At 42.0% G+C, this 57,542-nt stretch overlaps 3 protein-coding genes across 3 annotated transcripts; all 3 read right to left on the bottom strand.

Moving 5' to 3' along the window:
- Positions 1-13,502: 13,502 nt before the first annotated feature.
- LOC311029786 (TNF receptor-associated factor 2-like) lies at positions 13,503-21,778 on the bottom strand. Its single transcript, XM_084035137.1, has 11 exons — positions 21,527-21,778; positions 20,913-21,121; positions 20,404-20,482; positions 20,236-20,334; positions 19,993-20,154; positions 19,841-19,915; positions 19,530-19,604; positions 18,477-19,058; positions 17,935-18,112; positions 17,677-17,825; positions 13,503-16,526 (listed from the first exon to the last, which is right to left on the bottom strand). The coding sequence occupies exons 2-11, from the start codon at positions 21,098-21,100 to the stop codon at positions 16,308-16,310; spliced, it is 1,806 nt and encodes a 601-aa protein (XP_083891263.1). The 5' UTR covers positions 21,101-21,121; positions 21,527-21,778; the 3' UTR covers positions 13,503-16,307.
- Positions 21,779-22,669: 891 nt separating this feature from the next.
- Positions 22,670-28,502, bottom strand: LOC311029791 (GRAM domain-containing protein 2B-like). Its single transcript, XM_084035145.1, has 14 exons — positions 28,293-28,502; positions 27,879-28,007; positions 27,041-27,122; positions 26,889-26,958; positions 26,716-26,819; positions 26,523-26,618; positions 26,376-26,447; positions 26,058-26,138; positions 25,769-25,886; positions 25,300-25,419; positions 24,696-24,768; positions 24,505-24,609; positions 24,332-24,416; positions 22,670-23,455 (listed from the first exon to the last, which is right to left on the bottom strand). Exons 1-14 carry the CDS (start codon positions 28,385-28,387, stop codon positions 23,417-23,419), a joined length of 1,269 nt encoding a protein of 422 aa, XP_083891271.1. The 5' UTR covers positions 28,388-28,502; the 3' UTR covers positions 22,670-23,416.
- An 8,700-nt stretch (positions 28,503-37,202) lies between these two features.
- LOC311029788 (zinc finger protein 703-like) lies at positions 37,203-41,464 on the bottom strand. The gene is made up of 2 exons (XM_084035140.1): positions 40,837-41,464; positions 37,203-40,129 (listed from the first exon to the last, which is right to left on the bottom strand). Exons 1-2 carry the CDS (start codon positions 41,047-41,049, stop codon positions 38,597-38,599), a joined length of 1,746 nt encoding a protein of 581 aa, XP_083891266.1. The 5' UTR covers positions 41,050-41,464; the 3' UTR covers positions 37,203-38,596.
- Positions 41,465-57,542: the final 16,078 nt, after the last annotated feature.

The following is a 57,542-nucleotide window of genomic DNA, read 5'->3' as shown; positions in this document are numbered from 1 at the left end:
CTCATTCCATCCAGCTGACATTTCCCCCTCACTGTGGGAGATGGCTGCTCTTCACAGAGGCTCCTCAGTCTGGGCCTGGTTAACAGCTACTCAGCGCTTTCATGCACACACACACACACACACACACACACACAGCTGCAGGAACTCTGCGGTCTCAACTTGGACAAGGACAATGTGGAAAATGTGTGGGAGCATGAAGCGATCGTTCTCACTCCTGTGACGTAGTTCTTCGCCGAGAAGTCGTCTAATAAAAAACTCTGTGGTCAGTCTGTGAAGAAATGTTACAATTATTGAAGTGAGCCCTTTTGTTAATAATCTAATTTCACAGAAACACTATATTTATTACTATGGTACATAAAATCTGGATGGATGGAGTGGAATACGGCAACACTCCATACGTCCACCAACCGCTCCACGAGCAACCGGGATGTAAATGATTTCCTCTGATGTGCAGATGAGCCGGCTGGCCATCGATAACCGTCAACACAGAGGGCATAATGTGTACACCCCCAGCCTAAAATAAATACATCATGAAAATATACACTGTATATTTTAAAGGAGAAGGTGATGCAGCACCTTATTTTTCTCTGCAGAAGACGGGAAGGAAAGTCTGCAAGTGATCATTATCTTTTTTTGAGATGGTTTAATGTCTGATAAAAGAAGGTTGGGATACGTAAATGAGAAGTTCTCTTAGTTGAGATGAATTCAATCTGTCTCATCTGTGGGATGAACAACGGAAACCGACATTACATTATTCGCCGAGGTGATATTTTGCAGTCGCTGTCCGTCGGCAGGACAGCGATCACCTTCCCACGTCTGCACGGCCGTCACCACATCCCTCACACACAGTTACTAATATACTGTGAAAACACGGGAGTCAAACTCTGGCCACTTATTTATTACAACTTGGAAACGGTGTCTCTAAAGCTGCACTAAACATGTCTGACTTCTGCATCGCAATCTGCTTTAGTGCCATGGAAACAAACCGGGGGACGTTTGGCAGCAGGGGAAGCCGTTGTTAGGGTTGAGGTTGCACAGGAGCAGCTCATTTCAAATGACGTGGACTGTGGATTGAGTTATTAACTGCACAGCATGCTCATCTGAGAGATATTTACTGCATTGTGTTATTAAAAAGGTGGAAAGAGTAGGATTTTCCTGAAATACAAACAAAAAGTGTCCCTCTCTATCACTTGTGACCCACTATGACCTCTCTACAAAAACATATGGTGCTAGATCATAATCACGCATCCAAGACGAAGCTACGAAAATGGGGGACACTGCGATTTAAAAAAAACAACTAAATACTGCAAGAAAAAACTCCATGCCGACAAAGCTTGTCCCAAATAAGTACCGTACCTCTCGTAACTTTGAATGTTATCTTTACAAATGGCAACCGAACAAATCCAACACTTCCTGTGTCCTTTTCAAATTAAAAGTTCTCAGGAATCCATTGATTTTCTAACGAGGCTTCTGTGGAGGGAAACATTTGTAGCATTTTGTAACATTCAGTGACTCCAGTACTTCAAATTTAGCTATCAGCGTCTTGTGGCACTTAACACACATATACGCCCACAGTGACTGAAATAGGGACATAATCCAAAATAACAAGCATCGAAAATAACATGATTATATTGTTGAATTAATTAAGTTAGAGACACGTAATTTACTGTATTCTTATATTGCACGCACATTATATGACAGGAGTTTATCCACCCATGTTTTTTCTCCAGGCCTCTATTTGGTCCTGACCTTTTATTTAAGAAAATGCACCAAAACAATTGCCTTTTTTGAAGGTGAATTCTAAGAAAACTCTCCTGTACTTAGATCCATGTACTATCTTACTTATCTCTTAAGGGATCTTTGTAAATGAAGGTATCACAGAGGAGGTTGCCATCTGATTGAGACACTACAGGAGGAGAAGTCTTCACCCTAGGCGCGTGAAAAGCCATGAGCATTTTTTGCTCGTGATTCTTTTTGTATAAAATGTGGTAGGAAACATTAACAAAGGCGCACAAGGTACAACCAAATATTTACCACATGATGTCATGTCATTTACAAGAGTGTTGCAGACAAATTCAGAAAAAGGGAGAAAAGAAAGCCTGCATCAGCAGCCGGTATTTCCATGACAACCATGCAAATGTCAAGAAATACCAGTTCCAAGTTATATTTCAATCAAAAGGTTTGTTTCTTCAATGTAGAAGGAAACTGGTGACTATAAACAATATTTCAAGTCTTCAAAGTATTTCTACATCTGGAAAGTAGAAAAAAAGACTTCAATACTGTCGTTTCAAACAACTTTAAGATGTCAGCTCTCTCTTTGCAGAAGAGATCATTCTCTTAAAGAGGAGTTTCACATACTTAATAACAAAAAACAAGCACCTCGAATCATTTACAGCAAACTATCAATCAACTGTTACGGCGAGAAATATGAGTTAAAATAAAGATGGGTATTTGTTGAAAGCTCTTAGGGGTTATCAAGAAGCAGTTACTTTGTGATCCAAACACAACAGCTGGGAGGTGGAGAGGTGATGTCATGCTTATCAGGCTACTGTAAACATTAGTTCAGGTCAAACTACTGGATAAACATGTCTACGTTAAGTTAAACATCACTGTGCTGTCGGGTTAATTAATGGCAAGCACGTGGAATGTAATCAAAAAACAAAAACACAGCTAGTAGCACTCAGGAGTTTAAAAAGGATGGGTGCACATTTATAGTCAGCACTAGAATAGTTATTGGTTAAAAAAAGTGAGTGAGTGAGGAGTCAGCAGGCCGTTAATGGCGGTGTAAAACAGGCAATAAAAAGGTGTTTTTTTAGAGTGCGAGTCATTACAACCATGAAAGTTTCTTGAACACAAATATTTTGCAGTTTGGTGCAGTACAATGGGAGATTAGCCATGGACAGACACGGAGCTGCACAGTCACTCAAAGATAGATCATAATAAGCTGTTTAATGCATATATGGGCAGTTGATTTTATATGAAGACAGACTTGAAATGATGTGAACATTTCCTTTAAAAGCATCAAAAACCTTCATGTTCAAATTGATACATTTCCTCGGGGGGAAAATAAAAAATGAAGCCTCACTGCAAGAAGGAAAAGTCTGTCAACCACTACAGTGAAGATGCTATAGACAACGGCAAGCACCAAACCACCGAGTCTTCCTGCTGCACACGACTGAAGCTCTTCCAAATATGAAGTCAGATGATTATTAGGTTAGTGGACGAGCACTGTACCATCGGAACCAGATTTTAGTGATCCTTCTTCAAAGCGGACCCAAGTCGTGAGATGTGGCGTTTACCACAAACCCAGTGGCTCAACGCGTTTTTGGCTAAATTCCTCGTCAAACTGTTCCCTGGCATACTTCCACCCAAAACAGAACAGAAGCCAACAAACCTTTGATCATTTAACACGCGAAAAAAAATGTAATTGATATTTAAAGTGAAAAAAGTGGAAAAAATGCTAAAAATCTTCATGTTTCACCTTCTCACATGGCACCACTTCCTGTTTCTCTATGTCATATATCAATGTAAAGTCAATATTTGAGTTTTTAACTATTAGTCACACAAAACAAGACATTTAAAGTTGTTCCTAAAAGTTGTGATTGGTATTTTTTCCCTATTTTCTTTTTTCTTTACCATTGCAACCACAATCTGTCCCATGCCAACATAAATGTAGTACAATATTGTTTCTTTTTACTGCATTTAAAACCTACAAGTGATCTACAATTTCTCATTCCGTGCCACAAGACGAACTAATGCAGTTTTGCACTCTGACAGGCGTTTCTAGTCTGTTTGCCTCAAACTGCCATCCATCTCCGGGAGAACGTGACTGCTGTCTCTAAAAACCATGGTGAGGAAAAACACAAACACCGCAAACATTTAGAGTGATAGGGGGAGGAAAGGCGAAGCGAAGCAGGGAGCCTGAACGCTGGAGGTCGTTATGTCTAAAACCAGATGTGCCGACAAATCAGCCAGCTGCCGATTACAACAACTCAACTAAACAATAAACACATACATTACAGCCAGGGCTACTTTCTCCCATTTCTCCTCCCAACAACTAGAAAACACCACGTGTTGTAAAACATTCCCTATGTTTTCCACAATCCTACTAAACCTAATATATAGAAGGATATTTCAAATCATTACGACACACTGGATAATGGAAAGTGGCTGTTTTACTTGTTTTAAACATGGCACTTGACATCATCATCATCATCATAAAACAAAGTGTTTACTATATGAAATAATAAGAGCCCAGATGTTTAAAATCCACTTTGAATTCAGCAAAAAAAAAAAGTAAAACGTTCACCTTGTACTTCCATCCCAAGGCAAGCTGCGGTGTGTAATTAATACTTTACTCAAATATAGTCAGCATATACAGTATACAGGTTAATAAAAGCAGAGATATCCAGTTCTCAGATGCTTAACTGAAGTAAAAGTACCAATAATACACTGTAAAAATACTCCTGCCTTACTGAAGTAAAAGTACATTAGTATCAGCATCAAATTATAGTCGCCAATGTAAAAGTACTTGTTATACAGAACGTCACTAATGTTGCAGCTGGTAAAGGAGCTAATTTCAAAGACTTTATATAGCTTAACACATAATATACTAATAATAATATTCATTAGTGGATTCTTCCAAGTCAGTAGTAACTAATTTAGTCTAATAAGAAGTATAAAGTAGTATAAAACATTATTCTTAAGTACAGTACTTGAGTAAAAATATTCAGTCACCTTCCACCACTGGGGACTCAGCCGTGACCAAACGTATTCTCACAGAGCAATGACATTAATAATAATACTTAGGATTGTGATAAATAATATCACATCAGAGTGAAAGAAGTGGTTTCTTAGCACTTACAATAAAAGACGGTTCGTCCATTTTGGCTCCGGTTCAACGGCAGCAGATGAAGTCCACAAGAAGAATCCTGCAAAAACATCCGTCAAAATCCCAGAGCGTCACACGTGATCCAGCATCACCATATTATATCAATGGAGTACTTCATTCTGTTGTTAAAAAAATATATTGCATTAATTTATCTTAAGCTGTAAGGTTTTGTGAGTGTAGTCCAACATGAGCTGATATGTGCATTGGGTGATCTGCCTCGCTGCAGGAAGTGTGTAAACATAAAAAAGGGAGCCAAAATCAATACCGGTAATAAGCCATCAGCTGAATAAAGAGGTCAGTGGTTCAGACAGAGAGGGATTAGAGCCGGCGTGGTCGTCTGGGATACTGAACGCTCTGAACGCTGCAGTCCCACCAAACACGACTTTCATGTAAATCTTTTAAAATGATGGCTAATATACTTTATTTGTTTATTTTTATAAATTGAATTTGTTTGTCATGAAAGGTTAAGAGCCACTCTACCTCAGGTTTAGTCATTTGATTCGATTAGATGTTTCATTAAATCTAAAAAGCCTTCAATAATAAAAAAAAACATTAAAAAAGGAGCACTTGCTTGCATTTCTTTTTAATGACATTCACAAAAATCAATATTGCTACTCACAGGCACCTAATCACATTTGGGACTTAATTATGGTTGCAATATTGCAGCCGCATGTTGCTGCCTCCGTGATAAAAACATATTTGCATATTTTAATTTTCCATTTAAAACATTAACATCTTTTTATACCTAAATTTAATAATATCGTAACCATGTACAATATTCTTGTTAAAACGTTATAATATACATTTTGCTCTCTCTCACGCTTCGTCTCACTGTGTTTGCAAATAAAAAATACCCCCCGCACACACACATATTTTTACATATATTTAGGATGTTAACGTAGATTCTGATTCTAACTAAACATGAAATACTGCAGGATAAAGAGACTGAATGGATACTGGGTTTATGGTCAGCCAAAAAGACGGTTTTAGTAAAAAAAAACACACAAAAAAACACAAAAAAAACATGTATATATCATCATTTAGGGCAAAAAAAAATTTGAAAACGAGACCCCAAGAAAAAATGTTTTCATAACACCAGGTGACCTTTGACCCACTGTGGTAAATATTCTGTGCTCACATTAGGTCAGAAGGTCAGGCTGACACCTAGCACCATCTTGGCCCCTTTGACCTGTTTCTTTAGGACGCTACCCTGAAGGAATTCTTCACACAGTGATTTAGGTTTCTGGTCCTGACAAACAAAACAAAAAAAGCTTTGGGAATCCCTCTATGTTTGCCAGAGCTGAACACTTATGTAACTACCGGGAGCAAAATAAGAATCCCCCCCTCCGTTCACTGTAAATGGTGGATGTTATCCCCCCTCAGGGTTTATCTGGAGACGGGGAGGACATGAGTTAATCCTGACTTTGCTTTCCACCAGTGTTCATCTCTCTCTTGGACTCAGAGGATGCTAAATGTTACCTCAGAGCATCATCAGTTTAATTCATGTCATAAAAGATCCGTTAGTCACGACGCTGATGTGTATAACTTATGCTGGTTCCAGCTTCTCAAATGACAAGATTTACAAGCTTTTCTCTGTTTAACATGGTTGTAAATTAAGTTATTAAAAGACAAAACAAGATCTGAGACATTGTGAGCTGCATTTTTCACTATATTGTTACTTTTTACAGACTCAAAAACATATTTTAAAACTTCACCGAGGGATAAAAGTCTTATAATATTCAAATTCTTTAAAGTAAAGGTATGGTTTACACAGTTTTAACTTGAGCAAATGCATTGCAAATGGAATCGGAAACTCAATTTACCAAATTACAACTCAACTCCTACTGAATAAATGTGTATGGGTCAATAGTTGACATGTATTACGATTTTAAAAATCATATTTGTCCGTCCCCACAAGCGAAATAAATATACGTTTCATTACTGCAGCAATGAACAAATTTTTTGAAGAGAAATAGATTTAAATGGCGCTACAATGAGACATATTATGCATTTATACTTTTTTAACAAGGCTGAAGTTACATAATACATGCAGGATGTCTCTCCAGGGTCCAACAGGAAAACTGCATATTATGTTTTCATGTGAGTGATATCTAGATAATGAGAATAACTGGAGGCCGAATTCACAATCTATGCCAAAGTTTTCTATTTATTCTTTTATACAGACTTGTATTGAAATAATCCAGATGGTAATTTTTCTTCAAAGTCACTTTGTGAACTTGATTTAAATAAAAACATTTAAAAATCCCCCAAAGAGTGATGCTTCCATTTACTTTAAATGTTTGTTTACCATGGAAACCTGGATAACATCACGTTACGAAACATGCTGCTCTAAGTTTTTGGCTCATCAGTGAAACAACGACACTTCTGCATGTTGTGGATGAGCTTAACAGCGGTACCACATGATGCTGAGCTCTTTGTGATGAACGGCTGGACGCCGGCAGTAGCAGGAGTTTATTCTGCAAGACTTCACATCCCACGTGCACAATTTATTTGGTATCCTATAGCAGATGTGCACTTTGGCACAAAAATGAACGACTGTAATTTATGATTTGAGATGCAACACCAGTTTCACTTTCAGAGGCAATAAACTTAGAGCAGAAAAAAATAGGAAGAGGGGGGAGTCTAGAAGTCTATGAGAAAATGGTCCTACTTCTAAGATGTATTATCTTAGTAAACATTGTAAACATGAGTTTATGTCTCAATCTCTAGTTTCAAGTCTTCTTCAATCCAGCATGATGTTCATTTAGTACATTATGGTCCATTTAGAGTCCAATAGACCAGAAAGCAGGGGATGCTTTAGGGGGCGGGGCTTACCTGCTGATTGACAGGTCCATTTAGAGTCCAACCAGGATCACGAGGATGAACAGCTTAACGGTAAGTTGGTTTTACAAGTTATATTTCAAAGCAAGAGAGAGGGAACGACCAAAAGAGACAGTATTTTGTGAATGAGCTCACTGCCGTCCAGGCGGAGGATGAATCAGCTGCAGATGAGTAACCCGCCGGCCATGTTAACGCCACCGACACATCTGTGTAACATCAGCTGGCCCTTCATTATTACATTTTTATGCTGTTAGATTTGATGACGTCATAGTTATATGATTAACTGGATATTGCGGGGGAACAAACCTGTAGTTTAAAAAGGTTCATAATTACACTTCTTATATAGGAATATCAAGGTTAAATGTAATGTATTCAACATACATCCTATACTGTAGCGCCACGGAGGTTCATTCAGTGCAGAGAGAGCAAGAGGAGCGTGTCTGCGTCCTGTCTTTTTAATTATGTATTGATGAGACCCCAGGGACTGACCTAATTTCTTTGCTAACCAGTATTTAGTCAGCCAATGTGGCCACAGAACACGTCACAATACCGCATAGATATACATTCCCATTGGTCATTTCTTTGATGACTAACGCAGAAAAACAACTTTGGAATAAGTACTCTAAATCTTTTACTTTAAAGTCATAATAATACTCTGTAATGTAAAAGTCCTGCATTAAAAATATAAGTAAACGGATTTGCATCACAATCTAAATAAGGTACCAAAAAGTAAAAGTACTCAGAATGGCACACATTAAAGTAATATTATATTATTGTATTATAAATAAAGACGCATTATGTGTAAGCATCGGGAATGTTTGAAAAAATAATATTTAAATTATTAGAAAATGTAGTTTTGGATTGAATTTATGTCAATTGACTGATTTCAGCTGAATTTCCATTGTATATAATGGTTAAGAGGACCAGTATTGCCATATATTTGAATGTTTACCCACAATATACTTTGGTACTACGGGACACTGTATATGTTTGATTGATTTTCACTCATACAGCCGACGTGGTTTCATTGACTTGAATCCTGCTACTCTAAACTGTTGCCTGAAGCTCAGGCAGTAAAAACGGCATGAGGACACGGAAATGGAAACTGTGGCTGCTGTAAAAAAAAATCCACTTGGAATGGTTTGCAGCTTGAACTCCCAATACGTTACCATTGGACTATTTGTTAAATATATGGTGACTCAACTACTGTAGTTTATACATACAGTCATTGTGTAGTTTGTGCTTGTGTTTCCTGGCAACTACAGAGTGTCCTGGAGCTTTAAAAGACGGAGGTCCTGGAATATGACTGAACACTAAATAAGCAGAGGAACTGCAGGTGTTCCTTCTAATCCCCTTTGACAAACCGCCAACAAACATCGGAGACAAGGAATGCCATCATGATTGCCATTATGAAAATATGACCTCATCTGGGGGAGGGGGGGGGGGAGCATACGTCAGCCATGACAGTACAAGTAAATGTTTAGATTACAGAGGATACTTAATACAACAGGAATGGAGTTCATCAATGTTTGAGAAAACAAGACTAAGAATCTACTACACTGAATTATAAACCAGGATATGTGGAAACTGTCAACAGTCACCAAATTCATTAGAATTCACTCTTTAGACAACAACATCTGGACAAAAAAATAAATGTCATCATGACCACCCCCATAGTTGTTGAGGTATTTCAGTTTGGCTCCCTTTCCTTCCTGGAAGACCGTCTCACTTTAAATGAATGCACTTCGTTAACTTCACTGGTACTCTCCAGCCACAATCCTTCAAACAGCCACACATCCGGGGGAAGCAGCCGAGCAGCGGGCCTCAGCTTCTCGTCTGGTTAAAGTTTCATTACGCGGACTCTTTGAAATGGTGACATCACCAGACATCAGCTGTTGGTATGACCGAGTAGGGCGACTACTGTCTGTCTCTGGGAAGACAAAAGGGCTGCTGGAAAACACATGGAGGCCCAAATCGATGGAGCTTTTTTTTTTTTTTTTTTATCATCGAGGGAAACGTCATCACCAGAGCTGTGTGGGGATTTCCCCAGGGAACAAAAGACATGAAAATATGCTCTTACAATTCCACAGTTGCAGTTTATGAAATTGATTTTCTGTTCTTCTGTTCTGTATGTCCACTTATTAGATTAATTATACATAATAATGACTCAGTTCATTTATTGATTTCAGTTCATCCCATAATGTATTTTGAAGCCTGTGTTGGGCACTGCTCAATTAACTATTTTGTGATATTAATTAAACCCTAAATTCAACACTACCAATTGCAAATAATAATTTTAAAAAAGATCAACGATATATCATAAAAAAAATCTGAATTTAATCATTACTAATGAACAAAATTACTGCTGAACAATCAGTTGATGAACAACAGATGATCAACTAAGCAAGAATCCAACCATGCCACTTTATATCTACAGAGATACAAGTCACAATGGAAGTCTGAGGTAAAAACCTACGGATAAAGTTGAATAAATGAAATCCCTGTGTGTGACCCCACGTGGGGTCAAAGCAGCGGCACGTTTCCATGAAACCAAACAACACTTTGCGTACTCCGGTTGTTTAGTCTGAGGGACGGATTGCAGCAGAGCATGATGTCCGATTTAAAGGGAGCGATCCAAGAGTGGTGAGGTGCTCCAACACGCCACCGTCATCCTCGGATGTCTGGCTTATGTACGCTGCTTTGTCAGTGCCGTTTGTTGCATTCAGTCCAAAACAGAGCAAGGTGAAGTCAGCCTCAACTGTTGTGTGCCAACTCGTGCAAAGAAAAATTCAGAATATGACATTGTGCATTGTTTTGAACTTGTATGAACTCAAAGTAATCAATTTTGAGTCCAAAAGAGCAACAAACAGCTGCTTTCTTCACCTGTAAACACCTTTCCATGCACTGCTGCACTTCTCCATTTTTACATGCCAAGCAGTTTTCACTGAGTCCCCCTAATAAATCAGCACATAAATCACGACACACAGCTTTCACAGAGACCAGCAGCCGAACTGTGAACCCCCCAAATATATGTCTTGTAGTTGTCAAACAATAAGCATCACAACGTTGTCCTCGCCGGTGGTTTCACACTATTCCACTGAACTACAGGTGGTGTTTGGCGCAGTTAAACACCAGTAAAGGCAGGAAGAAGAAGAAGAAGAAGAAGAGGATAAAAGAAGAAGAAGAAGAGGACTGCTCGCTAAACATGGATGTAAATAATGCTGGATTATAAATAGTGCATTTGTAGTTGTTTTTTGGAGGAAGTAAATGCATTTTGCAGGGCAGTTTTTTAATGTAAACTAAGATTTTAATAAATATTCAGCATCCTCCAACAGAGAGTGCTGAAACAGGTCATCTAATTCTACTCAGAATTCATCCATATTTGCGTGTTGGAAAGAGGAATCACATGTTTACACCATTGCTGCATCACTGTGAAAAGCTTACAAACAAGTCCTCTAAGTTAAACAACTGAATACTCTTGTTTCTGTTGGGTCATCGCTGTGGTTAGGAGTTTTAAAAAGGCACAACTTGGTCAGAGTGAGGAAAATATGTTTTAATAATGCACTGATTTAATTTTGTGGTCCCCCTCTCACTATTAACCACATTCTACATCATCCAAAAATGATCATAAAGAAGAAAAAACACCTCCCTGAAATAGGTTAAACAAAAATCAATACTATTAATTGATGTGTATAATAATTAATATGTAATAAATAGGTAGGAGACACCTGCATATTTATAGCCAGCACGATACACACACACAGCTGCAGCGAGCGCTGTCAAGTGACGTCCTGAGATCACGTTAAATCTCAAAACATCGCGAGAATACAGCAGGGCGCAAAATAACTTTAAAAATGTACTTAGCTTTGTGAAGCGAAGCAGTTGTGAACATCTCGACGAAGAATAATCTGTCGAGGAGTCGATCCGAGCCCCAACAGGTGTATAGACAGTGAGGTATCCGCTTTCAAGAGCCAGTTTGCGGCTGCTAGCTACTTTATGCTAATGGTAAAAACGGACCGTCATTAGCATAAATGGCGGTCGACGTTATGCTAATGTCCGACCAACGGCAGAGAGAACGCCGAGGCTGTGGGCACAAACGCGGTTACTCCGTCTTCAACACGGTCCTCCGGGGATGTTGAACCGTTGGCAGCAGGTTGAGCTTCTTCTTTAAGTTTATTATGAAATAATACTTGTTGTATATTATAAGTAGCGGGAGTTACGCCTTCAAAGTGAGGATAGTGTCCAGAAAGAAACGGGCGAGACTTAAATGAACAAAGCGCGCCACTGAGCGCCGTGCACGCAACTAATGCGCGGGCCCGTGACGTATGAAGTCACGTGTTAGTGAGCGTAGCACCGCAGCGAATCTGTTTAAAAGTATAAATAAATAGTTTTATCTGGATTTATAACATATTTTTAGCATTACATATATGCTACTGGGATTTTTTTTTTTTTTTTAATTTTTATTTTAAAGACTTCCAGTGGTAGAAGAAAAAAAAAAACTGTTTTCAAAAACTTTACAAAAATTACATGTGTTATTAGAAAAATACTGTAAGGTGTCAAAATTGGGTTATTAATAATTAATTGTTGGAACAGAGAAATAATAAAGTGGTCACGTTTACACACACACACATTGTATATTCACTTTTAAATATATTTATTTATAATACTGCACACACATCCATTGTATTCAGCAGATTTAACAGCATTTTAAGGTTTTAGCAGGTTGAGCTGATTTTGGCTATTTTAGGTACTGTTGGTCAGTTTAATCTACAATAATCTGTTGATCAAATAAACATACATGTTTTTATATATATAAAGTCTGAATCAAAGTCTCAATTTATTTGTTGTTTTTATATGCCATCGTGTTGCAATTCTTTTGTAATCTTTTTTATGATTTTATTTTAAAGTACATTATATCGCTTGAAAATGATGATGATGCTCAATTAAATATAAATAAATAAATACACAGGCTTGCAACGAAAGGCAAGGAGAAAAGTAATTGTGAAAAGAGAGAAGTCATGGAAAAACATATTCTGAATCACTGTCCCCAACTCTTCGTCCAACCTCATCCTGTAAAGGGAGCCACGGTTTTATTAGCTCACTTCCTCTGCACCGCTGTGACTCACATCCCATAATAGGAAAGAGGAGAAAAGAGTTCATGTATTATACAACATGTCCATTTAACAAGTTGGAGGAAACAAATTCATTTTTATTTTTAAATCTGGACAGCACCCGGCTGTGTACAATGCACAGCGTTGTTTTCAGGGACAAAGTTCTCTTCCAGTAGTCGACGGTCTTTTATTTAATCTGTCTGAAAATGTAGATTACTGTAAATTACACTGCCCGTAAAAGTACAATGATGCCTGTTCTCCTGGTTTCTATTTTTAGTGTTCTGTCTAACTTCATTCGAGGCCTTCAGGGATCCACAGTGCCATCTGGTGGTCAGTGGTAGGAAGTAACACATTATGTTTTCATCCAGAAGGTTAAAAACACCAATATTTCATCAATCTTACACGATGATCAGTGTTAACAGTCTAATAACGTCTCATATAATAACAACATATGTAACAAATCAGTCTCTGTATAAGGAATATAGCTTTGATACTCTAAGTACATATAATAATGTTTTATTCTTTTTATTAGTATTTTGAATGCTTTTAGATTGTTGTACTGGTACTTTTACTTCTGAGTACTTCAGCTTTCTACTGAGAGAAAGAAGCTTCAAAAGACTCAACAAGCTGAAACGGGCAAACTTTATTAAATACTGCATGTCTGGGTTTTTTTTATAGCATAATACATCAACATTAACAACATCTGAATATATATATATAGATATTTATATATGGCTCTGATTTTAAAGTACATAAATCACTCAATGAAATACCCTGTTTGGACAAACAACTGATACAAAGTGCTCAAATAAAGTTGGTTCAAGTCGACTGCATCACATTTACAGAACCGCTGTTGTGTTTTTCAGCAAATAAAAATATATTAAAGCTTACGTTAAAACAAAAACAAATATCTCCCATGCATTAAATTCAAATAGCACACACACACACACACACACACACACACACACACTGGAAAATAAACATATTTGGCACCATATTTCTTTAGCATAGAACATGATATAACTTGCAAATACAACATTGTTAGTATACAGAGGTAATATTCGATTTTGTCACATGACAAGACTTCCAAAAGTTCATCCTACGTATTACATGCTCGAGTGTTTAAAGTTAGGAATATAAACCCTTAATTACAGCACAAATCCCATTAAAATGGTCTTTTTTTTAAACCTCGCCCAGCCACGTTAGCTGCATGAATATTAAATATGCTTCATGACAAGGAAAGCATCTTTTTTTATTTCTGAAATTTCTCAATTTTCAAAAAGTTCAAAACTCTGTCTGCACAATGAAAGTGACGTAAACAAACGAGTCATGTGACTTCTGTAAACCCCTTAAAGCCGAGCCGTCATCACAATCTTACAGACATAATCATATATTGCACTCTAGAAGGAATAATAAGTCCTTACTGCACAAAAAAAGGAGGCGTCATCGTCGTCCTGGCCTGTTCAAACCATCTTGACAAACAAAAAGCTGGTATATAGATATAGAATTAATAAGGTATTCAGCAATACTATGTTTATTATAACATCTTGTGTATATTAACATTGATATATAGATTATTTCAACATTATGATATGAAAGATACATATTTATAAATTGCTATGAATATAGGCGGCCGCCGTTTCCCGCTGAACACGGACGCGGCGGCGCCAGATATAACATAATAACTATTCTAGGATTATTTTCATCTGAACAAAATGCAAATAAATGCGTTCACATTGCGAGTGTGAAACTGAAGAATGGATTGAAGCCTCCCATGCACAGAGAGGGTCCAATACAGGTCGAGACCAGTTTTTTTCAAAACAGGCCAGCGTGAAACCTTTGAGAACCTCAGCATGCATGCTAAGTAAAGCAGAACGGCGACCTCTGGTGGACACGCAGGGAGAAATGACGATTTAGGGAGTCGAGTGAGAGGTTTTTTTTCTTTTAAAAAACAGCGAGGAGTCATCTGGAGACGCAAATAACGTCAAAGTATTACAATCTCTTAATCTCTCGACCTCCCGACACACATTTACCTCACCAACATATATATATATATATATATTAAGATTCACATCAGGTATTCTATCTTATAAGAGCAGCAGAAAACACACATTATGCACCGTATATTTGTATATGGACAGAAAAAAGACAATTCCTTCAATTTCGTGGAATCTGTGTTGACCTGAAGTCTGTGGTGGGGGGGCAGGACTATGTGTTGAGATGTGAGCATATCCTAGGGGGGGGGGGGGGGGGGGGACTCCAGCTATGTGATGTTTGTCAAGAGTTTTTTTATAGCCTCAAGCTGCCCTGACTCCTTGGTAACTCCACTGTATCTTCCACAGATGTACCAAACCACCAATCAGAACCACCGACAATAAACCCCTAAATAGGAACAAATACCGCCAAACAACCCCGCTAACTTTACACGTAGAATAGCCTGGTTCCAAAGACATGCAGGCAATGTCCACCATCACGGATGGCTAATTCACTAACGAGTTCAACAACAAACGAGGAAACCTTCTTTTTTTTTTCGTTAAAAAAAATACGCTTGTATCAAAATTAAGGAGCCGTCTCTTATAGTTAAAAAAAAAAAAAAAAGCCAGCGGCATGCACTTTGCACCCAAAAAAAAACGCCTGTAATCTTATTCATAACATAACTCCACGTTTGTCTATGCAAATTTCACTCGACACACCGGAAATTGAGAAGCTCACAATATCCACAATCTGCAAGAAAAAAAGAAAAAGAAAGCAGCGATCAAGCCATGCTCTATTACAAGTCATCAGATCACATCAACTACCCGGATTCTAACACTCACGTTCTCTAACACGCCTCCAAAAGTCGGGATTTAATCAATTTAAAAAAAGAGGATATTCACTCTTTTTTATCTCACCTTTGACCTCTTCTACTCAGCACTGACCACACTGCACCGCCACTCGTATGAAGCGTGTCAGATTTTATCTATCAAAAGGGAAAACAACGTTTTTGCACCCGAAATGTACAGCAATGATGGTGTTCCTCTCAGAGAGAGACAGAGAGAGAGACAGAGAGAGAGAGAGAGACAGAGAGAGAGAGAGACAGAGAGACATCAGCTGATATGACGATGTCAGCGCCGTCTGAACGTTGCAAACTGCAGCCGTATGCCTCGAGCTGGGAGGGGACGACAGCAAGACGCCCAGAGAGTAAGACGCCCGGACAGCAAGACGCCCAGAGAGTAAGACACCCGGACAGCAAGACGCCCAGAGAGTAAGACGCCCGGACAGCAAGACGCCCAGAGAGTAAGACACCCGGACAGCAAGACGCCCAGAGAGTAAGACACCCGGACAGCAAGACGCCCAGAGAGTAAGACGCCCATGCAGTAAGACGCCCCGGACTGAGCCCCTCGCAGGACCACGTTCAAGCCAAAAATGAAGCCTTAATGGTCAAAGAGAGCTGCCTGTTTGTTCTAACCGCACCACACTGCCCCCTAGAGGCCGGTGAGGTCGACGATGGCCTTGATGAAGATGGTGTCGTCGCGGATGTACGAGTTCTTGGCGTCGAGCTTGGAGAGCGGGCAGAAGAGCGGGCAGCCGCTGGCGATGTTCATCTCGCTGACGGGCCGCTGGAAGGACGAGGAGGTGACGTCGGGCCGGAAGGCGTCGATGATGTGCTCCCGGTTGCTCTGGTCCAGCAGCATCAGGGTCACCTGGAGGGGGAGAGGGACGACGGATCTTTACAGGATATCAGAGGGGATAAATATTCAGATATTACCCCCTCCCACAGCTCTGTCCTTCTGTGATATTCCTATTTAAATGCATCAGTATCCCTGTTGTCCCAATTATCCAGGTGGAATTAAGTCATGCATAATATCCTTTTGGCGCTATTAAAGACAAAGACATTTGCAAATTATTCCAACTTTATGGGCGACCCTCAGTGTGTATCCCTGTACAATAAAGGAATAAATCAATTCAAATGACCCGGAAGTTTATCTGAAGAGCCACTTAATTAAATATCTAAAAAATGGGACTATTGTGTCTGGAAATGTTTTTTTTTTCTCAATATGTGAGGAAATATTAAAGGAGTCATCACCTGGTTTTATACATATCCAGTCCCCCTTGGATCGCTTTGGATCAATTCGTAAAACTTATTAGAAAAAAAAAAAAAAATTTTAATCAAACATTGAGCTTGTTCTGACCCTTTTTCGTACCGCGATTTTATCACGCGAGATTACGCGCGAGGTTTTGACTGGTCCGGATGTGCATTGTATAATATGTAATGAGGCGCGCGTTGATTCGCCGCAGGAAGGACAGAGCCGGGGGGGCTTGCCTGCATGCAGACTCCAAAACATAATGGCGGCGCTTCGGCGATTTCGGGTAGCGGACGGGGCGGGGTTGGGTGGTGAAAGAGGGGTGGGCTTATGCAAGTAGCCGCCACGGTGACGTCACCGAAGGCGCAGAATCAAAATCTCGTGCTTTAGGAATGCACACCATTGTGTGCTATTCCTGTTCGGAAAAAGAGCAGAAGCGAAAAAACGGCGCCACTTTCAAACTCCAGCCTTTCAGGCAAGTTTCAACTGAGGTCAAACACAGATATGCATGTTTTAACAAGAGAAATTGCTATTTCCGGGTGATGACTCCTTTAAACATCTCAGCTCATCAAAAAGAACAGGGATTTAGTGGCACATGAAAAATAAAGTTATATTCAAACTAAATATTGTGTTTTGGAGTGGAGAGCTCCGGTAAAGCAGCTTCGTAATGTCTTTAAATTTCCTGCCTTAAACCCCAACCTGCACACATGATATTGTACATATATATATATATATATATATATATATATATATAAATACTGTGTTTTACCTTCTGGTTGAAGGGCCATTTGAGCAGCGCGTCACTGAGTCCTCTCATCACCACAAAGAACAGGGACAGGTGGCTGCCGCGCCCCGTCCCGTCCCCGTTCAGGTAGATCCGCAGACACATCTTATAGCCGTACTTACTGGTGTAGAAGGCTGGGAGGAGAAACAGAGCTTTAGTCGGGGTCTAAAAGGGAACCAGGACCCAGGACCTGACCCAGGACCCTCAAGTGGAGCCGGGTCCGAGGATACACCTGAACGTTACCTGGGGAAAACATGGCCGGGGCTCGGCCCGCGATGGCGTCCTGTCTCTTTTTGGCAAAATCAGAAATCCTCCAGACGAAGACGCCGTCGAAGGTGGTGGCGGACATTTCCCTCAGCCGGCCCTCCATCTCAGCGACCGTCAGGTCCTTCAGCCCCACCGTCCTCTCCAGCTGTCGCACCTGGACCCAAAATACACACTTCAACACACACATCTGTATGGAAATGGAGGGATGTCGGGATCTGAGCCTGAATGCAACACGGAAAAAATAACCTTCTATTAAGGGATTTATCAGGCTGGAACTACAGTTCCCATAATGCTTTAGTGGCTGTTAAGAGGAAGTGTTATGACTCTTATGGATTCAGTGTTTTTTGCACATATTTTGAAAGTGTGCCGAATGAGAGAATATCATTTCCTGTTTGTAGTCGATGTATAAGTACGTTACTTTGATCCCGAAGAGAAGTTAAAAACACGACGTTTCTCAGGTAAGTTCTGTAGGAGTGTGTGTCTGGATCAGTGGACGTGGATCTGGTTCCGGGTCCCACCTTGTTGCTCAGCGCCTCGATCTTGTCCTGGTCCAGTTTGTGCTGGCGGTTGCTGGCCTCCATGGTGGTGGCGAACCGCTCCACCTCCCTGTTCAGGACACACACCACGTTCTCGAACGTGCCCGTCTTGACCTCCAGCTCCGTGCACCTGCGACCCAGCTCCACCACCTTGGTCTTCTCGCTGTGGAGCTGGAGCTCCAGCGCCGCCCCCACCGAGCTGGGCAGCGGCGTGAAGGAGGTGGACACGGACAGCGCCGGAGCCAGGGCGGCCAGCGGCGGCGGCGGCAGCGGCGGGAGAGGAGCCGGGGGGCCGGAGCTGGAGGATGAAGATGATGAGGAGGCGGCGGCAGCGGAGGCTCCCTGCACGGGAGGCCCAGTGGAGGAGGTGCTGAGCTGGGAGACTCTGGCCTCGAGCTCCCGGAGGGACTGCTGCAGCTCCAGCAGCTTGTGTCCAGCGAGCTCCAAGCCCTGAGGCTGCAGGCCCTCCATGCTCACCTTCATGCCCATGATGTAGTGCAGCAGCAGGTTCAGGTGCTCGTAGGCGTAGGCGCGCTCGTGGTCGTGGATCTTCTCCTTTTCCACCTCCGGAGAGAGAGAGAGAGAGAGAGAGAGAGAGAGAGAGAGAGAGAGGTAAGAATGAAAGGGATTAACCTGCCTGAAGAAATGAGGTCTTCTTCTAACTTCCTCCTAAAAACATGCTTTTATCCCAGTTTTATTGTTTTAATCCCTTGTTTATTATCTTAATCTTGCCATTCCTGTATTCCATAACTCAGCTTGGTATTTTGTTTTTCTCTCCGTGAAGCACTTTGTACTTTATTTGATAAGAGAATTATAAATAACGTTTATTATTATTAGTAGAAGGAGGTTAAATCATTTCTTTGCATCCTCTATTACAGTACTATTATACTGTATCTATACTTTATATGTAATATAGAGCGCCTCAGTTCAAAACTAAACAGGCTGCAGCTCTGTGGCTTCTGGAGGACTTGAGCAAGGCAGTGTGTGTGTGTGTGTGTGTGTGTGTGTGTGTGTGTGTGTGTGTGTGTGACTTACAGACGTGTCACATCCCACGACGTGAAATCGACACGGAGTTCTGAACTTGCTGCAGAACTTGATGTGGTCCACATACTGATAAAAATAAATAAACGATGAAACAAAAGTATTATTAGCAAACATTTAAAAGCCGTTGTGAAGATATTTAAAGACTCGTCAAAGAGTAAAAAAATACTCCAGAAATAAACATTATTTTCAACCCGGCTTATTTTTGTTCTCTTAAATCCAAACAAACTGAGGTGGTTATTGGAGATTTTCCTCCAGAAACAACAGCTTGAGACACAAAAGCACAGGAGACGGTGACCTTTCACCTTTTCTCGGGGTATTTTCTTCTTGGCGCAGCCTTCACAGATCATCGGGTACTTGGGGCAGATCTCATCGTGGGCCTGAACGAGGAGATAAATGAGCCGATAAACAACCGTTGCTGTTTAAGGAGCTAACCTAACCCAAACCCACAGCTCACCTTGATGTTCTTGAAGTGGAACGGTTCCTTGCAGTACTTGCAGTTGAGCGTTCTCTCCGGACACTCGCGCTCGCTGTGGCGCTCCTGCTCGCTGAGGCGGATGCGTTCCTTGCAGGACGGACACGGCACGATGGTGAACTCGCACTTCCCCTCGTGGCTCAGCTGTGAACGAGGCGGAGCTTCTTAACGGGAACCGCGGTGAGTTCACAGGCACCCGAAGAAAAACAGACATGGTGGACTCACCTCGTACTCTTTGACGCTGCCTGTCCAGGTGCAGTTCTCGTTGATGCAGACGGCCGAAAGGTTTTCAACTTCCCTTCGAACGGCGTTGTCGGGGAACGCCTGGAAACACGGATTATATATAATATATATATATATTTTAAAAGTGGATAAAAATACATAAATACTCACACATCCTTGTTTCAGCATCGATGTCGGATCCTCAAAAATATCCTCTTTGATGCAGGCGCTGCATTTCTGAGGTCCATTACTGCAATAAAAGTAGATTTTACTCTCAGGTACTACGAAAGAAAGACATGCAATCATCAGATACTCAGTGGTGGAAAGTACTGTTACTCTAGTGTAGTACCTTGTGTGGTAGTGTGTAGTACTCTGTAGTACTCTGTAGTACCTCACGGTCCTGCTGAAGCAGGAGCAGCAGAAGTGATGTCCACACTGTAGAACTGTGTGGTACTGTGTAGTATCATGTGTGGTACTGTGTGGTACTCTCTAGTACCATGTGTAGTACTCTGTAGTACCATGTGTAGTACTGTGTAGTAGTACCTCATGGTCCTGCTGAAGCAGTAGCAGCAGGAGCGATGTCCACACTGTAGAACTGTGTGGTACTGTGTAGTATCATGTGTAGTACTGTGTGGTACTCTCTAGTACCATGTGTAGTACTCTGTAGTACTCTGTAGTACCTCACGGTCCTGCTGAAGCAGTAGCAGCAGAAGCGATGTCCACACTGCGCCTGGAACGGCCGTCTCAGGATGTTGTGGCAACAGTTGCAGAGATGTTTGTCCTCCAGCTTGTTGCCCAGGATCTTCTTGGGGAAGCCGGGCTTGTTGCTCTCCATGGACGAGGGGGGGGACGGCTCCTGGGCGGCCATGGCGTCCCTCACACGTCACACCTGGAGGAGGAGGAGGAGGAGGACACTTCATCTTGATGCAACAGTTAAGAGCTATGTAACCCCCCTGCTCATAATAAACCAACATGGTGCCTGATCCCAGGCCAGCTGAACGCCCCCCCCCCTCCCTCCTGCACACCCTTTGTTTACATTTTACAGGGCTTCGTACACGGATCCTCTGGTGGTCCGGACTCTATCGGGTCCGGACTCTTAACTGGTCGGGACTCGAACGCTGCGCTCGCGCCTGCTGCCGGATGCGCATCCATTGTCTGGTGCTCGTCGCTGTTGCTAAGCTATCAGCATCCCCAGTCAGAAGTGGTACCCGGCCGGGCCACGCCCCTCGGAAACCCGCGGCAGCTCCGTCTTATTCGGACTAGAAAACGCGGTTCTGAGGAGTTCCTCACTCACCGGATGTGTGTTTTCTCTCTTCTTGTCTTTGTTTCAGTCTTTAAACTGTCATCGCGTGCACCGACGCTGTGGAAATCCCCCTTTTCCCAGGTCGCAGGTAGACGCTCGCGCGCAGTGCCGATGCCGCACGTGCTTCTTCCGGTAAAATCCCGACTGGAGGCTTGTTGTTTCCTCGCGCGTTAGCCACATAATCTAGACGCGGAGCCCCGAAAGCCACGGCTGTTATTGTCCAATATCGCCATTGCACTTTCAGCCCTGGCTGTTACGTCATGCGCTGGGCTTGCAACGCGGGTTGATAGGCAGACGGAGATGTGGAGGCGCGCGCGTCATTGGTTCAAACCCCGCGTGTGGGCGGGCTCGCTTTGTTGTGAAATAAACATCCAGATGACAGATTTATTTAATTATTTGTTCAGAAACGAACGTTACACGCGCCTGTTTTTAATGATGCTTCTTTTTATTTTATTCATATTTAAATTATTATAAAAGTGTTTTTAATGATGCTGCTTTATTTATTTCTAAGTGTTTTCAATTATTCCACTTTTGATTTTATTGTTTATTTCTAAGTGGGATTTTTTTGTATGCAACGTGCTGATGTGTCTATATATTAATTTTATATGTATTTACATGTTCATATATAAAAACACTATTTATGTTTACATAGTACCTTTTTATATAAACAGTACTGGGATGCAATGATAATATAATATATATAGTACACTATATTAATATTTTCTCATGCAGTTTTTGTAGATGTAAATGTGCATTTTATTTTTTTGTGATTTTGTCTGTCAAATCTTAATCTCTGAAGTAACAAACCTTAGCTGTACATAAATAAAATAAATAATATTAATATATATATATATATATATATATATATATAATACAATAAATAATAATAATAATAATACAAATAATATATTATATAATAAATATAATACAATTAATATTAATTAAATAAAGTGAAAATATTTGCTATACATCTTTCTGATAATATGTACTTTTATATGACAGCGTTTACTGACTGCCAGCTGGCAGCGTCGTGTGTCATTGGGTGATGGTTTTCCAAGAGTTGTTTGTAGTCATTTGTTTATTCTCTGAGCCACTTTGACGACGAGGTCACAACAAAAAAAACAAAACCGGGACACTTTATCAAACATTTATTTCAAGACCGCGACCCATAAAACAGTTCAAGGTCGAGTCTGTGATCTAAATGTAAACAAACCAGCATCTATCTGAACACACACACACTCCACTTGTTTCTTTTTTACGATCAGCTGAGAAGCTCTTCAGTGATCCAAGCAAATTAACCTGGAATTTACACGCTTTCTGCTTTCATTTACAATTAAAAAAAAGACAGCTACGTTTCTACCACACTGCAAGAAGAAGTTGCCTAACATTAAAAGATATCTGAGTTATTTAAGACAAATTTAATTTATCTGCATTTTTAATGCTAACAAAAAAAACAACAACACATAACATATAAAACAGCACAAGTTGACCTTTTAAAGAAATGTTTGGAAAACATTGAAATATGACCTTTGGACCTTAAAAAAAACAAAATCCCACTATTGTGAAATCAAAATAAAAGCTCTCAGATAAATACTGCGTTTCTGCCTAAACTGTCTGTAACACGCTGCAGCACAACATTTTGTTTTTTTGGAAATATTCATAAAAATAGTCCTGAGTGGAACGAGGCGAGAAGCTGTTATTGCACAATTTAAAAGTTCACACACTTTTAATTCAAAGTTTTCTGTATGAGCTGTTTGTGCTTTGGCAAAACATCGTATTACCAAATCTGATCTCCGCTGATCTACAGTGACAAACCAACATTTCTCATTTAAAAAGAAAAAAAGTTAAATCTCCGTCCGGACGCAAGACAAAAGTCTTCTTTTAAGTCTCTTCAAGCAGCTTCCGGAGGCTTCTTTGAATCTAGGAAACAGGAAATAAATCCGAAAACACGTTCAGGTAAAAACCATTAAATGTCTTTCATAACCTCCGTAGACCGTTTTGAAAGGGAGGTTCAACATTGTGAGAAATGTCCGCATGCGTTTGATCTGTTACATCTGTCTGAAGCCAGCAGCTGGTTAGCTTAGCTTAGCACAAAGACTGGAACCGGGGGGAAACAGCTAGCCTGGCTCCGTCCGAAGGGAGCAGCACCTCTAAAGTTCACAAATGCACATTTACCTCCTTTGTTTATCCCTTAAATGCCACCCGGGATTATTTCAACACCCTCGTCTAATTCCTGCCGGAATGATCCGGGTGTTTAAACCTAAACATAACGATTTATACTCAAGCTGTTTCCCCTCATTTCCAGTCTATTTCTTTACTGCAGCAAAAAAAAAAAAAAAAAAAAAAATATATATATATATATATATATATATATATATATATATATATATATATATATAAATTATTTTATGGAAAGTTGTTTTCTACTTTACATTTTTCATGTGTGCAAATTAGTTCATAACATTCTGATATGATCCATATTAAAGGATTGAAGTATTTGTATCTCAGCTACTCAGCCCGTGTTGCCTTCAATTCCCAAAGATAAATGTTGTTTTTATTTTCAGCGAATCCCCCCCCAAAAAAATCAACACTCTTGATTAAAAATTCTTAAATTAAATTACAAACTCTCCTTCCTAAACACATGCATCTTCACCAAAACACAAGCGTTTAAATATGAAGGTTTGTGAAATTCAACGCACGGTGAGTAATAGATAGATATAGATAGATATAATAGATACTTATTTGTGAGACCTTCAGAGAGAGATTTGCTGTTGAAGAGCACGAAAACAAACAAACCTTTTCTAGCTTGAACAGGTTGGAGGACAGCTCTCCGTAAATCTCAGCGTTCACGTCTTCCGGAGGCCGGCGGCTCACGGCGTTCCTGCGACCGCGTAAAAAAAAAAATCATTAACCCAAAAAGGATGATGAAACACGTCCGGTTACGTGACGACAGCGACGGCATCTCTTACTCGTGGCGGATGTGTTGCCCCACGGACACCAAGGAGTTCAGACGATGCTCCAGAGCCACGATCTTAAAGGCCATGTAGCAGGAGGACAGGACGAGGACGCCGACTCTGAGGAGAGACGCACAAACACACGTCCAAATAAAGCAATTAATTCAGACGTCAGCTCGTATTCCACGTGAGGAAATGTTACCGACAGGAAGAGATACAGGAGGAGGATGGCGTGCAGCGACACGGGCTGGGACGACTTCTCCTTCAGCTTCATAGACCCTGAAAGAAGAAAAGAAAAACACATAAGATACCACGGAGACAGTTAGCTTAGCTTAGCATAAAGACTGGAAACGGGGGAAACAGCTAGCTCCTGCTAAAAGCTCACTAATAAATGTGTTATATATTGTTTGTGTAAAGAAGATATTAAATACTTTTGGAGGGATTCAGGTCAGCTTTTCTCTCCAGTTTGCAGTCTTCATGCTAAGCTAAGCTAAGCTAAGCTAAGCTAAGCTAAGCTAATCAGCTGCTGGCGGGAGCGTCATCTTTACAGGAGTGTAAAGCAAGAACACAAATAGTTGTAGTTACTTGTTTCGTTTTTTTTTTTTTTTTTTGTAAAGCGTCTTTGAGCACCTGGAAAAGCACTTTATAAAACGTATGTATTAATATTACTCTTATTATAATTATAAAAATAATTACTATTCCTTTAAATACACATTGATTACTTGGTGTTTATTTCCGCTCTGAGATAAAGTCCTTAAGTTCCTTGAAAGGCGCTGGAAAAGTTCCATTTATTATTATTATTATTATTACCAGCGTTCTTCGGCGAGGCTCCGTGTTTTTGGCCCGGAGTCTGGAGGTGAACATCGGCGTGGACTGAAACCGGTCCGGTCTTCACGGCGCTCAGAAAGGTGTCAGGGAGGCCGGCGAAGTCTGTCAGATCCACGAAACAGAAAAAGGAGCCGTGACTCGGCAGCCTGAGTAAATATTATTAATAGACTCACCCACATCTAACGGACAACAAGGGCTCTTTGTCTCTGTGGGCTTACAAACTAAACACAAGCTGAATCTGTAATTCATCAGGATCATCACTATTTTCACACCTTCAGCACAAAGCACCCCCCGTCTCGGATTTCACTCGGCCTCCTTTCCAGGTATTTTGCAAAACTAAAAGAGTCTGAGCCGCAGCGACACCCGACACCCGGAGCACATTTTGGTACAGTGGATTAAAGTAGGTGTAGCTTTGTAAAAGGGTGGAGAACACACACACACACACACACACCGGTTATTTTCTCGTAGTCTGGGGTCTGGGAGCCGGAGCTGCTGCTCTCCATCATCATCATCTCCTGGCGTCGCTGCTGAACGACGCCGTCGAGGTCGGAGAAGTCGGCCGAGAAATCCTGCAGCGCACACGCAGGGGGAAAAAAAACACACAATGTACAACAAAGTACAACAAAGTACAACGGATGATCACACACAGAGAGGGGATTGTATAACATGAGAGCGAGGGTCTTTCATCACAATGGGGATAATATTTATATAGAATAAAAACATCCTGATGGGAGACTGACCAGAGGAAGCGAGGTCGGGCATTTCACCCTGAAGCTGGTCTCACAGGAGGAAATCACCGGGCTGCTACCGGTCTTATCCACCTGCAACCACAGCACAACATACCAGCAGTATCAATAAACCCGGAATATAGTAGGTTGTCATGGTTACGTGTTTGCAGACATTATGTTTCTGGACACATTCGATCTGTTTTAGCTCCGTTTTTGGTCTCCACCTCCTTTTTAGCCGCTAAAGTTGTATGGATCTTCACGTATGAAGCCATGGAAACAGGAGAAAGCGTACTCTGTGATACATAAATGTTCAAGAGAAGAGTAGTTTACCTCCAGATGAAGGCAGATGTTCTTGAGAAGTTTGTAGGTGGTGTTTCGGGAGAGGAAGGACACGAACACGTGCTGGAAAACATTTCATTTACAATCACGTTCATGCTTATGATGAAGAAGAAGAAGAAACGATCGCGGTCTTCTTACTTGTTCGCTCATCGTCTCGATCACGAGGGCGTTCGGCACCAACAACGCCGTCTTCGTCTTTTTGATGAACGTCACAGAAACCGCCGAGATAGAAATCTAAGGGAGGAAAAAAACGACCATCAACCATCTTTAGAACCAAGTATTCTGACTCGGCAGTTCCACCAACAGGGAACGTCCAGTCCCAGCGTGGTACCTTGGTGTCCCGGCCGAAGACTTTGGAGTGGAAACAGATCCAGTTGTCGGAGACGAACAGCTTGCCCTGATACAGGATGTCTCTCTGCAGAGCGCAGGTGTAGCCTGTCGGCACAAACACAACCGTGTCACTATCTCTCTCCTCCTGCAGGGGCGAGAGAGGCTGGAACTTACTTTGCCTGAGCAGCTCGTCTCTGCCGACCTCCTTGAACAACTTGTGATACTGGGTGTTCGTCTTGGATAGCTGGGAATGAAGGAACAAGACGTTTTATTTTGGCGGGGGGAGAAACAAACAGGTGTTTTGGCGGGGTCAAATGTGTGCGTACGTGGCCGGGCTGAGCTTTGGTCCGCTCCAGCTTGGTCTCGCCGTCGCTCGGACTCGGAGGAAGCTGCTCTGCAGGTTTCAGTCTAGAATCACAAAGGCAGGTGTGTTTGTGGAAGAGGAGATCAGCTGATCCATCAGCCTCGTGATGCAAAACACACCATTTGTTTTCCATCACACAGAACGCTCGATTAGGCGAAAAGTAAACGTCCCTCCTCAGGGCGGCAACAAGTCTGTCAACAGCATGCAGGTCGGCAACGCAACACACTTGTATTTTAAACAGAATACATCTGTTTACTTTGGATGTCTGCAGGGCGTTATCATTTTAGCCTTCTTATTTTTTGCCAGAAGGCCAAAGGAAGTTCAGTTGATTGAGCAGGTGAAATATTTAGATTTTTCTATAAGCTACTTACAGAGGAAGTAATGGGTTTTTTGGAGGGGCGGGGGGGTTAATGTCTAACTTGTGACGCCCAGGCGTGCTCTCAGTGAGACTACATGTTTAAATTAGGGATTACATAAATACATAATTGACTAATTGTTAGATAAACAATTGAAAAAAATCTCCGGTGACGTCGTCAAAAACTCCAAAACTCTAAAATATTCCATTCAAAGTGAAATAAAAGAGAGAAAAGAAGCTTTAATAGGAAAAACTGGAAGAAAATAAGAATTTTAAGCATTAAATCAGCTGATCTTGGTTATATTAGGTTTATTATCTGCTTATTCCTATTTTAACTGTGGACGTTCAGCCATGAACATCTCTCTATAAATAAAATGCATTATTATTATTATTATTATTATTATTATTATTATTATTATTTTTATTATAGGAGGATAATTTGAACCTTGTCATGCCGACGGGTCTCCTCTTGCTCTCCGAGGGGTCTGCCTCTGGGTCCGGACACAGCTGGGGGTCTGCAGGTGACCCTCCACGCCTCCTCGTTCTCCTCTCCCCCCCATGATCCGCTTCAGACCTGCACACATCACACAGGACACTCTTTCCCTGGACATCCAAGACTCTCAGACGTTTCCTTTAGTTTTAAACAGCACACCGTCCGCTCTCATTCCAAACTACTAACCATTGAAAAAGTCTGAATTAAATAATGAATATTCTGCCGTTATTACGCGCCACGTACGCGGATTCCGCGCAAAGTGCGCGCGGCCCTTTAATTTAAAAGAAGCAGGATGTGAATGCAAATAAGCCGCGTTAGGCCTCCGGAGCGACCCGGGCCCTTCCTCTCCATCTCACCCACACTTACGCGGCCCGAGTCCCTCGGGAGTCCCGGCAGAGAAGTTGCTCCGGGACGGATAACGGGGTCGGAGGTCGGTCCGCCGGCTCGCTCATCACCACCATGGTTTATAAACGCTCATATCCGCCATCGGCTCCCCAAAACAGCGCGGAGCTCCAGGAAGCTTCGGCACGGAAAGTTTCTTCTTGTGTGAGAGTTTTTTTTTTTTTTTGGGAAGCTCGGTGGACCAAGAAGCCCGGCAGAGGAGGAGCCGGGAAAAGGGGAGGGAACAGCGGGACTAACATCAGGAACAGGAGAGGAGAATAAACCTCCGCTGGAGACGCGTAATACGCGCTGCGTAAAAGTAGCCCCACACACTTTGTGAACTTTGTCCCAAACAAGTATCGTTGTTATTAATCCTGAACCGTATCTGTTATAAAAACGTGTATTTAAAGGGGACTTCCAGCAGGGGGCAGCAGAGACCAGGTGATGTGGTTTCTGTGGCTCCAGGTGGGGTTTACCCTCATGTGACCCTGCAGACAGGTGGAAGCAGGTTTCCTGTTGGTAAAGAAAATACCATTAAAAGGTCAGAAATCAAAGGGCAGACGTATAATCAGCAAAACATGACGGTAGACTTCTACTGAAGTTTGTATTTAAAATCAAGATGCAACGAAAACCACTGTTTAAGTCATATTGTGCACCTACTTAACAATAAACGCAAGGAAACCATCTTATTTTCATATTTCTATAACAAAATCCAATGTTGGATGAAAAGCAAAATATCAAAACCACTAAACCACGTAAACACTAACAAAAGATCAAATCTTCCTACTTTTTATATCAAAATCCAACATTTTTCTGTAGAATTATGATGGATATAAAGTACTTCAAATAAGCAGCTTACACATTACATTACAACATTAAAGGAATGATCATGTTAATGCATCAATTATTATAATTCCCTCATATAATAAACATTATTTTTTAAATGGCAAGACTTTTACTTACTATAAAAGTATTATACACTGTAGTTTATAAATGTATATATATATACACACATATGTGTGTGTGTGTGTGTGTGTGTGTGTGTGTGTGTGTGTGTGTTCATAGCTTTTAAAAGGTCTGACTAATGTGCTATACTTCATCTTATAGAATAGGTAGTATTAAATAGTATTAAAGGTCTAAAACGTATCTACATATGATAATTTTTTAGAATTCTGTACTTCCTGTGATCGACCTCCAGGAGGCGCTGCTGCAGCATTTAATGAAAACACCAGTTTGCGGAGGAAAAAGACTCAACAGTTCATTAAGTATCTAGGAGACAATGGCAACAACTGGCGAGCTAGCAGCTAGTTAGCCCGCCATTAATCACGGCTGACAGGGAAGGCGGGGTCAAAGGTCGCAGAGCTGCCGGAGACTCGGTTACAAGCGGCCCGATGATTCAGCCAACGGAGAGTTAATCTGCCGTTTCACATCCATGGAGACGTACAGTGACGGTGAAGAAAAACATATTTTCATAATTACTGCACTTCACTCCTGTAATTACTGTCAACAGTAATTATGATGTCATTACTAGTCATTATGCTCCAGTAAAATATGAATGTACACTCGATCCCGATGCAGGGAATGTGAAAATAAAACTTTTAATAAAGAAATTATGTTTTGACGACGTGTTCCCAACGGTATCGCTAGAGCCGGTTAGCTTAGCTTAGCATAATGAATGGAAACGGGGGGGAACAGCTAGCCTGGCCACATAGCGGCACCATGAATTTGTTTAATCAGTACAACTGAATCAAAGTGGAAAAGTATGAGCAACCTATCAAGGTTGGTATTACTTGATAATAAATAACTAAATTATTAACTTCTTAAATATAGAGTTGGTCATTTAAACACTCATTTAATGAATTCTGATTAATTCTACTGTAAATTTAGAATATTTTTGTCAGTAAAAACACCCAACAATGAACAATTACTTGAGTTTAAATTATGCTTTCCAAATCGTAACACACCTTTTTTATTACTCAAACATTTCTATGAATTTTGAGCAAAATGACATTTCAAAATAAAGGTTTAACCAAACATTTTAATCCGTAAATGTAACCATAGGTGTCAAATTATTATAGTGGAGTAAAAAGTGGAATATGTTCCCTTGAAAATGTGGCGTAGTGAGAGTAGGACGTAGCAAACATCTGAAATGCTGGTGCTGGTGGGTGGATGTTCTAATCGTGTGCTAGCCATCCCCCCCCGCTTCCAGTCTTTATGCTAAGCTAAGCTAACCCCCTCTGGACCGGCATCGATCTTCTCATTCAACTTTAACTTTAACGCTTACAGAAATAACAAGATGAGAGAGTTTCTGCTGCTTCCTTCAAAGAAACAACAACTCCTCCTGGGCAAGAAGAACCCTTTATTCAGAAAAGACAGAGAACAAGGCAGCCATAGAGAGAGAGAGAGGGAGAGAGAGAGAGAGGGAGAGAGAGAGGGAGAGAGTCCTCGTGACAGGGGAAGATTGAAGTCCTGTTAAGTGCTCTGCTTGAAAGCATGTCTGGCCTCATTAGCTGTCAGTTGTAACAATACTGAACTGGCAGTGAAGACAGGTTGGAGTCTCGCGGTCATAAATCACTCCTCGACAGCTGCCTGACAAGCTGGGAACCAGTACACAGGCACGGGCACCCTCCCAGCCTGTCAGACGCTGCACAGGCACCCTGTAATCTAAGAAATCATCGCCCTGAAATTACATGGAGCGCCGGAGAAGACGGAGAAGAAGGGAGGGGGGAGGGGGGAGAGTTTTGTCAGACGGAAATTGCTTTTATTTCACATGTATGTGCACTCGTATGTAACCCCTGCATGGCTGTGTCCATTAGCTAAATGAGCGGTGGCTGCAAGGACTTCTGTATGGAGGAGGAGGGGGGGCTGCAGGTCATTAATCACGGCCCCTGACATGCAGAGCAGGAGGCCAAGGCTCCCCTATGCATACAGCTGCCGGGCCACACTCAACGCAGGCGATGTGTTGACCCTCGCAGCATCTGTCCCACTCCCTCACTGTGTGTGTCAGTCATGTGCGCTGTCAGAACGCCGCCGCCAACACGCCGAGACGCCGCAACGCCATTGGCCCACAGATAATAGACAACACTCAGCTCAACCAACTCCGTGGACGGATGGCGAGGAGATTAATCTCCTCATGACTTCAGTGATCCGATGACATTTTCTAGCGGCTTCGCCGCAAAGATGACATTTGTTTTCAAAGTGAAGTGTCTCAGCGATTTATTGGATGGACGGCCATGAAATTCATTAACGTCAGGGCCGTTGTCGGCAATAAAATAATTAATAAATACAATATTAAGGGGGAGGCGGATATTCAGAGGAAGAACTCTGGGGCTCTGGGATTAAAGTGAGATGTTCAGAAGAAGAGAAGCTGGATATTCTATGAGATTAAAGAGATATACCTCAGTATATATAGTCTCTTTAGTCATCTGCCAAATATTCTGTGATTTATGTATTTTTAATGATTCTCCTCATTTGTTTCTGGTTTTCAGAAAAACCCGACTCATCATTAATTTTCCTTAGTTATGCCCGGCACGGCCAATGAAGCTCAAAGCCGACCCCCACCCCCCGTTTTCACCCTTCCCACCCACGTTCATCCTTCACAAAACAATCTGTCGGCTCCTTTTGTATTTTTTTAGATCCAGCCCTCAGAATTAAAAGCCATAGAGCACATTTTGAGCTGGAATGTGTATCTATAAAAAGTGTGTGGGTATTGTTGTTGGATTGAGGGGTCGGGGAGGGAGGGGGGGGGGGGGTCCTGCAGCTCGACAGCTCCGCTGATTAATGATGACAGACCTGTGAAGCTCCTTCATCCCAGGACGAGCCTTTAACCTCTCGATCAGACTCAACCAGGCACCAAAATAAAAAACACAAAACGAGCAGGAATCTCAAGCGAACGTTGTTTTTTTTTCTGCATTAAAATCATTGAGTCACAAATTGCAAACATCTGCTGGTGAGTTACAGATAGCAGACGTCTGCTTCCCAGGAAGAAACTCCTCTCGCTTTCATTTGGTTTTCTCTCCAACTTTATCACTTCATCCATCATCCGTCTATGAGGGCTTTCTTTTTTTACCAGTGGTCCAAAAATAAAGAGGACGCAGATGTCAGCAAATGCTACGCTGATGTTTCTAAAAAAGAAAACACACACACACACACACACACACACACACACACACACACACACACACACACACCATAACTTACATCCACCCAGAGTACTTCTCTAGGACTGTATTCAAGTCATTTTTAAGCATTTCTTTTTTACATTACATACATTTCTGAGGGAAATGTTGCACTTTTTTGCTTCATTGCATTATTTTGATACAGAATAATGCAAGATACTTTTAGATACAGAATACAAAATATAAAAACTTTAACAAATTAATTATGATGTATTATTATATACATTAAGCAGTACTTAAACGTGTTAGAATTAGCTCCACCTTTAAAGGCTGCAACAGAAATACATCAATAATAGTAGCTATAATAAATATTATTCAGTACTTTTACTTTTGGTACTTTAATGTATACACTATGTACTTCTGTTGTAATCATGTGCAATTTTGAGTTACTTTATTTTATTTATATTTACTTAAAGCTTAAATGCAGCACTTTTTGTCCCCCCCTCTGGCAGTGAGAGTAATTACACAAACGTTGACGCAATCTTTTTCTCGACAATGAAGGAAAGTAATTAAATAAATATGCCTACATTTACTCAAGTACTGTACTTAGGTACATGTTTGAGGTATTACATGACTATTTCAAGTTTTTGCTACTATTTCAACTGCTTTTTTCCCGTCCGCTGCATTAATTTGATAACTGTGATTCTAACACAATAATAATGCAAATATTACTCTGAAATGGACCGTTCTGCAAAAAGAGTACTTTTTACTTTTGGTACCATTTTTTTGCATGAATGAGAAGTTTTGTCTCCCCCTCTGTCAGTGAGAGAAACTACACAATTTTGAGGTATTACTTGCCTATTTCCAGTTTTAGCTACTTCCACTAATAACTGTGATACTTGCACATTAAAGCCCTAATAATTATAATGCATTTGCTTTAATTTGAATACACTCAAGTAAAACTTTGAATGCAAGACTTTTTCTTGCATAAAGTTCTTCTGCTAAAAAAGTACTTCTTCCTCCAGCTCTCGTTCCTCATGTCTGTTTAAAAAAAAGTCGACAGAGGGAGTTTAGCGGTGTACAAGAGGGCAAACGCAATTATGGCTTCTTTGCTAATGCGCGAGGCCCCAGCTGGTTTGGATCTGGCGGCGCTCTGAAGGGCTTCGAGCTCAGTTGTCAGCTCTCATGCATCACAGACCTGGTGCTTAACGGAAAAACGTGCTTTGGCAGCGACCGGCGGAGGCCTGGAGGCCAGCGGGTGCTGCTGGGTTAGCCACATGCAGAGGAGGAGGGGGGTGGGGGTGCGGGTGGGGGGGGTGACACCATCCTCGGCCTTCTGCATCTGGATCCTCATGGTCACATTCCCTCATTCCTTTTGGTTTTTCACCCTCTTCATGAATGTAATTGGCCGGCGTGACCCGGAGCAGACGCCACGCCGCAGACTTGGGAGGTCAGAAGAAACAGACTCCAAGATACACACACACACACACACACACACACACACACATAAGAAAGAAAAGTACAAACCAGAATGAGGAAGAGATGCCTGCATGGAAATGAGCAGACATGATTACTCAAATACAGTCATTAAGGAGGAAATGTTGTTTTTCAGGCTGTCAGGATGATTAATGAGGGACAGAAAATCCACTCAAATACTGTTGTTTAGTCTAACCAGCAGACCTGATCTCTGCCACTAACGGAGAACAGACAGGATGTGTGTGTGTGTGTGTGTGTGTGTGTGTGTGTGTGTATGTGTCGAATCACAAAAAAAGAAAACTTGCAGAGGAAAACTGCAGACTTAAAGTGCTATAAAACAGTAATATAGTACGTTTGTGTGTGAAACAAAACTTATGTGCGTCATTCTCTTAATTATAATATTATTATATGAAGAGATTTTATACCCAGTGTTCCTTAAACTTTGCTACTGGGGATCCACTTGATGCCAAACCATCGTGACCCAGTTTGCGATAAAGGCCTGAGCTACAGATCGTGAGAAGAACCTTCCTGATCACCTTTACGATCATTTTTGGGGCCGACTGTTTTAACCTAAAAAAAAAAGCAGATGAGCTGACAAACGTTCCTGTACTAGCGACTAACTAAATAACTAGCCGCTTACTAGCAACCTACAAACTAACTAATTAACTAACTAACTAGGTAGCTAGCTAGCTGCTAGTAACTAAATAGCTTCTTACTATCAACTTACTAACAAGCAACTAACTAACTAATTAGCTAGCTAGTTGCTAGTAACTAACTAGCTTCTTACTAGAGACTAAATAACTAACTAGCCGCTTCCTAGCAACCTAACTTAAGTTAACTTTCTAGCAAGCTACTAACGAACCAATTAACTGACAAGCTAACCAAATAATTAGCTGCTAGAAACTAACTAGCTAGCTAGCTGCTAATAACAAACTAGCTTCTTACTAGCAACTAACTAACTAGCATCTTGCTAACTAACTAACTAGCTTACTGACTTAAAGTGGGCAACAGTTGTCATAGCTGGCTAATCTCCGAGGCAAAGAAACATTTCATGAACTACATTTTGTGGGTTTTACGTTCCGTTTACGAAGGAACATTTTTGTGGAAGTCGGCTCTGGAAGCTATCAGAGTTTAACGTTAGCGGTTCGGTCGTGCTCAACACAAAAGAGAGGATTAATGTTAATTTCATTAAAATGCCCAATTTATGTTAATAATGAAAAAGTTTTCTGTGATTTTTTTTTTTTTAAACATATTTTTCTGGTTTTCTTCTTGAGCACAAATTCACTGGAAGAAAAGGAAGAAAAACACATTTTATGTTGCGATAGATCACCTGGCCGGCAGTGAAAGTGTCAACACGTCAGAGAGAAAATTAGCCTTCTTTGTGAGCTTTCCAGGCCGAACTGAGTCCTCAGAGGTCCAGATGTCCCCCCCCCACCCCAAACACAACCCCGGCGTTGATGGGGAATCAGCTTTCAACAGATGTCTTGTGCCTCGGGACGAGGCCGTGATTTAGTGGCTGCGAATGATGAAACCGTGTTTCGGCATCTCGGCCGGCGATGCGAGCAGCTGTGAGTCCGGCTGGTTTGGTGTCAGCGAGGAACGAGGATTTTACAGAACACTTCATTATTTCATGCATTTCTTAAAGCGTGACGTGAAATCACTGGAACGTGGTAACGAAGCACAATAGAAGTTGGACTGTGGTGATTATTTTGAGGGTGAAAGTTAATTCACGATGTGAGAAGTAATATTTACTCATGTTTCTATTTATGAGCTTTTTTTCGTGCGAGATACACGAAAGCTGAAAGCTCCAGGAAAAAGCAGTGGACACTGGGTCCAGATTTTTTTTTTTGTAAAACTATTAAAAGTATGAATACCACGAAAAACACTCCACTACAAGTAAAAGTAAGTAGTATCCGCAAAATGTATTTCAAGTTTTAAATGAAATAAATACAAACTTGAAAAGCAAATCTTGAAATAATCCAGCATTTCTCTGGGACATAATGAGCTTAATTGCGAGTCTGGTCCCTTGGGGACCATATCTGGCAATGTGACACCTCCAGGACCAGGTCTACAGGACCAGGTCTACAGGAGGATCTGGTGTCCTCCTGCTGAACCCCACAGCAGCATCTCGGACGGCTGAAACAGGAGCGCCGGCTCTTGTTACGGCAGTTTTGACCCCCCCATGCGGGTCTCCTTGTCAGGGTCAAGCTCAGGGTCATCCACACTTCGGGTGTCACGTTGCTAGGAAACGGCACATTATTACCGCCGCCAATCACACAGTAACTGCAGCGGATGTGGTCTTGGCCGTGATGCTTATCAGTGTACATACATATATATATATATATATATACACGTTTCATTTTTATTTGAGCTTTTGAATAAGGGATGCTGTCGCTTTAAGGTGACACTGCGATCCTGCTGAAGAAGGAATGCGAGCCGTATCCCGGTTGTTCCGTCGCTGTCGACACGGAAGTAAAGCACACCTGAAGTCATCAATCATGAGATCTCTGCACAGTAAAACCTCCACACGACGCCAGCAGGAGGGGGGAGGGGTTACATCTTGTTTTCATTTAGTTGCTCAGAGCAGATATATTTATACACACACACACACACACACACACACACACACACACACACAAAACAAGAACACAGAAGAGAGAAGAGGTGTAAGGTAATCGTTCTGCATTTAAGTAGCCCACAGTACAAAGTAGAGGTACTCGTACTTCCATTTTATGCTCCATTATACTTCTACCTCAGAGGTGAATATTGCACTTTTTATGCCACTGAACTTGTCTTTATTAACCTTTTATAATCTTTCACCCCACTTCCTGTCCAGTTGAAACCACGTATCTCCTGAAGAATGAAATCTTCTGTAAGTTGAGAAACGTCTCCAAATTTTAATAAACTTTTAAAAAATAATAGTGAAATACTGACAGATCATTTTTAGTACTGTTTCATTAAAAACTTGAAGTCAATTTCGCTGATACTACTTACTTTTACTTGTAGTGGAGTGTTTTTCGTGGTATTTAAACTTTTACGCAAGTAAAGCAACTAAATACTTCCTCCACCACTGTTGGAGAGACAAGAAGAGATATTTCTTTTTTGTATCATGTTTTCTTTTTTGTTGTAAATCGAGAGAGAAGGAGAAAATAAAAGTGAAGAAGTGCAACAGATTGACCTCAACGAACCTGAGATAATCACCCGAGTTACAGAGTAAATGAAGGCAATTCAAATTTTATCTCGAAATGAATCACTTTAAATATAAATCCCGAAGAATAGAAATGAAGACAACAGATTTATACATCTTCAGTGTGATTTATTTAACAAAATATCACCTCCCCTTTAACTGGACGCCACCACAGGGTGCTCCAATTTTTACATAAAAAATATCACATCTCATTTTTATTGAATTGCTGTGGAAATTAAAAAAAGCTGAGTAATTCAGAGAGAGAGAGAGAGAGAGAGAGAGAGAGGGAGAGAGAGAGAGAGATGTGATTTCAACATTCATCTGCAGAGAAGTTTTTAAGACATATTCTGTCATCTGGGCTTCCGACACGTCTGCTCAGAAGGATTGTAAAATGAGAATAGATTTATATGGTAAACAAGAGAGAGCCAGACCCCCCCCCCCCCCCGGTTAAAAAATAAATACAGCTTCTCAGTAGGAATAAACAAAACATAAGGAAACCCAAACAAATCCTCACAAACGTGGCGCTGAATAAACAGAGTGAATGTGTGGAGCTTTACATGCGTCTCTCACGGGGAGAAAGCAACTGTGGCCAGACTTGCATCAGCCCACGGCTGCAGCTTATTGCTGACACACACACACCAAACACACACTTTGCCGCACTAAATCAACCGGTGTTTTGTTTTTTTTGCAGCGAGGAAGCCTGAAACATCCCAAGAGCTATTACGCAGCGTCCAACCATCAATTTGCTGAGCTCCAAAGGGCGGCAAAAAAAAGTCACCCAAGGGCAATTTCTGGTGCAAAAGTATCCGAGTAATGTTGCACACGTGTGTCCTCTGATCTTTTGGGGGGGGGGGGGGCGGCTCGTTGGAAAGGACCCAAAATCTCAGATATAATGTGTAAAGAAAGCGTGAAGATGCACTCAAGTCAAAATCCAGGATTGCTCTCCCACGTTCAGTCTGAAGAGGAAGCAGCACCTCGCCACAATGAAGTAAAAGCTTAAAAAGGAGAGGTTCAACATTTGGAAAAATACTGCTATTATTATTATTATTATTATTATTACAATAATAATGTTACATCTGAAGCTACAGGCAGCAGCTGGTTAGCTTAGCTTAGCATAAGGACTTGATAATGAGGGCTAGCCTGGCTCCGACCAGCAGTTTCCCTGAAGCTCACTAATTAAGGCGTTATATCTTCTTTGTACAATACATACAAGTACTGAAGTGTAAAATCATTAATATGTCATGTAACGAGGAGTTATGTGTGGGACTACTTTTTGGCTCGAGGCCCATCGTGTTGATGGAAACTGGTCCGCCGCAAATTTGACATTTTTCAGATATTAAACAAAGAAGATATAACGTGTTTGTGAGCTTTAGAGGAGCTGAATTCTGTTAGCCGAGCTAGCCGGTATCCAGTCTTCATGCTAAGCTAGTTTGGCGCCCAGAAAGCGTCGAGCAAGCGTATTTCCCAAAATGTCAAACTATTCCTTTAACCATGTGCGTGACGGTGTATCACTGGTAGCCCAGAGCGGATGCAGATCCGAGTCTTTGACTGTAGAGGGCGTAATGAGGGTAGTATGGGCCTGACGTGGGCAGGGAGTGCAGGGAGATGGGGGAGGGTCCGGGGGGCAGGTGGACTTTACTGTAGGGGTGATAGCGGGCCAGACCCATGCCGGGGGGCGCCCTGAGAGACAGGGAGCCGGGCATGGATCCCGGACTGCTCTGGTGGGGGAGGTGGAGGTGGCAGGAGGCGGGTCCGGAGGAGGAAACGGAGAGCAGCTTACTGTCCATCCCCACCGGCATGGCGGTGTGCGTGCGCAGGTGAGCCAGCAGCTCGTCGGACGTGGAGAACCGCTTGTCGCACGGCCCGCCGGCCGACACCCAGTTGCAGGCGTGCGGCGTCGGGTCGTTGGGCAGCATGAAGCCGTACGTGTAGAGGGGATGCGAGAGCGAGGAGGTCACGCTGGACGACAAGGAGCTCTGGTGGAGCGAGTGCAGCGGGTGGGAGGGGTACACCAGCGGGAAGTTGGACTTGAGGCTGGAGGAAGGGTCGTGGATGCAGGAGTTGCAGTTGCTTCCGCCGAGGTGGGACATGTTCGGGAAGCTCAGGCAGTAGGGGTCCCTGCAGAGACTCTGCATGAAGGAAGGAGGGGAGGCACCGGTGAGGGGGCTGGAGCTTGGGTGCTTCCCCATGCTCCCCATGCCGAGGCCCGACTTTGTGGGATCCATCCCGGGGACGAACTGAGACGGGTAGCCGGCGTACGCCCCCACTACGGATCCGTGGTAGCCCATATTAGAGGAGGGCAGGGGGAAGATCTGGCTGGTCTTATAGGGGGAGATGGGAGTAACGCGTCCGGGGCCGAGGTTAGGTGGGGCGGACTCCGCTTTCCCTCCCTCGTGGTTGGAGCCACCGTCGGAGCTGCCGGTGCTGCAGTTCGTGCTGGCTCGGACGTGGCTGGAGTTGGCGTCGCGTGGACTGTGCGAGCTGCTCTTATTCACGTCGGCGTCCTTTTTGGGATTATTGCTGCTGGTGCTGGTGGGGCTGCCCTGCTCGTGTGCAGGTTCTCCACTAGGGGTCCGGGAGCGCCCGTGTCCACCGGGAGACTGGCTCAGTTTGTGAGGCTGCGGCGGCTGCTGAGGGTGGCCTGGTGGGGTGCTGCTGCTGGCTCTGGAGCTGGGGGAGGCCGCGTGGGGGGGATACGACTGCTGGCCGTTGGTTGAATGTACGTTAGAGCTGCCGACGTTGTTGTTGTTGTTGGGAACCCTGAACCCGACTGTATCGCTGCCGGAGCTGGAGCTGCTGACTCCGTCTCGGCGGGCCTCCCCGCTGCCTTTGTTGTAGGGCTTGAAGCTACACTTGTCCTCCAGGGAGGGGCGGAGCTCCCCGTGCTTCAGGCTGGAGCCGGACGACCGACCGCTGGACTCCTTGTCCCCCTGGGAGCTGGAGGAGCCTTGCTTGGAGGAGGAGGAGGACGGAGGGTCTGGTTTGCCAATCTGAGAGCAGGTCTGTGCCAGCAGGGCCAGAGGACTCTTCTTGGCATCCAGCTACAACAAAATAGAGATTCTGATTAGCTCTACAATGTTTTAATGCAAATAGAGAAAAAGCAAGGTCGCTGACAGAATGAACCAAACGACAGTTAAAACTGCTGCTATTTGATTGATTTATCCATCTAATTATTAGTAAATAATTAGATTGCTTTCCCCATCAATCCTTTTGTCTATAAGATGATAGATATGATTGATAAAAAAATAATCTGCATCTACTTTACTAAAAGTCATTTTTTTATTTCAAGTAAAATCGTAACAAAAAAAGATTCTCTCTCGATTTTGCTGCTATTCTATCATATATCATAAACGTCATAACCACATATGACAAAGAGGATTTATTTTATTTTATACACTTTGTGGTAAATTAAATGTGTAGAAGAATACGTTTTTTTATGATATGTGATAAAGAAAAGCCAGTGTTATCCAGTTTATCCCTTAAAAAAGTGGCTTCTTGCCATTCGACAAATCACTCCAGCTGTAATCTTAACGTATAACTAAGTTGTCATTACTTGAGTCCGTTAATATGATTAAAGACCAATTATGTAATTTGTGTGATTATTGAGGCAGAGATAATGACAGGCGTCAGCATTTGTGCTCTCAATTAAAATGTGCTGTCAGAACAACAAATGGCACAAACCAGAAAACACCGCAGTTCTCTGTAAATATAATTAATATGATTAAATAAAACAAATAAAACTGCATACCTCAATGCTGATTGGTGCGGGCGTCAAAGGCTGCAAATATTCCGGGTGTAGCAAGTGTCCAGTGTGCGCAGTCAACATCTTGATAACTCGGATGGGAAGCCGCTTTGCCTGCCGAAGTGGGTCCAAGGGGGTCAACAGAGAGACCACGGCACCGGGACGAGACTTTACTGTACTAACGCTGGTCTGCTTAGATCCCAAAGGGAGAAATTTCATCGGAAACAGGGCAGCTGCGCTTTAGAGGGGTGGATGTGTGTCAAAATACTTTTTTTTTTGTTTGTCCAAAAAAACAAAAACAAAAAAACAGATTTTACAGGTGATGAATGTAATCCATGTAGTCGCGTCCCGAAGCCAAAAGAAGAAGAATAAAAAACAGCTGGACGTCCTTAAATATCCCGCAGGACGGAGAAGCCTCTCAGCTCAAGCATCGTTATCTTCCCACGGCTCCCGATACTCCCGATGTCAAACCAACAAAAAAACATCAACAACAACAACAAAAAGTGGATATCAGTGCGCCGAATTGGAGACAGCGTCCCTCCACGTTAAAAATGTCGTTAAGTTCACGTATATTCCAAGTGTTTGAGAGGAAAACGTCCCGCTACGCGCTCTCGCTGCGGACTCTGGCGGCTCACTGATCACAACAAGGCAGGACTTCAAAGTGTCCGCTGGGTGGCCGCGTGAGGGTGGGCGGGGCGGGGGAGAGAGAGAGAGAGAGAGAGAGAGGGAGGGGGCGGGGCGGGGCGAAGTGGGAGAACGAGCGTGTGAAGGGGCGGGGCGGGGCGACGGCAGCCTGCGAGGGACAATCCTTCTACTCGCTGGAGGAAGGAAGTTTAAAGTAGAAATACTGCAGTATAAAAACACGCCCTGCGTACGAACTTAAAGGAACAGTGTGCAGCATTTAAAAGCAAACGGCAGAAATGGAATAAATGTGTTATTTTGCACATAATCACCTTTTTTTTTACTTTATAATGAGCAGTTTATATCTACATAGAGGCCACGCCCCTTTCCGGTGTCCCCCATGGAACCTAATTGGGAACGTCAATGGCAAAAGACAAATGTTGTTGTTTTTTAATCCTGGTCACAAATATAATGTTTGTCAATTTAAAAGATACTTAAAAGATACCGTTCCAACCACGTAGTTAACAACCAAAACACGTATGTTTCTCTTTATACAACAACTGTCCCCCCCCCAAAAATGACCCATTTAATCTTTAATTTAAAAGACAAAAACTCAATTGATATGGTCTCTGATCCTGGACAGATGCATTTGTATGTCAGAGCAGAGAGTTGAACTGTCGACACGTTGTGGTCGATCAGGAGAAAAAGAAATTGGTGGGTGTGAGATGTTGCCAACTGTGACAAAGAGAAGAGATATGATCTCACACGAGGTTTCATGACAAATCATGAGCGTTGAATCATCAGGCTGAATCATTGGGAGTGCAGTTCTTTAACATCTCCAACATACGACCATTTAAAACTCTAAATGGAAAGAACAAAATGTCAGATGGTGTAATTTCCAGCTTGTGAAAAACGTAGATCTAAAAAAGCAGGAAAGCAGGAAACTCTCCACTCTCCACCACCACATGGTCAACTTCACAGCGAGGGATACCATGAGTGCACTGGGGATGCATGTGGCGCATAAACCCCCTTATTAAAACTAAAAATGCACTTTTGTGAGCGTCACGGTGCAGAGAACAAAGTCAATGAGGACTGGAAATAAGTCATATGGTCACATGAGTCATCTTTCACTCAGTTGTTAACAAGCAGATGAGTACAGGGCAAACAACCAAAAGGAGTTTACTACTTCCGTAGTTCTTCTCGGAGAAACTCTGAACACACAGGAATCTTATAAATATCTTATTATCATCAGTGTAACTTACACTTTTCAGATGTTTCGTTTTCTGATGTCCGTCTCAACTAAACTCCCCTCTAAAATCACAGAGGAAAGTAGCACCAGAGTTGCCTAACAATTATCATCTTTTTACGTTTTCTTCAGGATTAAAGTGATCTGGTGATAGTCGTCCGTACATCCATGTGCACGCTGCAAAGAGCGGCTTCTAACAGATAAATCAGCATACTTTTTAAGGGCCAAAAGGTAAACAAATACAGGCTAAAGGGACATTTCTTATGCAGCCGTATGCTGAAAAAAGGCCACTTGTGGACGTGCTTACATATATTCATCGATTTCAACCTGCCTATTTATTATTTTTGAATGTGTGTGACCACTTCACATTGTTTGTCATGACTCAACACCCACATTGCATTGATGTACTGATCTTTTACATGACCGTAAGTGACAGAACGAATGGGGAAAATGACATAACTGTCGTTGACAAACAGGACAGGCCACATACTTCCTGAATCCTTCATTCTACAGCTGAACACCTGTTTGCAAGGTGCATCACGCCGCGTCACACTGAATACCGTCACCGTCAAGACGCCACGGCAACGGTCACAGTGATATAGGACTCTTTGAAAATGCTAACTTGGAAAATATTTTATTATTTTCATTAATAAAATATACTGAACACTTCTATCTCCCTTTTCCCTCCATTTATGCCAGGGAAGAAAAATATGATAAAGACAGATCACCTCGATATGAATGGTTTCTATAAATCTGGAATGTTAATAACTTTATTGCATTACCGCCTGCTGACTGACTTTGCAATGAGCTAATTTTGTTAACCTAATTATACAATGAATTGGTTTAAGTACTTAAAAATTACGGTTGACAAGAACTATTAGCGGCAGCCCGAAATAGCCTCAGTCTGAGGGGGGCTTTGATTCTGCTGAATCCTTTGCGGCCTCAATTGAGTGCGAAATCATTGCTAATCCCTCATAACCTGTGGGCAAAAGGCTGCATAATGTGAATTAGCTGACGGATATTTGTGCACATCCTGCAGTCGTCCTTAATCTTCAGAAGCAAACCGTTCACATGGAAGCAGGAAAGTGTAATTCATACTGTAAAAGCACATGTAGTTTATTTTGAAATTTCTTACAGGCTCTTAAACGATGTGAAATCAGCACTAAGTCACTGTTTTAGAAAGAAAAAAAAAAACACTTTTGGCTAAAGCGACTGTCGCCTTGACCTCAAGCCCTAAACGGCAGAAAGAAGCCACTCTGGTCCATCCATCAATGTCCCATTTGTGATAAGAAGCAGAGTGGGAGCACCGGCTCATCAGGAAACAAGGTCGTAGTCTGGACCGCTGCAGAAGACAGCACTTACCTTACCTTATTAAGTGTTGGCACAGAGCAGCAGTAAGTGTAGAGGCACGGATCTACTTTTGTGTCGCAACCATTTAAAACGGAAGACAAATGAATCAATAAATCTGTGTATTTACCGGTGCTTGGTGTATTTATGGAAGACGTTCAAAAGGTTGAGGAGGCTGTGTGCATCAGTGTGTGATATAAAGTCACAAAGAGGAAAAGGTCACCAACAGGCAAGAAATCAACCATTTAGATTCACATGTGATCGGTTTATCCAGATATTGCCTATTTTCATTTTCGCCAGTTTTGTAATTACTTTCACTGCCTGTAGTAGTTCCTTTTTCCTGTAAAAATAACCTGCCGCCTACAATACTCAGGGTTCATACAGGTGCTGGAATTCCTTGAAAACACTTGCATTTTAATGTAGTGTTTCCAAGGTGTGAAAAGTGCTTGGGTTGAGACTAAAGTGCTTGAAATGTGTGTTCTATGTGATGACATCTATGATAGAACAGAGAAAAGAAGATCTCCATATCTGAGGGACTGAAAACAGCATTTTCTGACATTTCTGCATGAAAAATGACTTTTGATGATGAACAGATGATGAAAATAGTTGGTGATTATATGTCTGTGGAATTAGTTTTCCTTTCATTTGTGGTCCTTCTGTAAAAAGCTGTCTCCAAACATCATGTTGGTTGTTTAGAGGACAATAACATCTCATTTAATGTGATGAACAAGTGACATAATAAGTAGACTGAATACTGACCATTGGATTGATACAAATATGGAGTTTACCACACCTGGAAGGTGCTGGAAAAGCATGGAAATGCACCTGGAAATGCTTGGAGAGTGCGTGAATCTGACTTTGGAGAAGGAACCCTGGATACAACTAGCAGTGTTATGCCAGTAGCAGCTGACGTAGCCTTGCGCTGCTAGCAGCTAAAAGAGATTAACAGCAGGTTCCTAACTCCTCCAGATGTTTTTGGAGGGACACAAAGCAGACAGGTGTGGACGTCTGCAGGATCAGGACTATCAGCCGTAGAGAAGAAAAGCCAAAAGGAGGCCACAAATAAAACAATAGGGCTCCTCTTTAACTTCTCGTGACTTGCTTTAAAGTTGTTCATTAACGAGCAGTGGCAACAGTGTGTGATTGATCACCGCTTCCTGTTGTTGCTTGATTTGAGTCAGGTTTCCTCTTGTTGCCTTATCTGCAGAAACATAATAGAAGCGGCAACACATGGAAAAACAATGGAACCCAATTTGACTTAAAACACGAAGACATTAATGATGTTTGTATTGTCTTAGCTTGTAATGAACATGGAGATGGATAGTTATTTAAAGAGCCTCTAAACTCCGGATGTGTCCTTAGGTCAGCCTTTGGGCTTTTATTTATATGAATATTTATTATAAAATAGACCTCAGCAGCTTTAGACAACCAGTTAAATCGACGCTCAGCTGTGAGACTCGGTTGAACACATCTTTTTTTTTTTTAAAGTTCTATTTAAATGCATCTTAAATGTGCACTTGATTGCTATATAAAAGCAGAGTTTGATTACTAACATTAGCCTCAAAGTCTCTTATAGTAGCAGCTTGTCTGCAGCACAATGGAGGTGTGATTGAAGTCTGTCCACCTTTCTAATCACCCTTCCTTCAAACATTTAAAATCATTAAAGCTTTTACTTCCATCACACAGAAACACACACTTGTTTTTTTAATAGCACAGACACATTTCGCCCTGTGGGTGGAACGATCCGGAGAGATCCGGCTGCCAGAGGACGCCAGCCTGCAATCAGATCGCACTGTGCCGTTCAGAGACATTTCATCTGACATCAAAAGACAGTTTTTCACACCCGGCTAGATTCTGGCTTTTTGTCGAGGATCTTATTCCAAAAAGCGGAGCTGCCTGCTGGCTACCTTGTAGAAACAAGGGGAAGAAGAGGGTTCTTGTTTTTACAGCTTTCAAAAGGCAAAAATATATTTGGTTTTAATGCAGCTTTATTTTAATACATTAATAGTAAGACTGAGGAATGTGGTGTCTATTTTTTAATATTGGAGCGGAAGTGAATGTTAATAATTATGTTTTTTTAAACCCTTTTAGATCACATCCCCCTTATTGTGCACCTGTTTAACAACATACAATCAATTCCTTTTGTATTTTTAAGCAAAATATGACAATTTCAACCAATAATATCCTGAAATCCATCAATCAATCAGCTTCGGCTCCGCACAGAACTAGAGAAGGTGATGAGCTAACATCGTGTAGGGGAACATTAGCATCAACCGGATGCTAACATGTAGCTCTTTTAGCATTAAGTATGTTGCAATCAAGCGCATTAATATGTCTTTTAATGGAGGTTCTCATTATTAAATTAAGATATGAAATGAATGAATGAGTCATGGAGTTATTGAGCTTTCTAAATATCTAACAGGTATCGCTGTGAAAACACATTCTATATAGAGATGTTTGACATACCTTCTACTTTTGTACTTTTGAGAGGATTTGAGCGATCTGGTGGACTTTTGCTTAACCACTGCAGGGAAATTGATTGTGACTGCGGGGCCTCCAGGGGCCCCTAAACAAACCTCGCCATCACTCCCCCCACAGTAGCTTGGCAATCATTCACCATCGATCTCCGCTCTGTTTGGAAAACACTTCCACGGCGCCCAAAGTGGAGGCCAGCCTTCTCACATTTGTCAGAGCTCATGCCACTGATTTATCTCAAAGCGATGTCCATCACACTCACATGATTTCAGAGTCCCATCAAAACCACTTTCAATCAAATTAAAGCTACTTTTTTTGTGCTGCCCAACAACGAGAACATTTAGCAACGACATGAGACTCAGAGGCTAAAGGTCGATGTCAACAAGAAAGGCATCATGGTTTTCTATACTTTTAACTGATTCCCAGAATAATAAGTACGACGGCGTATGAGGGCCACTGTAAAGAAGAAAAACAGCCGAGAGAGGGGGAATATTCAGAGAAAAAGAAGGCACAAATTTGCAAATTTATAAAGCAAATATGCGAGAACAACCAACAAACAACCAACATGGTTCCTACATCTTCTCCAAAGTCAGATTCACGCACTTTCCAAGCATTTCCAGGTGCATTTCCATGCTTTTCCAGCACCTTCCAGCTGTGGTGAACTCCATATTTGTATGAAAATGCTGTTTTCAGTCCCTCAGATATGGAGATCTTCTTTTCTCTGTTCTATCATAGATGTCATCACATAGAACACACATTTCAAGACCTTTATTCTAAATCCAAGCACTTTTCAAACCTTACACCACACTAAAACTCATACAGTGTTTTCAAGGAACACAGAGTGGGCTGCTCTCATGGAGGACCCTCATTAATCCTGAGTCAAATCAAAGAAGGAGCAGTTAGCTGGAACGGACCAGGAACCGTGTCAGGAATCGATTCACCCGGATCAATAAGTTACATTGATAGAAACCCCGCGGGTCATTCACACAGAGCTCCCTCTCTCTCTCTCTCTCTCTGACCGCTTTATTTAACCCTCATCCATAAACGTCAGGCGAGTCCAAGCATCGTTTGGAAAACCTAAATGTGAGCTATGCAACACACACACACACACACACACACACACACACACACACACACACACACACACACACACACACACACACACACACACACACACACACACACACACACACACACACACACACACACACACGTCTTTGCAAAATAAATCCAGAACCCGGGGAGGCATTACAGTGAATAACAACCGCCCGCCCCGCGGTAGCAGCGCCGCGTAGCCACGCTCATCTCTTACCCTGTCAGCCGACGTCCCGTAGCAGGGAGGTGTCCCGCTTCAGATAGTGTGTTGGGTAGTGGGGATGAGGGGCGGCCATATTGTGTCTGTCAGTCACAGAGGGGGGTGGGGGGGGGAGCTGTTGTCACCACTTGTCAGGCTTTGATGTAACAAAAGGACAGAAGAGCTCAATTAAAAGGCCATTATTGTAAGTAAATCAGCGCCTATCAGCCATGTCACTCCAAACAAACGATCCTCACCACCCGGCTGCTCCCGCCTCATTTATTTCACCATGTTTGACTGAGGAGATCAAGATAGAGCACGAGGAGGAGGAGGAGAAGGAGGAGGAGAAGAAGAAGGAGAAGAAAAAGAATTAGAAGAAGTAGAAGAAGGAGAAGAAACCAAAGTGGTGCTTTCTGTTCCCATCATAATCACGTACAGTGTGTCTAATTCTGAAGATCCTCATTTACTGATGCTCAAAAAAAGAGAAGAAAGTCATGAATTATTCTGTTGATCACACCAACGTGCCTCTCCTGTAGTTTGTGATGACAAAGTGCTCTATTTAGGAAGTTAGATTGAAACGTCCAGGGTCTAATTTATCGCTCCGGGATGAATACATGAATGTGAAAGCAGCACTATAATTCACAACGCCTCCCCCTACCTCCCCTCCTCCTCCTCCCCCTCCTCCCTCGGACAGAATATTATTACCGCTGCCCCAGAAAGATAAGGTGGGAAACCGTTTTTCACCTGAACAAGCATTACGGTGTCATGTTGAACATTATTCACCGTGTGCAGAGAGCTCTGACACGCCGTGAAATATTTCCTGCGCTGACCTCAGATTTCTGCTGAAGTAGGACAGTTTCCCCTCCGGCTCCTGTTCGCACGGAGAAACTTTAAGAGGGTGACATAATGTCAGGGTATTTTCCACAGAATCATAAATACTGATTTACTCCCAATAGCTTTGAAGCACGTATTAGTCTTTTTTCCCTGCTATTTCACTCCCCCTTGCTCCCTGTAACTCATATCCGTATGTTGACTCAGAGGCATTGATAACTTCTGCTCGGAGCAACATCTGGTGAAAACATCACACTTAAACCTCATAGTAACACTAGTACAACACATTTAGATGTTTTAAGGGGAACTACAACTTGGAAATTTCATGAATCTTAATGACGTTTTCCTGCTAATGTTAGCATGCCAGGCTTACTTACTTAAGGTGTGTTTACAAGCCCGATAACCAAACAAGTCCTCCAAGAGGAGCTTGGTGAGCACATCTGTTGGTTTATTACAGCGGTAATGAAGAAATGATGCCAAAGTGACTACATAATGATGACAATGGGTAAAAAGTCTGAAGACATGGTTTGTAAAACGACTTTTAAAATGCTGGTTTTCTGAATGGAATCTGGCTCGATCGGAGCTAGGCTACGCTAACATTGTAGCTGCTCCGTAAACACTTAAAATAATGAAATCTACACATAAATACGGCAGAGACTTTGTTGTCTCTTTGTTGTTTGGAGTCTCTGATTTATAGAAGAAGACTTTTCTTAATTAGATAATTTCTTACGCTGCACTGTAACTTTATTCCTGTATTTTCTATTTCAGGTTGTTTTTATTGCTGGATGATTGTCTTTAACTGTATTTTATTGTCCCTGTATAATGTGTTTCATCTGCACTTTGCCCTTTTGGTGTTTAATGTTAAGTGCTTTTAATTACCTTGTTGCCGTATAAATAAACCTTCTCAGGTATGTTTGCTTGGCGTTGGGACTCGGCCCGCTTCCAGACCAACCCGGGTGCGGTTCAGTTGTTGAAGCGTTGAAAGCAAAACGAAGCGACCGTTAATGATAGCAGATATGTGATTTAACGAGGTTTCTGCTCACTAATAAATCCATCCGCTGCTCGTAAAATCTCTTCAGCGAAGCGATCTTGTAATTGATGAGTAATCAACGTGAATGCACAGTGTGGCTGATTAATAGGTCAGGAGGCGTTTGAACTGCTTGTATCCCACAGCACGCCCTGCATCATGTGTCCGTCACTCCCCGAGACGCTTCCTGTCTCTACCTGCTAGTCGTTATTCATAACGTGCACTCTCTGCCGTCTAATAACCCTGATGAGGCTTGGTATCAATTATTCCTTCATGAGCTCTTTGTGACACTGTAGAACATAAATCAGAAGCATTCAGCGCTTCATAAACTCGGGCTCATTTTGATTTTCCCACGCGAGTCCTGATGACGTCATCAGGACGACAGGAAACCGTCCAATCAATGGTGGTTCGTTCATCTTAACATATCGGAGCTAAATTTGTTAGCAGCTTCACACCAGAAGCCAGCTGAAGTCAGATCCACCCGTCGCTCTGCCGCAGTCCAAATATGGTCACTTCCTTTCACTGGTTGCAAAAAAAAAATCCATGATGGCGAGGATCAAAATGCCGAAACTGTAGTCCGATGTCCACTTTTAACGTACGATCAATGGACAGAATTTTTAAAACAGAGAGGATAAAATATCCAGATTCAAAATGATCGGTAAACATGTAGCCAGGGCCGAAGACTGTTTCACGTGGTTCTCATTTTAAAAAGAGTCAACCACCAACGACATTTCAGAAGAAATCTCTTTTAAATTACATGAAAATTAAATAAAAAGCCTGACACGTGGTCAGACATGTAGACATGGAGCTCAACCCTCAGCCTGTTAGCATTATAACATGTACGTTGCTAACTAGCAACAGCTGAGAAAACTCCTCGTGGCATTTCTGCGGGAAAAAAAAGAAGGTTGTGAGTAGAAATGAGATGCCTGACACATGCGGTGGAGCCGCTTACAGCGAGGTGTTATTTTGTGGGTGAAAGTGTGAGTTTTCTCATACTGTAAATGAGTCACAGCCTCGGCGTTCGGCCGATGTCGGCGAGAGGTTACGGCAGATTGTCACGAGGATACCAGAACTAAAAGCACTTTCCCTCCGCTCTGTCAGCCGTGATGAATGGCTTTCAGAACGAGACGGAGCGTATATTATATCACCTGTAAGGTATATACACACTGCTGAGACCATAACTCTCCTTCTTCCAGCAGGAAAAAAAGAAGAAGGAGGAAGTATGGCATTGTATATTTCCCCACTCGACACATTTACAAGCCCTCCCTGTTGTATAAACCCGGTGATTGGTATTTCAAAGCACCTTGTCAGGCCGAGCGCTGAGCTCCGCCAGCTGCCTCGGCAAACAGTGGGAGGCGTTTCCAGATTGAGAAAAGCAAGACTGAGAGTTATTGCCTTTGCAAAAGTCGAGTGCCTATTAAAAAAACTCTCTCTCTCTCTTGTGACTTTGAATTTATAGTGTTTGTGCTCGTTGCTGTTAAAATCAAAAAACCCTGTTGCCTGGCCCGGGGTTCGGGAAGGACTTTCTGCCTTATTACAGGAAAAAAAAGCCCTGAACGCTGGAAAACAGTGGCTCTCAGATAAAAAGGGGCTTTTTTTCCTGTATCGACATGGACAGATGAGATTTATCATCGAGTCAGAATGTCATAACCAGAGCTCTGAGTGGATTTTTGGCCAACGTACATCTTATTTCTTCTTTATGTCGTCTACTCGCTGTAATCTTGTCACAGCCGGTTACCGTCGATCTGGACACACATTATTTTTATTAAAGCTCGAGCCAAGGAGAATTACTGTCGTGTAAATCTCACCCTTTTTCAAAAGGATCACACGAGTGTGACATAAGTCATACAGTTCACGGTCCTTCATGCATCGGCATGAGCTCAACAACGTTATATACGCACAACGTGGAGGAACGACGGGAATGTCTCGTCCACGGGGCCGACCGTAAAATCTCTCATATGTTACTTATAGAAGACCGATTCCACAAGGACTAGCAAAGAGAAGGATATATAGAAAGTCAAAGATTTTACTCTTACAGACAATGAGATCCCATTACATCCCCAATATGTGTGTTTTAATCAAAGTTTCACGTTCATGGTAAAAATTTAAAAAGCAAAAAGGGAAAAGCAAATTATGACAGTTTCATGTTGTTTGTAAAACCATTTTTAATATGTGCTTTTTATTTTTTTATTATTAATAATTCTTCATTAAACACAAAGGATAAGATAAACACATTTATCCATAATTTATTAATAATTAAAAAAAACTGATGCAATTATTTCAAACAATTTATATCAATTACACATTTTATTGACGAATTATATTTAGCATTTGTATGACACCTGTGGTCCCTTTTCTATTTCACAATATGTTCTTATTTCTTGTTATTTTTTAAATATTTATTTGTTTATTTTTATTTTATTGGCAGAAATGGGCTTCCAAATTTAATGACATTTTAATTACATATTCATTTAAAGGCCCAAACCTGTTCAGAATAGCTCCTCAGACTTTTTCCTTTATGTTTCACTGTGACACCCTTTTTAAAAAAACTTTTAATATATTTACTTTACTACGTCTTTTGTCATGAATTACAACAGGAGGGGTTAAATTAGGCTGCCACCCAGAACGCATTCAGGAGAATATTATTTTGACACTCGTCACCCTCCGGGGGAGAGAACGGACCTTTTTGATGTGCGATCCCAGCCGAGGCCTCGCACAAGCTGGCAGATTTTATCAGCAAACAAGACAGGCAAGCAGAGAGAGCGCTGGCAAATAAAAGGGGGGGACTGATAAAAATGTCAAGGATTATCTTCACTTTGCGGGGTGCTGTGATGTCGCATCAGAAAGGATTCGTGTGGAATTGATTTGGCAGGAAGAGAAGCAATGGTGGGAAGAAGAGGGGGGAGGCACGACAAGAGGGTTGTGTATATATATATATATATATATGTGTGTGTGTGTGTGTGTCTTTGTTTCCTGTTACCTACGACGGCGTATCAGGGCCACTTTAGGAAAAGAAAAAAAAAACGGAGCCGGGCAATATTCAGAGAAAAAAAGTTGCATAGTTGCTCGTTAATAAAGTCGCAGATTTGCAACTTTATTACAATGCTAACAACCAGCATGGTATGGGTGTTTATTGATCGGGGCGGTTGGGCTAAAATGCTAGTTCACTTGTTGTCATAGCAACAACGCTAGCATCTTAGCCCAACCGCCCTGATCAATAAACACCCATAAGATGACAGTTTGTCCTCATATGAATAAAAGCAACAATAAGCATCAACATCATCACCCTAAGGACCGTAACGAGGCGTTGTCACATGTTGGGATGATTCATTAAAACATAAACGGTTGTTAGCACCCTAATAAAGTAGAAAATTTGCACCTTTCTCTCTCCCCCTCTCTCAGCTCAGCTTTTTTTCCCTACAGCTTTTTCCTAATATGGCGTTGTAGTTTCCGTACTATTAAAATAGTTACTTAATTCCCTCATTTTCACTGAAATTGAAACGTTAAGTTGAATTACAGGTTGTGCGTAAACATGTGTGTAAATCGCGGGACAAAGAGGTTTTCTGTAAAAGTAGAAAACGTACCGTCAACCTCACAAATCCGTAACTACCGAGCACGGATCGTTGTCCTGACCTCTAATCCCGTGAATTCAAACTCCTGAGCGGCGGAGGAAGGGAAGCCGTCCCAGGCCCGTTTGTTCCAGAAGGCTCCATCCAGAGAGCGCCGGCCATCTTTCCGACAGATTGACGAACGAGGGGGCTTTGCCTCTGGCACGGCCGGCACTGTGTGGCGAGTATACGAGGTATTAGGGGAGCTGGGACTCCCAGCACTGGTGCTTATACTGGAATTGCCCAAGCTTTTATATCATTCCCAGTTGGCTACCGGTTCCTGGAAAACGACACACGGGGGTCGACGGTAAACCCTCAAAATACGTTGTTTGAATTTCAAGTGTATATGGGAGCTCGCTTCTGCCAGAAATGAAAAAAAAATAGAAGAAAAGTCGAGACGCTAACACACAAACCTTAAGTCAAAGTATAGCTTCATAATAGAGATACCATTCTACTACCTGAACTTTTGAGTTTTGGCCGATAAAGATTACCGGTGTGAAACCAGTGTGTTACAAATATCGGCTACGCTCCCCGCTAGCACCCGATCGCTACCGCACATGTGTAACGTTCGAAGGAAACTTGTTAGCCATTTTCATCAGCAGCTCTTGGAAAAGAAGAAAAAAAATGGTGATGTAGCGAGTGACATATTGTAGCGTAAATAAGCTGAGAAATAATGCGATTACGTCAAATTGGATCGGTGCACTAGCCAGACCATACATTTTATTTCCGATTACTGATTTTCGTATCGGAAATAACTCTACATGGTATCCCGTTATTTTTGATTGAGCGAGTCAATATTTTAATTTTCTATCTCTTAATTGTGATTTATCAAGTACGTAAAAAAAAAGTGACTTTTTCCTCTCATAATTTGGACTTTTTGGCGTCTTATATTTAGATTTACTGTGAATCGTGAATTTTTCTCTGAATTATTTTTCTGCTGTTAATGACCGTGATGAGTTTTTTCTGTATTTCTGTGAGATTCTAGCAGTATGTAAGTGTGTGTGAAGTGTTGAAGGGGATTGTGTGATTATTGTGTGTGTGTGTGTGTGTGTGTGTGTGTGTTGCCTCTGGACTGTCATTTTGCTGTCACCCTGCCACTTAACATTGAACGCTACTTCCCCCCACCCGCTTCCTCCATCTGTCCATCATGTTCTGACAGGGAGGATTTGATATATATATTAATATATAGTGTGTGTGTGTGTGTGTGTGTGACTTAAGTGTTCACCTCTGATCCACCTTTTCTTCCCAACAGACCCGAGGCGGTCTGGGGGGCGGTCTCGGGGTCTGGGGGGTTCAGGTAATGTGTGCCAGCGTGTCACTCCAACCTCATCATCTCGCTGCCTGTGTGGATTATCGCCGTCATCACCGGAGAGGAATGCAACTCGGTCCGCCGCTTTGATCTTTGAAGTGCAACACACACACACACACACACACACACACACACACACACACACACACACACACACACACACACACACACACACACACACACACACACACACACACACACACACACACACACACACACACACACACACACACAGTCGTGTCAGCAGAGCTGGTTTGGCGGTGTGATCTTTTGAAGGATGGTGGAAGTAGAATTTGTTTAGCGTCTGACTTATTTACGAGCCGACTCGTAAGCAGATCCTTTACTCAAGTAACAAAGTACTAATACTTAGTAGTATCTGTACTACTTTTTACTTTTCCTCCAGCCCTGTTTTCAGCTTTGTGACGATGGATTCTCTGGAGAGCTGGATTCTCTTGGAGCTGATCCAAGAGGATTATTGTTTATTTAGTTAAAGAAGTAAGAATAAGACTTCATCATTCAATTCATCTGAAAACACATTTGGACGTACGTGGTTTTCTGTAAAAAAAAAACAACAACAATATCTCCCTCTGAGAGGTGGAATAGATGTAGAAAGTAGCATCAAATGGAACTTGAGTATTTGAGTAGATGTACCCCCCCTCCTCCTCTTGCTCAACCGATCGTCCCCAAGGCGAAACAGAGACGCGGAGCAAGCCCCGACAGAAAGGAGGCTACAGAGGGAAGGAGGTGGAGGAGGAGGTGAAGGAGTGAAAATAAACCCGAGAGCAGAAACCTGTTGACACAAATCGAGCGGAGGCTCAAAACCTGAAAGCACATTTTTGAATAACATCTTTGATGTGCAGAAAAGAAGAGGAGCAAGAGGAAGAAGAAGAAGAAGAAGAAGAAGAAGAAGAGGTAGAAGAAGAAGAAGAAGAAGAAGAAGAAGAGGTAGAAGAAGAAAAAGAAGAAGAAGGCGGTGAAATGAAGTGCCGACAAATATTTACCCCTAACACCCCCAATAAAGAAACTCTGGGGCTTTTCGGCCGTGTTGCTTGTAAAGAGGCAACATTAAAGAAGAGGTGATGAACACAGGAAAGACTGTTTGTTAAATAGTTTAGGAGGCCGATGCTGCAAGGGAAAAATCTGACATTTGTATTAAAGGGCACGACATCGGCATATCATCAACTTCTAAGTGTGATATGTTCTTGTTTGCAAACGGTTGATTATTTACGCACCAATCAGGCACAGAGTTGTGTTTTTTTTTTTGGCCATTTAATCAATTATTCTCTCCTTTTGAGCTCTGTGTTTGGTCTCCATCATCTCCTGAGGGAAACATCGGGATGTTTAGCTGCTAAACGCTCGTCTCTACCTGCATTTTACAGCTTTCTCCTCTGAAAAACAGAATAGTGAGTTCCTGTGCTCTCTCTCTATTTTGACCCCCCCATGCCGTCCAGGCAGCACTTCCACAAACAAAGCCCGGCGAGCGGGCTGCTTTGAAAGGCTGCGTCCCGCTGGCAGGATCTGAGCCGGCTGTTTACGGAGGGGCTCGTCAGCTGTTACCACTGGGAGGCTGCAGCATGTGTGGAAACGGTGGGAAGCATCGAACCTTTGAAGCGGTTCTCCGGCTCGCCCGTTCTCCTGGTTTCTTCTCTTTCATGGAGTTCTGCGACCGAAGCCCACATGTGATCAACAGATAGTAACCCAGTCAGCTCACTCCACCACAGTGTGTCCATGTTGGGCCTTTTTATACTTCTACTCCACTACATTTATCCCACAACCGGAGTCACTTTATAGATCAGACAAGATTTTAGAGCTAGGCTACGCTAACAACTTAGCTGCTCCGTAAACTCTTGAAATAATGCAGTATTGGCATTAATACGGCAGCGACCTTGTTGTTTGGACCGCTACGATACGTTTGTCTCCGTTTCTGATTCAGTGCATTTCTGAAACACTCTGCTGCACCCTTCTGTAGCTGTAACATCAAAATGCTGCTTATGTGTTAAAACATTGGCAATAATAATCAAGTAATATGATATATGAAATAATAAAAGAACCACTCTGCCTGAGAAGTACTTTTACTTCAAGTACATTTTGCTGTTAATACTTGTGTACAATTACTTGAGTGAAGTCTTGATTTTTTTCACGTGATTATTTATAGGATGTTTTTCAAACTGTTGTTTTTGTCACTTTGGCAAATATTTTGTGGCAAAAGAATGTTTGTAAGTTTTTTGGGAACAAGGTCGATATTTCTGAACAATGGCATCGACCAATCACGTTGTGCGGAACGGCAACATTCGAAATACACTCTATAACGACGCAGATCAACACTTTCACAATAAAAGCCCTCGACCTTAATATACAAGTGTTTATCGGAGGCAAATTCACTCAGAGCAAAGAGCCAAAGGAGAAGTTTACAGTTTATCTTGACAAATAAAACTAAAGGTACAATTATTTCCCCACGTTTGAATGATGATGCAGTATATCAGTAAATCAAAATTAAGCTCATAATTCAGTGTACAGTAGCTCTTATTATGGCAACCAACCAGCCGTGCAAGCATATCATTATCAAACAAAAACACAGCTAACCCCTAATATAGTAATGTCACCGTACTAAATATGAATCCACGTGATGAATGATGCTGCGGCGCCTATTAGACAAAGTGGCGTGCAGAGCGATAATAGTCCTCGCGTGACATCACGTTGCCCAAGACAAGAATTTGATTGCCGTCTGATCCGACCGACTTGATGAACTCTCCATTATCTGGTTGTGGGATCTTAAATTTATGGACGTTTTCAATGCCAAGTGTGAGAAAATTGTCAGGAAGGAAAATTATGTCATAAAAACGCAGTAAAAGAAGGTGGAAAACGGCCTCAATCGGGTGGCACAAGAGGGTCAATCCTGCTCCGAGGTTTAATCTGACATCACAGCCGATGCCAACAGCTCGGGTCAAACGCAG

This window comes from Eutrigla gurnardus, assembly GCF_963514095.1.
Source record: "Eutrigla gurnardus genome assembly, chromosome: 19".
Taxonomy (NCBI): Eukaryota; Metazoa; Chordata; class Actinopteri; order Perciformes; family Triglidae; genus Eutrigla; species Eutrigla gurnardus.
This window is presented reverse-complemented; position numbering and strand designations above follow the sequence as displayed.

Bases quoted from the DNA above. Each gene is read 5' to 3' on its own strand.
- LOC311029786 (XM_084035137.1), bottom strand. From the start codon at position 21,100: ATGGCCGCCCAGGAGCCGTCCCCCCCCTCGTCCATGGAGAGCAACAAG. The intron at 20,335-20,403 runs GTGAGTATTTAT...CCGTGTTTCCAG, and splicing joins CGATGCTGAAACAAGGATGT to GCGTTCCCCGACAACGCCGT. The intron at 19,605-19,840 runs GTGAAAGGTCAC...TATTTTTATCAG, and splicing joins AGAAAATACCCCGAGAAAAG to TATGTGGACCACATCAAGTT.
- LOC311029788 (XM_084035140.1), bottom strand. From the start codon at position 41,049: ATGAAATTTCTCCCTTTGGGATCTAAGCAGACCAGCGTTAGTACAGTA. The intron at 40,130-40,836 runs GTATGCAGTTTT...ATTTTGTTGTAG, and splicing joins CCGCACCAATCAGCATTGAG to CTGGATGCCAAGAAGAGTCC.
- LOC311029791 (XM_084035145.1), bottom strand. From the start codon at position 28,387: ATGGTGGTGATGAGCGAGCCGGCGGACCGACCTCCGACCCCGTTATCC. The intron at 25,420-25,768 runs GTGTGTGTGTGT...TGGATCTGACAG, and splicing joins AGACTACGAGAAAATAACCG to ACTTCGCCGGCCTCCCTGAC. The intron at 24,417-24,504 runs GTAAGAGATGCC...ACGCGGTCGCAG, and splicing joins GGGCAACACATCCGCCACGA to GAACGCCGTGAGCCGCCGGC.